At 32.0% G+C, this 60948-nt stretch overlaps 5 protein-coding genes across 5 annotated transcripts; all 5 read right to left on the reverse strand.

The window, feature by feature from the left end:
- Positions 1–4924: 4924 nt before the first annotated feature.
- On the reverse strand, positions 4925–8686 carry LOC134727206 (U3-aranetoxin-Ce1a-like). The gene is made up of 3 exons (XM_063591586.1): positions 8521–8686; positions 6085–6205; positions 4925–5187 (listed from the first exon to the last, which is right to left on the reverse strand). Exons 1-3 carry the CDS (start codon positions 8578–8580, stop codon positions 4982–4984), a joined length of 387 nt encoding a protein of 128 aa, XP_063447656.1. The 5' UTR covers positions 8581–8686; the 3' UTR covers positions 4925–4981.
- A 15188-nt stretch (positions 8687–23874) lies between these two features.
- Positions 23875–26038, reverse strand: LOC134727207 (uncharacterized). Its single transcript, XM_063591587.1, has 3 exons — positions 25909–26038; positions 24641–24758; positions 23875–24058 (listed from the first exon to the last, which is right to left on the reverse strand). Exons 1-3 carry the CDS (start codon positions 25966–25968, stop codon positions 23889–23891), a joined length of 348 nt encoding a protein of 115 aa, XP_063447657.1. The 5' UTR covers positions 25969–26038; the 3' UTR covers positions 23875–23888.
- Positions 26039–33223: 7185 nt separating this feature from the next.
- Positions 33224–41782, reverse strand: LOC134727208 (uncharacterized). Its single transcript, XM_063591588.1, has 3 exons — positions 41667–41782; positions 34471–34588; positions 33224–33497 (listed from the first exon to the last, which is right to left on the reverse strand). Exons 1-3 carry the CDS (start codon positions 41724–41726, stop codon positions 33319–33321), a joined length of 357 nt encoding a protein of 118 aa, XP_063447658.1. The 5' UTR covers positions 41727–41782; the 3' UTR covers positions 33224–33318.
- A 3669-nt stretch (positions 41783–45451) lies between these two features.
- LOC134727209 (uncharacterized) lies at positions 45452–48826 on the reverse strand. The gene is made up of 3 exons (XM_063591589.1): positions 48694–48826; positions 47044–47158; positions 45452–45706 (listed from the first exon to the last, which is right to left on the reverse strand). The coding sequence occupies exons 1-3, from the start codon at positions 48751–48753 to the stop codon at positions 45528–45530; spliced, it is 354 nt and encodes a 117-aa protein (XP_063447659.1). The 5' UTR covers positions 48754–48826; the 3' UTR covers positions 45452–45527.
- Positions 48827–56096: 7270 nt separating this feature from the next.
- On the reverse strand, positions 56097–59287 carry LOC134727210 (U3-aranetoxin-Ce1a-like). The gene is made up of 3 exons (XM_063591590.1): positions 59077–59287; positions 57796–57922; positions 56097–56407 (listed from the first exon to the last, which is right to left on the reverse strand). Exons 1-3 carry the CDS (start codon positions 59134–59136, stop codon positions 56193–56195), a joined length of 402 nt encoding a protein of 133 aa, XP_063447660.1. The 5' UTR covers positions 59137–59287; the 3' UTR covers positions 56097–56192.
- Between the last annotated feature and the right edge of the window lie 1661 nt (positions 59288–60948).

Here is a 60948-nt window from a genome sequence, read left to right on the forward strand (position 1 = left end):
CGACAGTTATATAATTACCAAAGAGGATATCCTGGATAATCATAGGTTTGTTCTATATGTGCCGGTATAATGCTGGATCTTCCAAGTGCTCCACGGAACCCTTTTAAAATTATTAACATCTGTTTTATCAGCAATCAAAGCCGGGCTCCGAAGTTATTATGAAACTACTTATTCTAGAGGTGGCTTGAATAAGATGTGGATACTAAAAAAATCCAAAGATTTAGAGGACACACAACCTATGACCTTCTCATCTCGCAAATAGTATTAAAACATTTGACTTTCCTACACTTTACACAAGTACTCACCATTCCAAACTAAATTGTTATTACTTTGTTCAATTAAAAAGAATGTCGAACGTAGATGCAAGTATCTTGTCTTAGGAACCAAAATCCTACTTTGTAAAGAATCTCTCTGATTCAAACAAAAAGAATCTCTGAAACTGACAATACCAAGATGCTTGATTTCTTGATTGACATCATATTTGTTACGTTCGGAGGACGTGTTTTTCAACAGACTGTCCAATGGGAACCAAGTGTGCCCTCTCATCTTGTTGACTTGTTTCTTTATTATTATGATTCTGACTTCATACAGAAACTTCTCAGGAAGAAAGATAAGATGTTAACAATATCCTTTAACTTCACGTTCCGCTATATAGATGATTTTCTCTCACTAAAAAATACAAAATTCAGTAACTACGTTGAACAAATCAATCCCATCGAACTAGAGATAAACGATACTACAGATACTATTAGTTACATAGTGTAACGAATTTATCTTACCGACTATCTTTATTTGTTGATTTAGACTTAACTTGTCTTATTTGCTATTGTAACACACCTTATTTCTGTATAACAAGTGTTCAAGTGTTCAATTTTAAGAAACTTCCTAAATTTAATTGGTATGCACTAAACAACTAATGTGAACGACAAATATCTATTATCAACAACCTTGATATAACAATATGAAACAGATCTTTCGATAGTTTTTAATAATCAAACAATGCCTATGTTGTAAATCCACTACTAACCGTGTATTGAAATAAGCCCCGCCTCCCTACTAACATAATATTGAATATACACGGTCTCCACGAGGCCGCTTTAAACCAATCATATTCCTCTAAATGTATGGGAGGTAAGATAAAACGTTAAGTCTGCCTCATATTTTGACTTGCATCTAGAATTTGACAATGAGGGTCGTTTGAAAACAAAACTTTACGACAAAAAGATGAGTTCAGCTTCCCAATTGTAAACTTTCCATTTCTTTGTAGCAACATTCAAGCAGCGCCTGCATATATGGAGTCTATATATCCCAATTGATACGATATTGCCGGGATTGTATTTCCTACCATGATTTCCTTGATAGAAGATTGCTGCTCACAAGGAACCTATTATACCAAGAGTTTCAAATGGCGAAGTTTAAAATATCCCTTCATAATTTTACGGACTCCATCACGACTTGGTTGACCTTTATGAAATAACCGTTTCACAGATGATATCGGATATGTTCCTTATGTCGTAACTACCGTAATACCCTTCCCTTTCTACGAATTTGGCCTACTGAATAAGACGTTTTACCGGATTTGTAATAAAATAAGCAACACGAGTGCCAGATGAGCAGCAGGATCTGCTTACCCTTTCGGAGCACCTGAGATCATTCCCAGTTTTTGGTGGGATTTGTGTTGCTTACTCTTTAGTTTTTTATGTTGTCTCTTCTGTAATATTGTTTGTCTGTTTATCTTTTAATTTTTAGCCATGGCGTCAGTTTATTTTCAATCTATGAGTTTGACTGTCCCTTTGGTATCTTTAGTCCCTCTTTTGTAGTAACACCGAGACAGTTGACAACTTCAAGCATGTTTTTTCCTCATCAACACATTTTCATAGCGAAAGCATGTAACCATGCAAGAATTATCTGAAGAATGTCATCTATTATTTGTGGTAAAGGTTTCGTCCCCGAGGGTATCACCAGCCCAGTAGTCCGCACTATGTTGTTGACATGAATATCAATTATGTGGTCATGGTCATTTTTATTTCCTGTTAACAAAACTTTGAATTTTTCGAAAAACTAAGGATTTTCTTATCCCAGGCATAGATTACCTAAGCTGTATTTGGCACAATTTTTTGGAATTTTGGATCCTAAATGCTCTTCAACTTTGTACTTGTTTGACTTATATAACTATTATGACCGCCACTGATGAGTCTTATGGAGACGAAACGCGCGTTTGCCGTACTAAACCTTTGATAACTATTTACACCACTGGGTCGATGCCAGTGCTGGTGGACGTTTCGTCCCCGAGTGTAATCCTGGTACCTTTGATAACTATTTACACCACTTGGACCATGCCCTTGCAGGTGGAAGTTTCGTCCCCGAGGGTAATCCTGGTACCTTTGATAACTATTGGGAAGAGGGCTTTGCACCACCTTCTGAACCCCTGTCTACGTGTATTCGAAGTATCTTTGAAATTTTCGTTGAAGAAAGTATCAGTGTCCTACAAAGTGGTAACAAACCAAACTTCTAATGTCTGCAAATTTGCTGCTCAATACACTAGAAAACAGTATTTGCACTTTTAGTTGTTGAAATTGTAAACTATGGCATGTGAGTTTAATCTTAAATAAAATTAGCAAAGATGTTTTAAAGAAGCACTAGGTACAAAACATATTAAAGTCAAAATAATGAATATTTTTGTTCAATTATAATTACAAATGAAAATGAAATTACTATTCGCTTTTAGCTGCCAGTATATGGTCCAATTTTGTCAAAATAAGTTAAGAAACATTGATTATGAATTATTCACTTGCAAGTGAATAATTCGATTTTATTTGAATCTGCATACCTGTGAACCTCAATTCAACCGCTAAGTTAGAGGTGGATAACGTATGAATTGTGCGTGTTCAGTTATTTAAAGAAAAAGAATGTCAACATTGAAAGTGAATCAAAGGTAAATTAGTTGATTGACTGATTCGATCCATAAAAAAAACATTCTTATACAGGTGAAAACGAAGATTAATTTTAATTCTTTATCAATAAAATGAAATTAAACAGACTAAGAAAAATCAAATTGCACGAGTTCCTATCTATATTAATGTTTATATCTCTTATATGACCATCGGTGTCAGCTAGGTAGTTAATTAGATAGCTTCTAGACCAAAATAATCACGAAACGAAGCCCAATTTCATCGAGCCCATGCTGTGTGAATTGTTTGTTTTAGTACTTTATGTCCAGCCATAGTGGAGGGGCATTATGTTTTATCCTTGTCCGTCTGAACCTACGTCCGTACGTCCCAAAGTTGGTTTCCGTACTCTAACGTCACGTCAACCGTTCTAGACTTGTGTCCCTTTACATATAGAAAAATGCTGAATATTCTGTTACCGTTCTCTAACTTTAGTTGGTTTCAACTAAATGATTTTACACAATGAACACAATGCTTATTAATACAAAACGCAGATCAAGTTTCAATTCTGGTGGTGTCACTTTAACCGTTCTTGAGTAATACCCATTTATTTACAACCGCTAGGTCGATAGTTTTAATCCCCTGAGGGTATAACCAGTCCAGTAGTCAGCACTGCACTACTTCTGTGCTGACATGAATTATTATTGATATTGTCATATTTAAAAATTAACTGTTTACAAAACTTTTGAATTTTTGTAATGTTTAGGCTTTTCTACCTCAGGAATAGATTACCGGCTATATTTGACAAAACTTTTAGGAATTTTATTCCTCAATGCTCTTCAACTTCGTACTTTATTTAGCCTTTTTAACTTATTTTTATTCGAGTGTCAATGATGAGTTTTTTGTAGATAAACGCGCGTCTGGCGTAAATACAAAATGTAATCCTGGTATTTATGATGAGTCTAAATTCATGTACTTAGTTTTTATGTTATATTTGTTATTTTCATCGGATTTTATATAATGCTTATTTCGTTTCTGTGTGTGTTACATTCTAATGTTGTGTCGTTGTTCTCTTCTTATATTTAATGCGTTTCCCTCAGTTTTAGTTGGTAATCCGGATTTTTTTCTATCGATTTATAAGTTTCGAACAGCGGTATACTTCTGTTCCCTTTACTATTCACAAATGGAAAAACTTTTGAATTTTTGTAATATTAAGGCTTTTCTACTTTAGGAACAGATTACCATAGCTGGATTTGGCAAAAGTTTTAGAAATTTTATTCCTCAATACTCTTCAACTTCGTACTTTATTTGGCCTTTTTAACTTATTTTTATTCGAACGTCACTGATGAGTCTTTTGTAGATAAACGCGCGTCTGGCGTAAATGCAAAATGTAATCCTGGTATGTAGGATCAGTCTAAATTTATGTACATGTATTTAGTTTTTATGTTATATTTGTTATTTTCATCGGATTTTGTATAATGCTTATTTCGTTTCTGTGTGTGTTACATTCTAATGTTGTGTCGTTGTTCTCCTCGTATATTTAATGAGTTTCCCTCAGTTTTAGTTGGTAATCCGGATTTTTTTCTATCGATTTATAAGTTTCGAACAGCGGTATACTACCGTTCCCTTTACTTTTCACAAATGGAAAAAATACTTTTTGTTTTGTTTCCGATCTGTAATTTAAGGTTGCACAAACCAAGATTTATGAAATTAATACACAATGCTTATCACCACAAAACTCGGATCAAGTACACATTTTGGCTTACATCACTTTTACCGTTATTCAGTTATGTCCCTTTATTACATTATATGATATGCAAACGGGGGTAACATCTATGTTCCATGGACACAGACACATTCCCCATTTATTTTCATAATTTTGTTATATATTTTACATTGTTATTAATCAAATATGGTAATGGTATACAATTGAAAATGGAAATAAGGAATGTGTCAATGAGACATCAACCCGACCATAGAACAGACAACAGCCAATGTTTGGTCTTGTCCTGGAATTTGAAATAACAAGACGTAAACCAGTTTTTCAGGTCAAATCTTCAACAGATGTTTATTTGGTTATTTCAGTCTGCGCATTATGGTGCTGTTTGGCATTCACTGTGCCAACCAAAAAGCATACTACGTTTCAATATCGTCTTGATTGGGGCAATTGTCAGAGTAGGGAGGGTCGGGTCCTGGATAAGATTACATTTCAGACCAGGTGCACACCCGCAATGGCCATTCATTGTAGCTATACCGCTGCAATGTTCACCTTGGGTTCTATATTTTTCACACCATCCACCTGAAATAGAAATATTAAAAAAGTATTACAGCTTATTTCTTTATGCTTGTAGAGGAAAACTTTGGTGGGCTTGCTTGCTCTGTTTTTATAAACATTAATTCAAGCTTTGTCATGTTTGTAATTAACATGAACATCTTCAAACAATATAGGCATTTGACACATTCACCATTTCCTTTCTCAATTTTATATTTTAATCTGTATATATTATATTGTATTTAAATTTGATTGGACATTATATCAATAACAATTGTACAATATACACCCCTAGCAAACAAACTAACCAAAGTCTTGCTTTACATGCATTAGGTAACTAGCTGTATTTATATTGTGAAATTCTTCGATAGATGAAAACATTTCAAAGGACGTAGCATTATGTGCGCATAGAAATTGTTTCATGTACATGTACAACTGTCACCAAAAAGGTTGAAAAAGGTATCAAACATTTGAATAGAATTGACATATAGAGAATTTATTACATAACGCTGTTTAAATTGAGATAGGGTGTCAAACCTCGCTTAGATTACCTTCCGTGGCACCAGAGATCCACCTCGCCGGTTTTTGATGGGGTTCATGTTGTTCGGTCTTTATGGTTTATGTAGGGTATTTTGTAATCGGTTGTATATGTCTTTTCGTCGGTTTTCGCATTCTTGCTGTTTTTCGTTTATTTCTTTTAATAAAAGTTTTGTAACTTTTGCTTACTTAATACTTAAAAAACACAATTGCATGTTATAGTTCTTTTACACTGGCTAATATTCATATACGGTAATAGTAATGTTCATGTTGCATATGGCTAGCTATATCAAAACTACGTGTAGCATTATGTTGTTAAACTACTGGTTTATTTTCATACTTGACATGTAGAGATATTCATATTAGATATTTTGGATGCATACATACCTTGAACCATACCAGCAAAAGGAAGAATGGAGGCCTGTCTTTTTTTACTTGCTACCATAGGTCCTTCATGATAGAAACAACACTCGTCTGAGGCACACTCTGACGTATGCTTACACTGGACCTTAAAAATCCAGCAAAATTTATTTTAGAGTTTCATTTAAACAAAATATTTTAACAATTCAACGGAATTAAGAAGAAAATTTCAAAATTCAATTGAAAAACCGATTACAGATCAATTTGCTTTTGAAGTAAGAAAATCAACAGAAAAACAACCATGTTTTAAGATCTTTAATTGATTTGCTTTCGGTTTATCTTTCCTAACCTGGCACCACAATATTTTTCTTAGTGTATTGGACACTACCAGTCAAATATAATAATAGGTTTGAATCTTTTAAAAGGACAAAATGGTATAGTAGATTGAAATAAAAAGGGGTCAAACTTAATATGTATGTAACAATTTTTTACTTTGATTAAGTTTAACGTCTTGGTTCAGATTTAAGATACTAAGAGACCTGAGTTGGTTACTTAAAGTCCATTGGTTAATATTTCATGGATGTCAAAGACGAGCAAGTAACCTGTATTTTTATTCAGAAACTTTTATTTTAATTTGTGAAAAAGTGAATTTTGTTATCATAGATTTTAATTTCTAATGTTGTAATGCCACCCACCCACCACTCAATTACCGAGGCAAGTGGTTTCCAACGTTTTCTTTTATAACCATGTCCTTTGCCAGTAAAACAATACGTCCCACAAATCAGCAGTAGAAAGTTTTCTATCTTACTCAATTTTAAATAATGCATGTTTTGGCATTACTAAACTTCTGAATCTTTTACTGTCCTTATCCAGTAGCCTCTATTCTATAGTAGAACCTATTGTCCGACCGGTATAAAAACAGTTTCAAAATAAGCGATTAAATTTGTAAACATGTATATGTAGTTAGTTACAGAACAACCGAAAAAGAAAAAGAAACATTGGGACTAAAAGCGCAATCAAGCTTACACTAATGTCTGTGCACTGTCAACTGTGCCTGGTGTCACATGTGGGAACATTCCTATTGTAAAGTTACTCAATAAATGTTTTTAATTATATGTATATATCTAAACCAATTGACTTTTTTGTTATCTCCCGGGAGAAAAGGCTGTTTATTGTTCCAATTCTGATGGATTCTACTATTCATAAATCTCACGAATGAAAATGTCTTTTAAAAGTAACACGAAGTATATCTGTAAGATCGTAATTGAAACGTGTATAACGAAACAGTTGTTACCAAATACTCCCACTTGTTTAAATTCAGAGATAAGACAGCATTGTCCAAATTATATTACAGCCATGTTTTACCATGCCGTACTTACCTTCGACGAACCTATTAAAGGTCCCTTAATGAAAAACACGAAAGAAAAAAACAACCAAAAAAACCCAGTGCAAACAACAAAAAACTAACTGTCTGATTCATGTACAAAAAAATGAACGAAACACAAATATGATATATATACACCAACAAACGGCAATCGCTGAATTAAGGGCTCCATGCTGTTGACAGGCACACACAAGATCAATTTGGTGGGTTTAACATGTTTGCGATCGCTCAACCCTCCCATAAACTGGACGAGCTAGGGACAATGGTGTAACAGCACAATATTAGAAAAATCAGTTTCCATTGGCTTGTAGAAAGCGAATTACATCTAATGAATTAATCCAGTTATCAAAGACTAAAATATCGATCAGTACACATCAAATGGACACAGCTTAAAGATGTCTTGATCAAACGTCAAAAAACAAGTAAACTGTTTCGATCGTACGTAGGATCACGAGGGCTCAAAATTGTTCCCATATAGCAATCTATATATATATTTTTTAATTTGTTGTACTTACTAATAAGAATAATACACGAAAACTGTGAAGAGCATATGTTAGATGGGAAGAAAATTAAAATCCTGTATTTTTTTGTAGACTGTTTCAATTTACCTAGTATTAGCGTTGATTCCGATAAAAAGATCGAATGTTATAGTACCAATGAAGCCATATTTAATTTTTATGACGTATATTGTGTAATAATAAGTTTATTCAAAAGATCATTGTTTTTACATATGACTAATAAAAGTAATACACGAAAACTTGTGGAATTGCGTGAACTCCGAAAGAAGCGAGTATGCGTCGACAGAGCCTCCTTCTATGCATTCGAATCCACACTCAAAATGAACCATTAGAATAAAGACGCAATAGATATTTTTTATATTGATTTTACGTCTTTTTTTGTATCTAAAGCATGTCGATTTCTCATGAACTTTCTAGCTCATAAATCTGTTGGATCAGTTTTGTGTAAGTACCACATCCCTGCTAAGAAGTCATTAAAGTAGGACATACATGAGCGTGACGTATTAATTGAGATGTTTCAACGCACTTTGGAACAAAATATCCGTAAATATATATCCATACCTTTGATGAAGAAGCGATTGCAATAGAGATTCCGAAAAGTACAAATATTTCCTTCCACATTATGATTTCCTAAGTGTAACACCGACAGAACTGATTGAACCAAAAGTTTGAAGTGACAGTTTCACTATATTAAATATTAAAGATAAGATTCTCAAACAGATTCTTACATATTCTGATAAGCTTTTCTGTCATTTACTAAGTAGACCAGTTAAAGGTTAGGCAATTTTGACAACGAATTCCTAGTAACATTCAAACTTATGTTTTTTCTTCTAAAACATAGCATTTTCATGTACTAGGATATTTAGACAAAATAAAGCTGATATATTATAAACAGTTCTTCTCTATATAATTGATTGATAAGTTTTTTGAGTTAAAAGTAAAATCACAAAATTCTGACCTCCGAGGAAAATTCAAAACGGAAAGTCCCAAATCAAATGACAAAATAAAAAGCTCAAACACATAAAACGAACGGATAACACCTGTCATATTGAATTTCCTGACTTGGTAAAGACATTGTTTATGCAGAAAATTGTTGATTAAACCTGGTAAAATACATCTCTTTTGTTAATTCACAGTATAAATCAGAACATGCAGTAACATATCGCCACAAGTTATATCCGTTTTATATATATTTTGAATGAGTTGCAATAGTTGGATAGCAATACTAACAGTCAAGTCACTGTAATTCTTTTCATGTTTTACTGTATATTGTAATTGGTCGACGTTTACTCACTTAATATGATATTCAAGAGATTATCCAAAGTCTCGAGCGTATAGTTCAATAGTTGTCGTTTGTTTCTGTATAAGATACAAATGTAATTGTCTTTCGTTCATTATTTTGTACAAACATATGGCCGTTAGTTTTCTCGTTAAAATTGTTTTTGCCATCCAGGCCTTTTATAGCTGATTATACGATGTGGGATTTGATCATTGCTTACAAGGACGCATTAAACAATGGGTTGATAGGAGTATATTAAAACTCATTCCACAGAAGATATCGCGGAAAAAGGATAATAAAAAAACCAAAACTCCCAGCTTAATTAAAAAAAATCAACATCGGTATTTTCTGTTTCTGTTAAATCTCTTTTATATTCATGGAATCATCGATTAGAAAGTTTCAAAAGATTGAATATATGTTTTGTGTTGATTAAACAACCTCGGATTGAGAAAACATGTTATTATCTGAAATGTTAGGTTGTTTTTTAGTGTAATGCTGCTTTGATAATAAAAAAAATATCGTTATGTCCATAAAACAAGAAGATTGACATTACGACAGATATTATGCAACTTGCAAAAGAGGGACGAAAGATACTAGAGGAACAATCAAACTCATAAATCGAAAAAAAATAACACGCCATGGCTAAAAATGAAAAATACAAGCAGACAAACAATAGTACACATGACACAACATAGAAAACTTAAGAATAAGCAACATGACCACACCAATAACTGTGGGTGATCTAAGGTGCTCCGGGAGGGTAAGCAGATCCTGCTCCGCAAGTGACATCCGTCGTGTTGTTCATGTTATAACAAATCCAGTTAATCGACGTGATACCGCCCGGAAAATTTTCATAGGGAAGACCTTAATTTTACCACTTGGAATCAATAGCTTCCTTCAGACATGTATGTATCAAGTCAGGAAGCTAACAGTTGTTTTTTACCAGTTACATTGGTTGATGATGTTTAATTTGTCAGGTTACGCCTTTCTTGATTAAGTCGATGCAAATCTGATTGACTGCAGGTCGTTGGTCATATCAGTACTATACACTCATTCGTCAGAGAAATGGCTTGATTATTCATAACTTGCATCGAATTTAACAAGTTTAGTTTTTTTATCAGTTAATTGTTTTAAGTTACATATATATATACGATTTTGCGGGCATCTTTTAATTTTTCTAAAATCAAAGTATAAAATATCATTTTCAGGGAATCATGCCATTAAAAGTCATGTACTTATGGAAGTCTTGGTGACTTTCTTGTACTTATGATAGATTAACCAGAAAATAATTTTTAACTCTGAACAAGGCATACTTTCTTTATTTTGTTTACATGTATAGGACGAATATACTGTAATGGATCTTATGTTTGGCTTCGCAAGCATGTTTTTGGCCATTCACTTCGTTTTTGAAATTTTGTATGTGTGCTGACAGCAGAACAAGTCAGGCCAGGTCCACACTCACAATGACCATTCATCTTAGCAATGAAGCTGCACGACTGACCTTCAGTTTTGTACTTTTCACACCACCCGCCTATAAACAAAACAAGAAAAATCAAAATTAAAAACTCTTTTGTTTGGTGACTTTATCGTCGACAATTTTGTGTGTTTCGTCCATCTCTTATGATGATGATGATGGAAGTTTTAAACGACATTGACTGGCTATACAGCCCTAGCACGGTCGGGTTATCTCTTAAGGGTCAAACTATTTCTAACATCTGTTTTCAGTTTTTTACAATTATTGTGGGTTTTTTGTAAACACAAGCAACATATACACCGGAATATATTAGTACAATGGAATCTGTTATTAAGCGACCAAGTTGTAGAAATTAAATCTACCAAGAACACCTTATTATATCTGTTCCGAAATATATATAAATATAAATATGATTTGTTTTTTATTTTCATTTCATTAAATTGTAACAATCAAATGATTGTTCAGTAATCGCAAATGGTCCGAAGATGGACTTACTCGGTTTTTGTCGAGCCTTCGACTTTAGTCGAAATAGCGAGACTAAGCGATCCTACATTCCGTCGTCGTCGGCGGCGTCAACAAATATTCACTCTGTGGTTAAAGTTTTTGAAATTTTAATAACTTTCTTAAACTATACTGGATTTCTACCAAACTTTGACAGAAGCTATACTGGCTTGTTTATGATCATAAGATAGTATCCAGAAGTAAATTTTGTAAAAATAAAATTCCATTTTTTCCGTATTTTACTATAAATGGACTTAGTTTTTTTTCTGCGGAGAAACAAAACATTCACTCTGTGGTTAAAGTTTTTAGAATTTTAATAACTTTCTCAAACTATCCTGGGTTTGTACCAAACTTGGACAGAAGCTTGTTTATGATCATAAGATAATATCCAGAAGTAAATTTTGTAAAAATAAAATTCAATTTTTTCCGTATTTTACTTATAAATGGACTTAGTTTTTTTCTGCGGGGAAACATTACATTCACTCTGTGGTTAAAGTTTTTAGAATTTTAATAACTTTCTTAAACTATCCTGGGTTTGTACCAAACTTGGACAGAAGCTTGTTTATGATCATAAGATAGTATCCAGAAGTAAATTTTGTAAATATTAATCCATATTTTCCATATATAACTTTTAAATGAACTTAGTTTTTCTGCAGGGAACCATTACATTCACTCTGTGGTTAAAGTTTTTAAAATTTAAATAACTTTCTTAAACTATCCTGGGTTTGTACCAAACTTGGACATAACCTTATTTATGATCATAAGATTGTATCCAAAAGTAAAGTTTGTAAAAAGATTACTCCGTTTTTTCTGTAATTTACTTCCAGTATCTTGTATTTATTTTTGTGACGTCATCTTGGTCTGATTAAAATGTAGAAATGGAAGCTGATGTTGTTTTATGTGTCCGTATATAATCGCCTCCATCCATGCTACCAGAGCTATTCCCCTAGTCTGTAATATTTTGATCATATAATCTTGTATTTGATTTGAACTTCAAACAATCCTTATTCGCGATGCCACGAATCAGTGTTATGTAAACAATATGCGCAACTGGGTACAAGATTATAAATCTGAAATCTTTAATAAGCTTGGGATACCATTGTGATGGACATTGTCACCGAGGTAAACAGCACCTTAATATTCAGCACTTATGTGTTACCTTGAATTATCAAAGATATTTGAATTTTCTCTTAATTTGCTGTAAATAAATTGTTAAATAATTATTCGAATCCAAACATTGATGGTATTAACAGTTTTCAGCACAATATTTCTTTCAGCAATCTAGATTTTAAAGACCTTAAATTTGTAGTTTTAATTTAGTTTTTTGACTGTTTTATTTGCGAGAGCAATGAATGCGTCCTATGTAGATGAAACGCGAGTTTGACGTATATAAGTAACAATTAAGAAGAAGCCTGGTATAATAAGTGAATTGATATTTTTTTTTATTTTTTTTCCCGACAGAAACAAATTAAACTTCGATTGCAGATATCATTCATTAAAAATTAGAGTTTAAAAATGAAAATGTCATTATAAACTTTGAACGCTTATGCAATTTGGAAAATATTCTTTCGTGGATTGATTTGAGAATGTATGCTATAAATGATTAAAAAACTTGCTTAACCATTTCCGTCTAGACTATTTTAAGAGTGAAATTGTTAACCCTAGTTAAATATAGAACTGCCGAAGAGTATATACACATACTAGTATAATACAAGGATGATATCGCTTAAGAAAAAGAAAAGGAAAACAAATGTAGTAAACTTAAAAGTTATTTTAAAAAGTGAATTTCCGTTTATACTTGTATTTTTTGGGGAAATATTTCTAAAACGACTTGCATTGGAATCATCGAGTAATACATTTCTTGTAATTCATTTTTTGATAAGAACTTCAATATTTCTAAGGTAAACTAGCTTTACCTTTACTGAAGAAACGATTGAAATAGAAACCACTAAGAATACACATATTTTCTTCATCATCGTGATTTGCCAAGCGTTAAAACGGACGATATAATATGATATATACTGCGCCACTGATATGAAGTCACAATCCCTCTTATGTTCACTTTTAAAGATAAGATATTTATACATTAAAACGGATTCAAGCATTTCTGATTATCTGATTAGAATATTAACATTGAAACGAATCTTGTGTCCGAAGACGGTATATATGCATTTCCCAGTTGGTACGATATTCCAGGGTTTGTATTTTCTATCTTGATTTTCTTGTGTGAGGACTGCTGCTCACGATGCAGTTCATTAAGTACGTAATGACTAATCCCAATTCCTGTAAGTCATAAGTCAGTTTGACAAACTTAACAGCTAATAATTTTCCAAAATATTTTTCACCCATTTGATCAACATGTGTTATATTTATATGATACAAGTGTGGACACATATCAGTGTGTATAGTATGTTTGGATGTTTGACAGTGTTTTGTATGACAATAGAAGTTCTATGTTTTTCCCATATCATTAACAGTGTTGCACAATATGACAACCAACCTTAGCATTAGGAGAGTTGTTTATTTAATATTTAGTTTTTATGTTCAAAACCGGCATGGAAGAGACACTCATTGCGTTAATTGCCAAATGATTATGATAGAATATGTTCTACATCTTTGATTTTGAATACATTCACAAAAATAAATGAAATAAACAAATAATTGACAAATGTTGAACATGTACAATGAAATATTGTTTTAGATTTCAATTAGGCTAATTTTTTTTAACATACTGGATGACCATTTATACTCAGGACTAAGGTGTCATGTAGGCAGTATAAATGTATAAAATAAAGTGTAACATACCAATCAGGCATCATATTGCTAGTAGCTATAGTAGCGTTGTTTTGTAAATATTTTTTTTTTATAAATTTGGGTAATGGACAAAAATGTTTTATTCCAATCTAAATAAAATGCTTTCATCTCCCTATTACTTACATTGTACATAAAATGGAAACACCTTTGATAATTCCTTGTACATGAGAGTTGTATGTCAAATCTTTATTTCCCAACGAATGAATTGCATAACAATGAACTGAGCTCAAAGCAAAGCACTTTCATACTACACTTGGACAAAGAGCTCAATCCAGTGATATACTTTGTACTACATATATACAGGTCTTTCATAAACATCCATCGACCAAAACCATATCTCAATAACATGCCATACTATGTATACATGGTTGGATCAGAAGTCCTGAAGTAAAAGACATGAATTTTATTATTGTATTTTAAGTACAAATACCGGTTAAAACTTTCACAAATTTGTGGTTAAAGCATTCAGTATATCTATCAACTATCAATCACTTCATGCACAAATTGATTGTCGTTTGTTTATGTGTTACATATTTGTTTTTCATTCATTTTTTTTACATAAATAAGGCCGTTAGTGTTCTCGCTTGAATTGTTTTACATTGTCTTATCGGGGCCTTTATAGCTGACTGTAAGCGGTATGGGCTTTCCTCATTGTTGAAGGCCGTACAGTGACCTTTAATTGTTAATGTTTGTGTCAATTTGGTCTTTTGTGGATAGTTGTCTCATTGGCAATCATACCACATCTTCTTTTTTATATAGATTGGAAATAAGAACATATCTCCACCTAATTGTAGTTAACCATGATGAAGAAACATTCAAAACTATAAAAATTTATCTTAGACTTGTGAGTTTACCATCACCACTGAATCAATAATCTATGTAAACATATATAAGAGTAAAATTGACAAACATATATATGTATAAGACTAAAACTGACATTCGGGCTTTACTCCACCTTCATTTCTCAAGTCCATGTTCAAATCTGAGTTCATGATAAAATAAGATTCCATATCGATGAAATATCTCTCTGATAGACTAGCACTGCAGCAATAAAATACCAGTTTTAAAATGATAGGTGGAACCTAAATTTTAAACGATACATTCTAAATATTGCTAATTAATACATTTCATAATTATTCTTCTCAAAACTTTGCTACATTTTTCATTATTTTGTCTTTTGTTTAAAACTGCTGTGTATTGACCTCTAAATGTCTTTCAATTACATCCAGGTTGGCTTGGGTTGATGTCTGATTATTGTACACGTACATGTTACACATCAATGTGGGATTTGTTTACATGAATAACAACTATTCCTTAAAATTCAAATAAAATGGATGCAAGATATAAAAGTCATTCATAGGCATTCTACTTTCAATAACCAGCTGGGCCATGAGCGCTTGATAGGCTTGTCACATGTACTATGAATGAAGTTCAATTACTTCTCAATGTCGTATTAGAAATTTATGAAAATCAAACAGGGAGTTTACATCAAAAGATATAAACAATGCACCCAATTTAATGAGAATTGTTGATAAAATTATCAGAAACTTGAAAATTCCCCCTTTTTAATATATAAAACCACCATAACTTGGAAATGTAAAATTTGGAAGATTCTATCTAAAGGCAGCAGCTTACATCACTAGATATCAACAATTCATCAATGTTACATGAGAACTGCTGAACGCATTTTTGAGTTAAAGTTTGAAAACTGGAATATCCCCCCTTTTTTTAGGACTCGAAAACATAAATACTAAAATTAGTAAAAAAAAGAAAGGGAGCTCACGTCAATAGATATAAACATCAAAGTTTTATGCATTTTTTTTTAAAGCCTTTTAAAGTTAATGCCTGACATGTTGACAACGGACGGACAGACAGACTGACTACACTATTCCATTATAACACCCTGTAAACAGGCCTATACAAATGAGAAAACCTTATACTGTATATCCTGGTGAAGAAGAGCCCAACATGTTCATATTGGGATACAGTTAATATATTGATATAAAGATAACAGATTTATAAAATAAACTTTCATGGCATCAAAACTATAAGTATTTGCATTTGTTCTGTTGATTAATAGCTATATAATTATAGTGGTACATGTACAGTACATGAGGACTGGGATGGAATCAATTTTAAATATATGCATGTACATGTATATATGTATACATGTATATTTCAATTCTGATCAATTATTTCATGGTAAATAAGTTGTAGTAGGCTGTTTGAAGTTTGCAGCATATTCAACTTTGAGGTCTGCAATCCATATAGAACAAATTAAAGTATATTTGGTATGATTGCCAATGAAACGACCATCCACAAATCGTTCAAATAACAGAGTAAATATAGGCAACTATACAGCCTTCAAATAAGAAAGAAAACAGCCCAGACATGTTAAATACGCAACAATTAAATTGAGAAAAAAGTAATGGCCTGATTTACAACTTAATAACAACAGGTTCAACCCCTCCCCTCCCCCGAAAAATACAAAGTTCTAAAAAAAATTAAGAAGTAAAAAAGCCTTTTCAACTTATTAAGAAGGATCTGGAGGGGATTCATTTCATTCCAAACAACTTTTCTTTAGGGTGGATACATATAAAAAATTATAAAGAGTAAGGCCAACAAAAAATATATGTTTGTTTTAAGTCAGGGGACTTATTGAAATAAGGTGACACTATCTTTACTTTTGACACAAGTTCAGTTTATTTTTCGCTTTATAACGGATAAAATAACTTGGGGTCGGCACTCAAAATAGGGTGGGTCGGGTAACCGTAGACAGACATTTTTTTTTTTTTGCCTTATATTTAATATGATTGCCAATGAGCATGATAAGACAACTATCCACAGAGGTTTAGATGACATAGCAATTACAGGCAACCATACACATATGAGGAAAACTGTCCCGATATGAAAAGTATCCCTCTAAAAAAATGAGGGATACATTTGTATTTTGCTGCTTTATATTAAGGGTAAGAAGATGTAGCATTTTTAACTTATAAAGGGTGTGTGTGTGTGTGAGGGGGAGGGGGTTCAATACCATGACAATGAAGCAATATTTATTTTTTTACGACGAATATTGTGTGTCATAAGTTTATTCAAAAGATCATTGTTTTTACAGATGAGTAATCACAAATGAGTAAACTTGTGGAATTGCGTGAACTCTGAAAGAAGCGAGTATGCGTCGACAGAGCCTCCTTTTATGCATGCGAATGCACACTCAAAATGTAATAATTGGAATAAAGACGCAATAAATATTTTTTATATTGATTTTCGTCTTTTCTTGTAACTTAAGATCTAAGAACGCGAGAGCATGTCGATTTCTCATGATCTTTCTAGCTTATAAATCTGCTAAGAAGTCATAAAAGTAGGACATGCACGAGCGTGACGTATTAATTGAGATATATATACGCACTTTGGAACAAATTATCCGTAAATAAAAAAATATATATCTATACCTTTAATGACGAAGCAATTGCAATAGAGATTCCGAAAAGTACAAATATTTTCTGTCATTTACTAAGTAGACCAGTTAAAGGTTAGGCAATTTTGACAACGAATTCCTTGTAAAATTCAAACTTATGTTTTTTCTTCTTAAACATAACATTTTCATGTGGGATATTTTGACAATATAAAGCTGATATTATGTACACAGTTCTTCTCCATATACTTGATTGATAAGTTTTTTTGAGTAAAATCACAAAATTCTGAGCTCCGAGGAAAATTCAAAACGGAAAGTCCCAAATCAAATGACAAAATAAAAAGCTGAAACACATAAAATGAACGGATAACACCTGTCATATTGAATTTCATGATTTGGTAAAGGCATTTTCTAATGCAGAAAATTGTTGATTAAACCTGGTAAAATACATCTCGATTGTTAATTCACAGTATAAATCAGAACATGCAGTAACATATCGCCACAAGTTAAATCCGTTTTATATTTATTTTGAATGAGTTGCAATTGTTGGATAGCAATACTAACAGTCCAGTCACTGTAAATCTTTTCATGTTTTACTGTATATTGTTATTGGTCGACGTTTACTCACTTAATATGATATTCGAGAGATTATCCAAAGTCTCGAGCGTATAGTTCAATAGTTGTCGTTAGTTTCTGTATAAGATACAAATGTAATTGTCTTTCGTTCATTATTTTGTACAAACATATGGCCGTTAGTTTTCTCGTTTGAATTGTTTTTGCCATCCAGGCCTTTTATAGCTGATTATACGATGTGGGCTTTGTTCATTGCTTACAAGGACGCATTAAACAATGGGTTGATAGGAGTATATCAAAACTCATTCCATCGAAGCTATCACGGAAAAAGGATAATAAAAAAAACAAAAAAACTCCCAGTTTATTTTTAAAAAATCAACATCGGTATTTTCTGTTTCTGTTTAATCTCTTGTTCTTATTTGTCGATCTTACTTTGCTTAACATTTTTGCTATTAACAGTTTACCTGTATCTATAATAATATTCAAGATAACCTAAAACTGCAAAATTTCTATAAAATCATCAATTCAGGGGCATTATACCTGAAAAACCAGTTAACCAATTTGGCTGAAAATTTCAGGACAGGTAGACCTTGACCTAATAAATACTTTAACTTCTTGTCTTATTTGCTCTAAATGCTGGAGTTATTGAGATATAAGCCAAAAACTGCATTTTACCCTGTGTTCTATTTTTAGCAATGACGGCCATGTTTTTTGACGAAATAGAATATAAAACACAAAATTTATTTTATACACCCTACTGATCATTCAGTTGAAGTTTGGTTGAATTTGGTTGAGTAGTTTTAGAGGAGAAGATTTTTTAAAGTTAGCAAATATGATGAACAAATTTTGAAAAAATGTCATTAAAGGACAATAACCCCTTAAAGGGCCAATTGAAAATTTTGATCATATTAACTTATTTGTAGATCCTACTTTGCTGATCATTTTTGCTGTTTACAGTTTATCTTTATCTATAATAATATTCAAGATAATGACCAAATACTGCAAAATTTCCTTAAAATTACCAATTACGTGGCAACAACCCAACAATGGGTTGTTTGATTCATCTGAAAATTTCAGGGCTGATAGATCTTGACCTAATGAACATTTTTACCACATGACAGATTTGCTCCAAATGCTTTCGTTTTTGAGATATAAGCCAAAAACTGCATTTTACCCCCTTTTTCTATTTTTAGCCATGGCGGCCATGTTTTTTGACGGATCAAAAGTCGAAGCACACACTTTGTGCAGGATAATCTAAGGAACAATCATGCTAAGTTTCATCCAAATCCATTCAATAGTTTCAGAGGAGAAGATGTTTGAAAAATTGTTAACGACGACAGACGACGACGACGACGGACGCCAAGTGATGAGAAAAGCTCACATTTCCTTTTAGGAAAGGTGAGCTAATAATAGAGATATGCCATTTAGTACATATTATAAGGGGAAACTTGATGCATAACATTATTTTTTACTGTTTCATTGCATTTGATAGAAAAAGAGGACTTTGTGGCAAATAAATCAAGATTTTTATAGAAAATCCACATCCTTTAACACAGAGATTTTTGTTATAAAATTTGAAACATAAGGTACTCACTTGATTTTCTATGATGTGCTAGTGTTTATTTTTTACAAAAAGTTCTAAGCAACCTGTAAATTTCAAAACACCTCGTGCTGAGTCACTAAAGTCGAGCGCACCCTAAAAGGTGTACTTGATTTTGCCCATATTTGTTTTAACTAATAACTACATTTATAAACTTGTTTTAAGGAAATCAATGCAACACTGCATGCAATAATCCTATATCTATCAGTCATCAAATTGCCAAATATGAGAGTACAGGGATAAAGGCTGTGAATTTTCTATAAAAATCTTGATTTATTTGCCACAAAGTCCCCTTTTTCTATTAAATGCAATGGAACAGTAAAAAATAATGCTGTGCATCATGTTTCCCCTTTGAATATGTACAAAATGGCCTATTTCTATTATTCATTATATCTGTAGTTTTGATACAATTGAAGTTTGAACAGTTCGTACAAAAATGGCTTCAGAAGGGTACATAAACCTTATCCTGGATTTCTACCAAACATGAACAGAAGCTTGACTATAATTATGAGATAATTTTCAAGAAGTAAATTTTGTGAAAATGAAATCAAGTTTTTCCGTTTTTACTTATAGATGGACTTATATGCCAATTAACATAACATTCACATTGTGGTTAAAGTTTTTAAAATTTTGATAGCTTTCTCAGAATATCTTAACTTTCTACCAAACTTGGACAGAAGCTTGTTTATGATCATAAAATAATATCCAGAAGTAAAGTTTGTAAAAAAAAATCCCTTTTCGTATATTTATTATAAATGGACTTTGGTTTTCCCCCACCTGACATAACAGACAATGTAAAACAATTAAAACGAGAAAACTAACGGCCTTATCTATGTAAAAAAAATGAACGAAAAACAAATATGTAACACATAAACAAACGACAACCACTGAATTACAGGCTCCTGACTTGGGACAGGCACATACATAAATAATTCAGTTGGAAAAGGCTTAACTCATCAGATAGACAAAAAATACAAGTAGACGTGGTCGGGTACTTATACATCCCGACACAAAAAGACCCAATGAACAGATCTGAGAGTACTCGCAGTTATCTGACAGCTAGTTCAAAGCCACTAACAACTAATAAAAAAAATATGCCTCTAAGACTAATCTTAAATGCTCTTTTAACAAAAAGAGGTACATTTTAGGCTTATCACTTTTTGAGAGTACTCATTGATCTTCTATAGGTAGAATTACCATAACTTTTGAACAACTTACAATATTACAACATTGTTTAAACAGTTAGTACATAGGTGTAAAAATTCATTTTAGAATTAGTAATTACTGGTAATAACTGAGCCGTTTCAGGAATTACTTGTTTTTAATAAGTACATCGGGGATTACATGTAATTCCTAAATTTTAGTATTTACATGTAATTCCTAATTTCACCTATTTACTGTAACATATATACATGGAATCTTATTATCTGAAAAAATATGTTAGGTTTTTTTTTACTGTAATGCTGCTTTGATAATAAAAAAAATATATCGTTATGTCCATAAAACAAGAAGATTGACATTACGACAGATATTATACAACTTGCAAAAGAGGGACGAAATATACTTGAGGAACAATCAAACTCATAAATCGAAAAAAATGACACGCCATGGCTAAAAATGAAAAATACAAGCAGACAAACAATAGTACACATGACACAACATAGAAAACTTAAGAATAACCAACATGACCACACCAACAACTGTGGTTGATCTTAGGTACTCCGGAAGGGTAAGCAGATCCTGCTCCACAAATGACATCCGTCGTGTTTTTCATGTTATAACAAATCCAGTAAATCAACGTCCGGACATTTTTCTTAAGGGAAGACCCCAATTTTACCACTTGGAATCAATAGCTTCCTTCAGACATGTATGTATCAAGTCAGGAATATAACAGTTGTTTTTTACCAGTTACGTTGGTTGATGATGTTTAATTTGTCACGTTACGCCTTTCTTGCTTAAGTCGATGCAAATTCTGATTGCCTGCAGGTCGTTGGTCATATCAGTACTATACACTCATTCGTTAGAGAATGGGCTTGATTATTCATAACTTGCATCGAATTTAACAAGGGCTTTTTTATCAGTCAATTGTTTTAAGTTATATATATATATATATTAAGATCCATTTTGTAACATCTCGTGATCAATTTTATTTGGCAATCGCCAATGGCAGTCAGCAGGGTTAAAGAACATCAGTTGTTCGACCTGTTAGTCAAATGCGTTTTGTTTAAATATACTTTTTCACTGTTTTGGTCTTTTGGAAAATGTTGTTTGTGCAGTATTTAGACCCTTCTACAACGAAATTTGTTTTACATGCACACGTATAAAAATTGCGGTTTTTATCCAACGCAATCATAGGTTTGAACGTAATTTTCAATTTAGACTTGTTTATATTTTATCGTTTGGGCTTGTATCATATTTTCCGTCCAGTTTATATGATCCGTTCATCCTATATTGACTCTTAAAATTCAAGAGTCAATCTTAAATTGAGGGTAAATTATATGGCCTTCCAAATACCGTTTCGATCCCTAACATCACTGAAGAGACATTTATTGTCGAAATCTAGACCTGGTGTACAAAAAAATATTGACGCCTTGTGTTTGTGGCATAACATCTTGTTCACAAGTTCATTGTTTTCTGTTTAGTATTAAATTTATATTAAGATCCATTTTTGTAACATCTCGTGATCAATTTTATTTGGCAATCGCCAATGGCAGTCAGCAGGGTTAAAGAACATCAGTTGTTCGACCTGTTAGTCAAATGCGTTTTGTTTAAATATACTTTTTCACTGTTTTGGTCTGTTGGAAAATGTTGTTTGTGCAGTATTTAGACCCTTCTACAAGGAAATTTGTTTTACATGCACACGTATAAAAATTGCGGTTTTTATCCAACGCAATCATAGGTTTGAACGTAGTTTTCAATTTAGACATATATATATACACAAGTCTAAATTGAAAACTACGTTCAAACCTATGATTGCGTTGGATAAAAACCGCAATTTTTATACGTGTGCATAAAAATTGCGGTTTTTATCCAACGCAATCATAGGTTTGAACGTAGTTTTCAATTTAGACTTGTGTATATTTACTATAGATAATTTAGCTGATTTGTAACAATAACATCTTCATGCCTAATATATCATGTACTGTAGTACGCAGCTAGATTAAAACTGACGTGGAAAGGTAACGCAAATTTACAGATCTAACATTGTTGGGTTGATGTTTAGACGAGTTGTATATATATATATATACAGCGCCCTCGTGGGAAAAATCGTTGACTATTATTCAGTCGTTTATATATATATATATATACACAAGTCTACAAGTCTAAATTGAAAACTACGTTCAAACCTATGATTGCGTTGGATAAAAACCGCAATTTTTATACGTGTGCATGTCAAACAAATTTCGTTGTAGAAGGGTCTAAAAACAGCACAAACAACATTTTCCAAAAGACCAAAAATGTGAAAAGGTATATTTAAACAAAACGCATTTGACTAACAGGTCGAACAACTGATGTTCTTAAACCCTGCTGACTGCCATTGACGATTGCCAAATAAGATTGATCACAAAATGTAACAAAATGGATCTGAATATAAATTTAATACGTCACAGAAATTTTTTTGTTAACTTGTGGCTACGATGTTGTGCCACAAACATTCGGTGTCAATATTTCTTTAGTACACCAGATCTAGATTTCGACAATATATGTCTCTTCAGTGATGTTAGGGATCGAAACGGTATTTGGAAGGCCATATAATTTACTCTCAATTTAAGATTGACTCTTGAATTTTAAGAGACAATATAGGATGAACGGATCATATAGACCGGAGGGAAAATATGATACATGCCCAAACAAAAAATATAAACGAGTCTAAATTGAAAACTACGTTCAAACCTATGATTGCGTTGGATAAAAACCGCAATTTTTATACGTGTGCATGTCAAACAAATTTCGTTGTAGAAGGGTCTAAAAACAGCACAAACAACATTTTCCAAAAGACCAAAAATGTGAAAAGGTATATTTAAACAAAACGCATTTGACTATATATATATATATTTACGATTTTGCGGGCATCTTTGAATTTTTCTAAAATCAAAGTATAAAATATCATTTGCAGGGAATCATGCCATTAGAAGTCATGTACTTATGGAAGTCTTGGTGACTTTCTTGTACTTATGATAGATTAACCAGAAAATAATTTTTAACTCTAAACAAGGCATAATTTATTTATTTTGTTTTCATGTATAGGACGAATATACTGTAATGGATCTTATGTTTGGCTTCGCAAGCATGTAGCTGGCCATTCCATTCGTTTTTGAAATTTTGTATGTGTGCTGACAGCAGTACACGTCAGGCCAGGTCCACACTCACAATGACCATTCATCTTAGCAATGTAGCTGCACGACTGACCTTCAGTTTTGTACTTTTCACACCACCCGCCTATAAACAAAACAAGTAAAATAAAGATTAAAAACTCTTTTGTTTGGTGACTTTATCGTCGACAATTTTTCTTATGATGATGACGATGGAAGTTTTAAACGACATTGACTGGCTATACAGCCCTAGCACGATCGGGTTATCTCTTAAGAGTCAAACTATTTCTAACATCTGTTTTCAGTTTTTTACAGTTTGTTCTTGTGTTCATGTGTTTTACTTTTTGCTTATAATAAATAAAACTTGAATCAATTATTATGGGTTTTTAAGCACAATCAACATACACCGGTATATATTAGTACAATTGAATCTGTTATTAAGCAACCAAGTTGTAGAAATTAAATCTACCAAGAACAACGTATTATATCTGCTCCGAAATATATAAAAATATACATGTGATTTGTTTTCTATTTTCATTTCATTAAATTGTAACAATCAAATGATTCTTCATAAATCACAAAAAAAGGGCCGAAGATGGACTAACTCTGTTTTTTGTACATACACTGTAAAATGGATGATAAAGCACTTGATATAAAATATTGCCAGTGTGTTTTTTAAATCGTTATTTTATAATAAATGCGTAATGACCTTGAATCATACTAGAGAATGGTAAAATGGACTCTCTTTTCTTGCTCACAACAATTGAACCTTCATGATAATAGCAGCACTCGTCTGAACCACATTCTGTGTCATGTCTACATTGAACCTGAAATATTGAATAATTTGGTCTTTTTTTCCTATATCAGATCATATTTTGTTACCTTTAAAAACAGCAATTTATATACATTTTTCATATTTTGATTATATAATCTTGTATTTAATTTGAACTTCAATCAATCCTAATTCGCGAGCCACGAATCAGTCTTATGTATTAAAACAATATGTAAAAGTACTTTCAGTAAAGAAATAGCTATTCGAACACACCTTCTCTGTTTTTGTGATTCATTAGATAGGTATTTCACTTGACCCAGATATTTCATCTTTTAGTACTGTGGTATTTTATGTTATAAAGTCAACCTGTAGCTTTGATATATAAAAAAGATAGAATCTGAAGCGAGAAGATGTATGAAATACTCTTGCTTTGTACGATATCAAGACAAAATATTCAACTCAAACACGCCCTAACATTAAAAGGTGCTCTCGATTTTCTTTTTTCGATACAATTGTTACCCATCTTTTTGGATTTTTTTTTGAGTCACATAATGGAAGGGCAGACACGAAAATTACTGAACTAATAGATTGATATATTTTCCGTCCGTGGTAAATTAAAAAAAAAATCGGAGGTTATGCATTTTCTACATCCAACTTAAAAGATACCCATGTCGTCGACCTTATATCTAATTGTTCTGCTTAACTATGAACTAGATTAATTGAAAACTAATGCAAATGGTGTTTTTAAGATAAAACGCTTCGTAATTGAGAAGATTTTTTTTTGTGTTTCTATTAACTTTTGTCCCTATGGTAAACATTACAGTAAGCATTTATCGCCTTCTCTAACAAAGAGCTTCGATTGTTTAGTTCTATTTCAACAGGGTTTCCGACTGGATGGATATTGTAACCGAGGTTAACACCACCTTAATATTCAGCAATTATGTGTTACCTTAAATTATCAAAGATATTTTAATTTTCTCTTAATTTGCTGTAAAAGAAATGTTAAATAATGAGTGCAATTGTCAACCCTAGTTAAATATAGAATTGCCGAAGAGTGTATATATAATACAATGAATTTCCGTTTATACTTGTATTTTTGGGAAAATATTTCTAAAACGACTTTCATTGGAATCATCGAAAAATACATTTCTTGTAAATTTTGTTTTTAAGAGGACTTTAATTTTTCTAAGGTAAAATATCTTTACCTTTACTGAAGAAACGATTGAAATAGAAACCACTAAGAATACACATATTTCCTTCAACATCGTGATTTGCCAAGCGTTAAAACGGACGATATAATATTACTGTGACACTGTTATGAAGTCACAATCCCTCTTATGTTCACTTTTAAAGATAAGATATAATGCCTTATACATTAAAACGGATTCAAGCATTTCTGATTAGAATATTTACATTGAAACGAATCATGTGTCCGAAGTGTATCTTTGTTTGACAGGTTACCTACTCTGTTGTACGAAATTCTAGTAATCGTAATGAAAGAGCAACTCAAAGACACAAGCTTTTTAATTGTGAATTTTCCAATTATATGTAGCAGCCTTCTAGCAGCGAATGTATACAGTATAGATACATTTCCAAGTTGATACCATATTCTTAGACTAGGGTTTATATTTTATATCTTGATTTTCTTGTTTGATGATTGCTGCTCACGATGCAGTTCATTAAGTCATGTAAGTATGTAATGTCTAATCCCAATTCCTGTAAGTACTATGGCAGTTTGACAAACTTATCAGCTATTAATTTTCCAAAATATTTTTCACCAATTTGATCAACATGTGTTATATTTATATGATAATAGATGATTTACAAATTTTGGAATCTGTAAAGATTACAGCGGACATATTCATTAATCCCCTGCCGTAACATGCATTATGACCAATACAACTATTTAATTTGTAAAAAAATAAAATAAAATACAAAAATATTGTATGTTTAAAAGCGTCACCAAAGGAACAAATCTTCAGAATACACGTATATATATATATATATATCACCATCACTGCTGGTGATCCGATGGATAAATCTGTTGTAGAGTTGTCACTGACTCAGACGTACTTAAAAATAAAATTCTTTTCTGTGACTGTATCTTGTATTAATTTGTAGGATCCTCTACTATAGATAATTGAGCTGATCTGTAACAATAACATCTCCATGCCTTATATATCATGTACTTTAGTACGACGCTAGATTAAAACTGAAGACGAAAGGTAACACACGGCCACCAAAAGCATTGTTATTGTGAATCCCAGGTGGTCGTGTGGTATATTTTCAGACTTTTTTATCCGTAAGTTCTGGACCAAATCTTACATAATTACTTAACCTTTAAAAAAATATGCTGCAAACATATTTTATTGTGTAATACACCTCTCGGTCACGTAATGATTAATAAATAAAACATGAATAAAGAAAAGTGGAAAGGGGTAAGAGATAATAAGTAATACACTGTTTACACTTAAAAAATAGAACATTAAAAATCAAAATAACGAAGAAATGATTTCAAAGAAATATTCAAGTAGGAAAGTTCCTTTATCATACGGTAAAATCAAAAGCCCAAACTCATCAAACAAATGGAAAAAATCTTATATTTAAGTATATAAAAAGTATTCTGAACCTGATTATGAACACAATATGATAGAAATCAAGAGAATAGTATTTTGGTACTGGCATACTTTTTTGACTGCTCCTTTTATTGTAACTACTTCTTGTTCCATATTTTGATTTTCAATAATCTGTTTTCTGTATTTTCCTGTTTTTGTTTTCCGAACTATTAACTTTGTATTCAGATAACAGTTTGATAGAAAATTACTATTTACAGATTCAATTAGGTCTATTCACGGGTGTCATTCGGTTTATCGAGAGAAATGATCGTGAAAGAATATCTAACGGAGGTCAAGTATTGAGAGACGATCGTGAAAGTTCTGGTAATTTTAATTTACATTCTTGTTCAGAATCTTTGAAAAAATCGCTTTATTTTCAAAACGCGGAACAAATTCGAACAAACAAATATGTCTGTCAAAATGGTTTAACTTTCTCAACATAACTGTGAAAGGAGATAAAGAAAATATGAAGTACTTTTTGAAAAAAACACAAAAGGCGCAATGCGTGTCTATGAAATTAATTACAAATAGCACGCTTTTTGTACCTATAATGGTCATATTTCAGAATATCATGATATATTTGAAATTTAATCTTTGGTGTATCTGATAGTACAATAAAATCAAAATATGTTCTTCCATTAAAAGCGTTTATTTGTTTATGAAAACCTTGAATTTGTTGAATTTCCATCAAACTTGGTCGTGAAAGATCAGGCAACGTATTATTTCGATCGTGAAAGAAAATGCGTGACCAGACTTAATACTAGTAATCAGAGATTAGTATTTCTTTCACCATGTGATAAATCTGCAAGTGGTTGAAGCCTGTAACTATTTTGATAAGGATGAACATTAAAGCTATTATCTTTTTTTCTATTCAACACTTTACCTCGAAAGTTAAAAAAAAACCAAACTAATAACGTGTCTAAAGAAATATTCAGCTCTGTGAATCGGTCTAGTGCACTTCAGGCAGACCGACTCTAGTTAGCCAATAATATAGATATGCAACGTTTAAACCAAAATGTTATCCATCAAACAAAAAATCATAGCAAAAACAGCACATTTCATGTGTAATTTGGGATTGAACGATAACCAACATTTGTGCAACAGAACTTTTAAAGTTCTTTATAAAGAACGCAGATAAAGATTGATTTAACTATATAGTACATACTATAGAATACCAAAGCGCGACTGCTGTAATCTCTTGTTTGATTTACTTATGATAGTATATTTGTTGAACGTCTATAATATCAAGGGTTTCATTAGAAGTGTCAAATGCGCTTAAGATTGTCAATGTTTCATAAAAAAGGTCAAGGTCAGATTAACCATGCCATACAGATCTCTACAAATATCCCGTACACCAAATAAATGTGTTCCGATCCTTACAGTGCCTTATTATAGAAACTGACAAATGTAAAAGTTATGCTTGGCCAATTAAATCGGAAAAAGTATATGAACCCTGACCGACAGCCAGATATAGACATCTTACTATCATTTAATAAATCAAACACAATTGTCATCATGGTCATAAAAGAAACATGCAGACAGACATGTACACCATACACGAAACACCTTGTCGCTATAGCATACAGGTATATATTTAAAGGCCAAACAACATAAAACAAACATTGCCGAATGCATGATAATGAGTTCAATGGTAGTTGAAACCTTGCACAAGTCGAAAATATACACCTTACAATCATAACAACAGACAGTTTTCCTAAAGCTTAACGAATCCTCGATACGGACTTGACCACTAAAATGAATCCATGAAATGAGGTAAATCCTGTCTGACGGACATTTAGTTTATAGGATCCAATATACAAAATATGGGTATCCTATAACTCATGATAAGTGAGTACTTCGCATGACAATAAAAAAAACTTCATCCTACAATCATCCAACTATTTTACAAATAACATATTCACAAATGCCTAAATAATAATTTTTAATGTATTTTCGGCGTTTTGTCACCCATTGTCTTTTCTTATTGCCGTAGTTGTTATTTCTTTTCATTTTCTGAAAATATTAATACTTTAAAATGCTTAAACCTATTGAGGATGTTGACCTATCTAGTCTTCCTCAATACCAATAACAAATATCAATTATCATATGATGGAAGAATAATTTGAACGTCGTCGTAGCATCAGATCTTTCACGATCCTTTTCACGGTACGTGATCTTTCACGATCCAAAAAAACAATTTTGTGTAAACAGTTCTTTATTTACCAAGTTTCAGATTATATTGAAACAAAATAACTGTGAAAACCGTTTAAATAATTCAAATACAATGCCCTTATTCTGATAAACGTAGTTTATATCTAGTCGAATTTGTGAAAAAATCGTGTTTGTTCACATTTTTTATCCATCTATAATACTAAAATTACGAAGTCATATTTTTCAGCCGTCATCACGTAAAAACGACGAATCAAAGAATTCAACTTTATATATCACTAATATAGTACAAAGGTGTAGATTGAAAATTACACCACTCCAGGCCCTTTTGTTTTCCACGTAATTAATATTGCCAATAATTAAGAAGTTCCGGGTCGAGTCCGATACCGATACCAATAGTATATTCACCTGTTACCTATTACCTCATCTGTATGTTCTGCATCTGACAGGCGCACCACCAAACGGTGTATTCAGGGTTAATATGCTATATACACGGATCATAAGCACAGAGTTGACACTACTGAATTGTCAAATAGCTATTGTAGTATTTTAATCAGTAAGACTTTCTAAGATGACAAGACTAAAAATGAGGAACAGTTTTCAATTTGTTAGTGGGTATACATGACGTAAAACAGCGAATCAAAGAATTCATCTTTATTTATAACTAATATAGGACAATGTTGTTGATTAAAAAATACTCCATTCGGAATTTCCAGGACTATGTTTTCCAAATAATTAATATTACCAATAATTGATAAGTTCCAGTTCGACGGGTTCAAACAGAAAGATTTGAAAGCAGAAAAAAACTGTGTATCTTATAATCGGCATGACTTTATCAGATGACAATACTAATACTAAAATCAGGCTTGCGCATAGTTATATACCTTAATTTAGTCACGGACCCGCGATATCACGGGTGTGTTCTAGTACTATTAAACGAGAAGACCTCATTTTGGGTGTCGCTTCTCTTCTTTCCACAATAAATTAATCAACACGGTTCTGTGTCCTATATGTACAGAGCATATTGCAATTTCTCATCCATTCATATGATTAGTCAGATTGAGTTATTTTTGGGGAAAAACAAGAAAAAAGGCATCCGGATATTGTCCCGTCATTGGACGAAATTTTAAGTCAGATTAGACTTCCGGTCTGCGTTTTTCTGTATACTTTGAACATACATATACAAAGAATAAAGTGTATTTTCAGAATTCTATCTGCTATCATTTTCAAGTTTACTATCCACGGCAGTAACAGAGTTTATTAAATAGAGAGGGTCTGCATACTATATCAATGACCACTATGGATCGATTAGTAAACTTAGAATTGAAAGTAATAATGAATGTTCATAATATGCAGATAAGCGCTAAAAATATTCATGTGAACTTTTGATACCTTTTCTGAAATTCTCCAGTCATTAAATCTTTTACAAAATTCATTGATTACAAAAAAAAGAAGATCTGGTATGATTGCAATGTTGAGACAACTCTCCACAAGAGACCAATATAACACAGATATTAACAACTATAGGTTACCGTACGACCTTCAACAACGAGATAAGCCCATACCACATACTCAGCTTTAAAAGGCCCCGAACTGACAATGTAAAACAATTCAAACCAGAAAACTAGCGGCCTTATTTATGTACAAAAACATGAACAAAAAACAAATATGTAACACATAAACAAACAACAAACACTGAATTATAGGCTACTTACTTGAATTTTCATAACATATTAAATGTATGTTCATATTGAAATTGTTAGAAAACCAAAAAAATGGGAATATTGGAAATAAAGGAAGAGGGATAAAAAAAAAAAAGCATTTTCCTGTCCCAAATAAGAGGAGGGATATGACCTTTATCGGAACTCCGGGATCGGGTGTTTTTAAACTCGGGATTTCAGGATTTACCATTTCGGGATCCGGGAATTCCTTTTTTGAATTTCGGGACCCCGGAATTTCGTTTTTTTAAGCCCGGGATTTCGGGATTGCATGTTTTTAGGCCCGGGATTTCGGGATCATGACACCTCCTATCCCCCACCAATAACCTATGACTTTTTTCCAGTTCTTTAATATTTTACAAAATTCTTCCAACAACACTTTACATACTTTACACTACGCTCTGAATGCCCGCGATTTCGCGGGTGTGTTCTAGTGTCATTGAAATGTCGAGAAGCAATCTGCCTTTTGTCGTTTTGTTATAACTATATACTTTTGAGATTGGATATTCTGACATACTGATCATAATATTGAACCATTTTGACAGACAGTTTTATTTTGTCGTAAAAGTGTCTGTGTAATTAATTAAATTAGAATATTTACTGACTTTTCATATGTCTTCTCGATTAAATGTTTTTCACGATCCGTTACAAGAACTTTCACGATCGTCTCTCAATACTTGACCGCCGTTAGATATTCTTTCACGATCATTTCTCTTGATAAACCGAATGACACCCGTGTACTTTATACCGTGACAAACCCAAATTAGAAATAAAAAATGAGAATCCGCCAAGAACATCTCTTGACTTGTAGTAGTATGGATGCATGTGTATTAGCTCAATTTGTAAGATATAAAAGTTACATTTTTCTGAATGTTGTATATATTTTTAAAAGAACTATTTGAAATATATTACTATCATGGTTTCAACAACAACCGACATTCATGCTATTTTGGGAATTTAGAGTTGTGCCAGTTCACATCGTAAATAACTTTTTTTATTTTTGGCATATTTTTGTAGTCTTTGCAGTGTGTTTGGAAATTTTAAAATTGTTCAAGCATTCGCTTAAACTATATAAATCAAGATTTTGATAGAGTCTTAATTTGAATTGACATGATTCATTTGTCATCGTACAATTACCGAAGAAGGATATCTGTTATCCGAAATATCAAACATATTGTTCGTTTTATTGTGTTTTTTGGTGATGTTGTATTCTTTTAGACTTGTTATATATATATACAACTCGTCTAAACATTAACCCGACAATGTTAGGCGTTTAAAATTATAATCCTGGTACTGTTGATAACTTTTTACACCACTGGGTCGATGCCACTGCTGGTGGACGTTTCGTCCCCGAGGGTTTTACCAACCCATGAGTCAGCACTTCAGTGTTGACATGAATATCAATTATATGGTCATTTTTATAATTTTTCTGTTTACAAAACTTTGAATTTTTCGAAAAACTAAGGATTTTCTTACCCCAGGAGTAGATTACCTTAGCCGTATTTGGCACAACTTTTTGGAATTTTGGGTCCTCAATGCTCCTCAACTTTGTATTTGTTTTGGCTTTTTAACTATTTTGATCTGAGCGTCACTGATGAGTCTTATGTAGACGAAACGCGCGTCTGGCGTTTAAAATTATAATCCTGGTACTTTTGATAACTTTTTAGATCTGTAAATTTGCTTTTGCAAATTTTTGGTTCTTCCCTCGCCGGGATTCGAACCCATGCTACTGTGATATCGTGACACCAAATATATATAACTTAAAACAATTAAAAAAAAACTTGTTAAATTCGATGCAAGTTATGCATAATCAAGCCGTTTCTCTAACGAATGAGTGTATATAACTGATATGACCAACGGCCTGCAGTCAATCAGAATTTGCATCGACTTAATCAAGAAAGGCGTAAGATTTTAGTTCGTTCAGAACCATACCTTCAATTATATCAATGACAAGGACATTACTGATAAATGCCAATAACATGAAATATTTGTTATGAATTGGTAGTATGAACACAATGTTGACTTTACCTATGCACAAGGTATATTTTATTTTAATTATTACAGTGTTTATGTGTATAAGACGAATCTCCCAATGCATAGCTATAGCTGATCATTAACCTTTTGTTTGAGTTTGAACGCATGTAGCTGGCAATCCCTTTCGTTTTTGAAAAGATGTATGTGTGCTGACAGTAACAGTACAAGTCAGGCCAGGTCCACACTCACAATGACCATTCATCTTAGCAATGCCGCTGCACGACTGACCTTCAGTTTTGTACTTTTCACACCACCCGCCTATAAACAAAACAAGTAAAATTAAAAACCAATTGTTCAAAGAACAATTGAAGGTCTTTCCACCAATAAAGATCTATTTTGATAAGAAAATATTAAAATTCAGTTGAAAATGTCAGTTCCTACGGCTTAATGATGTATACATACAAATTTCAAGCAAAGGTCAAAATCTAGAACGTCCAATTAACCTATGACCTGGACCTCAATTTCAAGGTCATAGACCAAAAGACCCTAGGTCTGTATTATGTATGTTTCATGAGTAATATCACTTTACGCATAATTCTAAATATAAGAGGGGCAAAAACTCCCAGTTATTGTCTACGCACCCTTCCAATCAAAATTTATAAGTTACGACATGTCGCAACTAACAATTTAGTAAAAATAATTTGTCAAAATCTTATAAAGTTAATGAAAATAAGTGAAAATAAGCCAAAATCAAAATTTTGAATTTGACCTTGACCTTTGATTTGACCTAATTTTAATTTTTTTGGACCAAGGATCTTAAATCAAAAGACCCTAGGTCTTTATCACTTATGGTTTACCAGTTAGAAATGCATATCACTTATATCATATATAAAAGGGGGATAACTCTCATATGGAGTCTCCGGATAGCTTCGGTCAAAATGAAACAGAACATCCCGAGGATAAAACGAGCAATTTGGAAAAATAAATTTGTCGGTTTCTTATATGGTTGCGAAGCCTTAGAGATAACAAGAAAAACAGTGTTCGGGGAGATAACTCTTATTTGGGAAAGTATTCGGTTAAGCAGAGTTGGTTTCAAAAGCGTATAAACTGTTTGATATCATATTCCAAAAATCTAAGCGACATCTTGCGAAACATAAATTCGCAAAAAGGGCCGAAGATGGACTAACTCTGTTTTTTGTACATACACTGTAAAATGGATGATAAAGCACTTGATATAAAATGATGCTAGTGTGTTTTTTAAACTGGTAGTTTATAATAAATGCGTAATGACCTTGAATCATACTAGAGAATGGTAAAATGGACTCTCTTTTCTTGCTCACAACAATTGGACCTTCATGATAATAGCAGCACTCGTCTGAACCACATTCTGTGTCATGTCTACATTGAATCTGAAATATTGAACAATTTGGTCTTTTTTTCCTATATCAGATCATATCTTGTTACCTTTAAAAACAGCAATTTATAAACATTTATCATATTTTAATCTTGTATTTAATTTGAACTTCAAACAATCCCAATTCGGGAGCCACGAATCAGTCTTATGTAAACAATATGCGCATCTGGGTACAAGATCATAAATCTGAAATCTTTGATAAGCTTGTGATGCCATTGTGATGGACATTGTCACCGAGGTTAACACCAGCTTAATATTCAGCACTTATGTGTTACCTTAAAATATCAAAGATATTTTAATTTTCTCTTAATTAGCTGTAAATGAAATGTTAAATAATTATTCAAAGCCAAAAGCATTATCTAATCCAAACATTGATAATACGCATGCGCCAAGAAATTCAAAAGTGTTTATTTTCTGTGGCGAAAAAAATCCGATTTTAGTGCATTTTAAAGTATATATAAACATTGGGAATATATTATCTGCAATCGTTAGTGCTTACTTTTGAGTGGAGGAACAATTTTGAGTGTTTTCATAAGAGGAAATGGAGCATTTGGACATTTTAAGTTTTGATCCCCTCAATTCTCAACTGGCAGACACATACGTACAATCGGTATTAACACCCGTTAATGTTAGTAAAGTGACTACTACAGCAGAAATTCACCCAGGAAAAACTGTGAGTAACGTTAATAGTACGTCTGATAAAACACCATCACGAAATAAAAGGCGACTATCAAATGAATCTGTTGAAGGGACATCGAAAAAGTTGAAATTTTTAGTTAATGATGACCATGAAGATATTATACGTTTAACACAATCCACACAGTGTAAAGATAGTTCTATTTGTATAAATGAACATAACTCAAGTGATTTTAGTGAATTAAAGTCCCTAGTTGTTGGTCTAACGGGATCTATGAACAGTTTTTGTCAGATGATTACACAAAGAATGGATAATCTTGAAAAAACAATCCCGAATACAATAGCGACATTGATCGATAGTAAAATTTCATCAGAAATGAAAAAAGTTAAACAACAGTTCCAAAAAGAATTAAAAACTGTGTCTGACAAAGTTGAAAATATAGAAAAGTCCTATGCAAACGCGGCGAAACAGCAACCAACTTCAGACGAGGCTATACGGGCTATTGTTAGGAATTTACCCGAGTCCAACGGAGAGAATGTCTTAAACAAGGTGAACGCTTTAATTAAAGATGGTCTACATTTAAAAGACGTAAAAGCGGTATCTGCAGATCGTAAGAAGAGTTACAAAGAAGGGAAATACGGTGTAGTAATTGTAGTTTTCAAATCGTTGAACGAAAAAAGAAAAGTCATGGATAAAAAGCGCAATTTAAAGGATTCTCGAAACTTTAAAGACATATTTATTGAAAATGATTTGTCGAAGTCGCAACGGATTATGAATAACAACTTACGAAATATTGTGAACGCAATTGGCGAAAATAGACTAGAAATAAAAGGAGGCAGAGTCCGATCTCGAGAATCAAGATTTCGTGACAACAGAATCGACAGCAACCCACGTCGTAGTGAAAACCAACAAAGAGATCACCTACCAATAGATGAAGAATATGAAAATCGAAATTATAATACACCTGGATATAACAGCACACGAGGTGGAAATCGACGAGGGAAACACTACAAAAGTGGGCGTGGCGGTTATTAGGTAGAATGCGGATTTTGGAACATTAACGGAGGGAATTGTAATGTAAATAGTGACAAATATAGTTTTTTAAGTTCTTGTATTATGCAACGCAATCTACACATACTGGGTATTGCCGAAACACACCTGATGGGTTCTAAGTCTGTAAACTTGGATGGTTACTGCTGGTACGGACATAACCGACGGAATATACATATTCGAGCGAAGAATGGATCGGGTGGGGTAGGAATTTTGGTCCGTAATGACTTTGATCAACAATTTAACATTGAAATTGTCGATGATAACACTGATGGTATAATGTGGGTACAGTTTAAACATAAACGTTGTAATGCCAATATGTTTTACGTTTGCGTCGTCTACCTGCCACCAGAAAACTCAACTAGAGGAGTCAATGTACACGAATTTATGGAAACATTAATGACACATATATACACAATCCCGCAAGGTAATTTGTTCTATCTGTGTGGTGATTTTAACAGTCGTTGTTCTGATTTCTCGGATTCAATCGAAGGAATAGATTGCTTACCAGAACGCGATATAGTCGATTTTCAGACAAACGGATATGGGAACATTTTTTGTGATTTTCTAATTGATGTTAATTGTTGCATACTTAATGGTCGGAAAACTGTAACTAACGACTTTACCTTTGTATCAACACGCGGTTCCAGTGTAGTGGACTACTGTATTTTACCATATGAAAAATTGGATTCATTTAACTCCTTTAACGTAACAAGAGCTACTACTATCATTCAAAGTCTTGGCGAGCCCGGTAAATATGATCTTCGTAAAATAGTACCGGACCATTCACTATTGACATGGAATATGTGCCTATATTTTCCAATTAAAGACCAAGTCAGTAAAAAGAAAGACAACAATCAAACTGTTACCAAAATTAAATATGATACTAAAAGTTTACCGGAAAATTGGCTTATCGGAGATTCTATTGTAACAGAAATTAATCGTGTGATATTACAGTTGGAACAATCTGAAGCGTCACAACAAAATATCGATAACATGTATGAAAATTTTGTATCGGTACTGAAAACAGAAATGTCCGAAAAGCTATCAAGTAAGGAAATTCGAATTAGTAATGCGTTTAACAACAAAGCTAGAAAATGTAAAAAACCGTGGTGGAATTCCGAGCTTACTATGTTGTGGAATGATGTTTGTAAAGCGGAGAAAAACTGGAATAAATGTCGTCTTAGTAACAAAAAAAAGGAACTACGTCATATCTTTGTCCAAAAGCGAAAACTATTTGATCGAGGTGTCCAAAGATCAAAACGTCAATATTGGCATTCAATGCAAGAGGAATTAATTAATTCGCAAGGAAACCCGAAAGAATTTTGGCGGAAAATTGGCAGGATCGGAGTAGGGAGCGAGCGTCAAAATACTATTCCAATGGAGATCAAATTAAATGATGGATCAATATGTGATGATAAGGATATAGTAATAAATAAATGGAAAAGTGATTTTGAAGAAATGTTAAATAAAGATAGCGATACTGGTATTAGTAATGAAATAGAAAATTGTAATAGTGATATAATTTGTGATGAAATTTTAGATGGGGAAATTACCAGTAGGGAAGTGTATAATGTAGTGAAAATATCAAAATGTGGCAAATCTCCTGGCGTTGATGATATTCCAGTTGAATTATATAAAAATCCTACAGCATTGAATGCGCTTATTCGTGTTTTCAATATATGTTATAATTCCGGTAAAGTGCCAGCTATGTGGAATAAATGTATCATTACACCGATCCCCAAGTCATCCACGGCAGATCCCAGAGATCCGATGTCCTATAGAGGAATAAGTCTAGCACCAGTGGCGTATAAACTATACTGTGGCGTCCTAAATGCACGTCTGACCGGAAAACTTACCGATCTTGAAGTGATCAATGACGAACAGAATGGTTTCAGAAAGAGTCGCAGTACCATAGACCATCTATCAACTTTAACAACTATCATTGAAACAAGAAAACTTTGTAAACTTTCAACATTCTGTGCATTTGTAGATTTTAAAAAAGCATATGACTGGGTTAATCGTAATTTGTTGTTTAGTAAATTAGAATCCTTAGGCTTAAGTACCAAAATGTTAAATGCTTTACATTCTTTATATTATAATGTTCAATCTTGTGTCAAGATAAATGGCAACTTGACTGATTGGTTTGGAGTAAATTCTGGCCTAAAACAAGGCTGCATATTGTCGCCGTTATTATTCAATATTTTCATAAATAACTTAGTTGATGACATCAAGAGCTTAGATATTGGTATAAATGTAAATGGTGAAAAGATTTGTATATTGTTATATGCAGATGATGTAGTATTATTAGCCGAAAATGAAAATGACCTTCAAAGAATATTAGATGTTTTAAGTATATGGTGTAATGCAAATGACTTAATTGTAAATATGGATAAGTCAAAAATTGTTCATTTTAGAACACAATCTGTAACACAAACAAATTTTGAATTTATGTTGAACGGAAACCAGTTAGATATTGTATCAAAATATATGTATCTTGGTTTATTATTAAATGAGTTTTTGGATTATAATGAGATGGCGAAAATTGTAGCAAAATCAGCCAGCAGATCACTAGGTTTACTAATTGCTAAATGCAAAGCAAATGGTGGTTTTGAATATTCTACTTTTACTAAACTTTTTGACACTCTTGTTATGTCTGTAATTGAATATGGTGCTGCGATATGGGGAAGTAAAGAATACTCTTGTATAAATGCTGTAAAAAATAGGGCAATGCGTTTCTTCATGGGTGTTGGAAAGTACACACCTAATTTAGCCCTTTATGGTGATATGGGCTGGATGCCATGTATTGTAAAACAATGGACATGTATTTTTAGAACTTATAGTAGATTTACGAAAATGTGTGATAATAGAATAAACAAAAAAGTTTTTATATGGGCAAATAATATATGCAATAATAGACTGAAAAATTGGAATTTCAGAGTACACACAAAGTTTAAAGAACTTGACATGGAACATTTTTGTAATACTAATTTGATTATTGATAAACATGTTATAAAAAATATTGAGAATATCTGTTTCAATAGATTTAAAGAGCAATGGTATATTAATTTAATGTCAAACGAGCGTAGTAAACTACGTACTTACAGACTGTTCAAAACTGAATTTGGTGAAGAAAATTATTTATTAAAAACTATACCTGGAAAATATAGGAGTGCCTTTGCCAAATTTAGAAGTGGTACTGCTCCTCTGAAAATTGAGACTGGAAGGTATGAAGGTCTTTTAGTTGAAAATAGAATTTGTTTTAACAGTATTTGTAATGAAAATCTTTTAATTGAAGATGAGAAACATGTTTTAATGAAGTGTCCTTTGTATGAAGATTTGCGTTATTATTTGTTTTATCAAGCATCTCTTGTTAAAGTTAATTTTATGCAATTGTCTGATGACGATAAATTTATATTTTTATTCACTGATGAAAATATGTACTTTTATATTGCCAAAATCTGCAATGACATTTTATTGAAGAGAAAATGTATTTTATATAGCTAATTTTAATGTAAATACTGTATATACTTTTTAGATAGTCTCTCATAACTCTTTTTAGAGTGGCTCTTGTATGTTTTATGATTTTGTTTTATCAACTGTTTGTATGCTTTATATAATGAAGAGGTGAGACTTAAATAAAATATTGTCTTGTCTTGTCTTGTCTTGTCTGGTATGGGCAGAATCAATTTGCGCCAATTGCAGTTTTGAAAAGGTATTAATTGCGCCACTATCTTTAATTTTGATGGTATTAATTGCGCCAATAAATGAAACGAAATAGCGCCACATTTACCTGTAAATATGTCTTCCTATAGCATACCTGTACATGTTATACCTATATCATAAGTTCTATAATAAACCTTTCCTAATAAGATTTACATTGTTACTGAACACTCATCAAATTTAAGAAAACTTACCAAAACATATTTTTTTAGTAATAAATAGTCAAAATGTCTGATATACCATTAAAAAAAAGAGTCTGATAGAGGAAAACCGTTCATCATTGCATTTGTAAAGAAAGCTGAAGATGTACAGTTAAGTCGTGTTGTGCTAGGTTATTCACAGATGAATCGTGTACAATTATTTTGAATGGAGAATTAAGAATTAGATCATATTCATGAAACAAATATCCAGAAATTAGAACGTCAAAAAAAAAAGCAGCCGATGTGTTGTCAGAGAGACCTTCTAAAATAATAAATTCAGAGCTCTTCGAAATAAAGAAGAAAATTTAAAAAAAATAAAGATTTAAAAAAGAGGATTTTTTTTTGCTGATGGTACCTATAAATGTTGTCCAAAATGTTTCAAACAACTTTATACTATACATGTCAATGTCTTTATTACCACCATTTATCTCAATTTCGAAAATAGAATGCACAAAACAGTAAGAGACATCTTTCCAGACGTCGTTATGAAGTCATGTGGATTTCGTCTTTGTAAGGCTTGGTGTAGGAAAATTGCCGGTCCCAAGCCCGGTTGGAAGGAGGAGGGAAGTCAGTCTATATTTAGTTGATATATATAGATAAAAAAAATAAAAGTGGCGCAATTAGATGATTATTTTATTGGCGCAATTGATACCTATAATTTTGAAAATTAGGTGGGGCAAAAAAAGTATTGGCGCTATTAAGTTGTGGCGCAATTGAGTTACTTTTTGGCGCAAATAGACATTGCCCAAATTTGAGGTCTTTAAAATCTAGATTGCTGAAAGAATTATTGTGCTGAATACTGTTAATACCATCGGGCAATATCCTTTTGCGCCAAAAAGTAACTCAATTGCGCCCTTAAATTTGTAGTTGATTTAGTTTTTTGACTGTTTTATTTGCGAGCGCAATGAATGAGTCCTATGTAGACGAAATGGGAGTTTGACGTATATAAGTAACAATTAAGTAAAAGCCTGGTATAACAAGTGAACTGATATTTTGTTGTTTTTTTCTGACAGAAACAAATTAAATTTCGATTGCAGATATCATTCATTAAAATTCGAGTTTAAAAATGAAAAATGTCATTATAAACTTTAAACGCTTATGCATTTGGGAAAATATTCTTTCGTGGATTGATTTGAGAATGTAAGCTATAATTAATTAAAAACTTGCTTAATCATTACCGTCTAGATTATTTTAAGAGTGAAATTGTCAACCCTAGTTACATATAGAACTGCTGAAGAATATATACACATTCTCATATAATGCAATGATGATATCGCTTAAGAAAAAGAAAAGGAAGACAAATGTAGTAAACTAAAAAGTGAAAAAAATGAATTTCCGTATATACTTGTATTTTTTGGGAAAATATTTCTAAAACGACTTTCATTAGAATCATCGAAAAATACATTTCTTGTAATTCTTTTTTCGATAAGAACTTCAATATTTCTAAGGTAAAATATCTTTACCTTTACTGAAGAAACGATTGAAATAGAAACCACTAAGAATAAACATATTTCCTTCAACATCGTGATTTGCCAAGCGTTAAAACGGACGATATAATATTACTGTGACACTGTTATGAAGTCACAATCCCTCTTATGTTCACTTTTAAAGATAAGATATAGTGCCTTATACATCAAAACGGATTCAAGCATTTCTGATTAGAATATTTACATTGAAACAAATCTTGTGTCCGAAGGGTATCTTTGTTTGACAGGTTACATACTCTGTTGTAGGAAATTCTAATAATCGCAAAGAAAGAGCAACTCAAAGAAGTAGAATCAAGCAAACAATCGAAGCAATATCTGCTTTTTGTTTTATACTTGACAAAACCATATCGTGGCTTACAACTAGAAAAACACATTGAGGGTCGGTTAAAACCAAACTTTACGACAAAAGCTTTTGAATTGTGAATTTTCCAATTATATGTAGCAGCCTACTAGCAGGGAATGCATACGGTATATATACATTTCCCAGTTGATACGATATTCCAGAGTTTGTATTTTTTGTCTTGATTTTCTTGTTTGAGGATTGCTGCTCACGATGCAGTTCATTAAGTATGTAATGACTAATCCCAATTTCTGTAAGTCCTAAGGCAGTTTGACAAACTTATCAGCTATTAATTTTCCAAAATATTTTTCACCCATTTGATCAACATGTGTTATATTTATATGATAATAGATGATTTAAACATTTTGGAAATCTGTAAAGATTACAGTGGACATATTAATCCCCTGCCGTAGCATGCATTATGACCGATACAACTATTTAATTTGTTAACACATTAATACAAAAATATTGTATGTTTAAAAGCGTCACCAAAGATATAAATCTTCAGAATACACGTTTATATATATATGGTTATTCAAATTAATTTCTACTACCACCGACACCGGGTCTGACTACTACTGTTTGCCTCAACATATGTAGTGCATTTTTTTTTAGATCAATGAATGCATTTAGAAAATAATAAACCGATTTGACATTTTCAGACATTTTTTTATCCGTAAGTTCTGGACAAAATCTTACTTTGAATTACTTAACCTTTAAAAAAATAAACTGCAAACATATTCAATTGTGTTGTACACCTCTCGGTCACGTAATGATTAATAAATAAAACATGAATAAAAAAAATGGAAAGGTGTATGAGAGAACAAGTAATACAAAAAGAAGATGTGGTATGTTTGCCAATGAGACAAATATCCACAAAAGACCAAAATGACACGAACATTAACAACTATAGGTCACCGTATGACCTTCAACAATGAGTAAAGCCCATACCGCATAGTCAGCTATAAAAGGCCCCGATAAGACAATGTGAAACAATTCAATCGAGAAAACTAACGGCCTTATTTATGTAAAAAAAAAATGAACGAAAAACAAATATGTAAAACACAAACAAACGACAACCACTTAATTACAGGCTCCTGACTTGGGACAGGCACATACATAAATGTGGCGGGGTTAAACATGTTAGCGGGATCCAAACCCTCCCCCTAACCCGGGACAGTGAGTTTAACAGTACAACATAAGAATGAACTATAAAAATCAGTTGAAAAAGGCTTAACTCATCAGATAGACAAAAAATACAAGTGGACGTGGCCGGGTACTTATACATCCCGACACAAAAAGACACAATGAACAGATCTGAGAGTACTCGCATTTATCTGACAGCTAGTTCAAAGCCACTAACAACTATAAAAATAATCATGTCTCTAAGACTAAACATACACTGTTTACACTTAAAAAAGGTACATTAAAAATCAAAATAATGAAGAAATGATTTCAAAGAAAAATTCAAATCGGAAAGTTATCGAACTTATTATACAGTAAATCAAAAGCCAAAACTCATCAAACAAATGAAAAAAAACTCTTATATTTAAGTCTATAAAAAGTATTTTGAACCTGATTATACAATATGATAGAAATCAAGAGAATAGTATTTTGGTACTGGCATACTTTTTTGACTGCTCCTTTTATTGTAAATACTTTTTGTTCCATATTCTTATTTTCAATATTCTGTTTGCTTTATTTTCCTGTTTTCAATTGTTTTTGTTTTCCGAACTATTAACTTTGTGTATTCAGAGAACAGTTGGATAGAATATTACTATTTACAGATTCAACTAGGTCTACTTGATACCGTGACAAATCCAAATTAGAAATAAAAAAGCCGCCAAGAACATCTCTTGACTTGTCCATAGTAGTATGGATGTGTATCAGCTCAATTTGTAAAATATTTTTCTGAATGTTGTATATATTTTTAAAAGAACTATTTGAAATGTATTACTATCTTGGTTTCAACAACAACCGACATTCATGCGTTTTTATCTATTCCTGTTAAGCCGACAGGCAGTTTAATTCTGTTGAATGACTATGACACATTTACGCAAACGATAAGATATACGCTTATCCTTAACGTTTGCTTTGTATTATTGAAGGACATTCGACGTAAATACTATCCCATCTAACATGGTTAAACATTTCAATCCGCGGCATTTTATGCACTGCCAGGAGCATGTTATTCAGTGGTTGTCTTTTGTTGGTGTAGTTGATAGATATTTATCTCTGTTTTATATGTAAATTAGACTCTTGCTTCTCCTGTTCTGAATTGTTTTTCCCCCAGTCACCAAAGGCCGTACTATGAACTATAATTGTTAAATTTTACACATTGTTACTTAGATGGAGAGTTGTCTCATTGGTACTTATACTTCACTTTCTTATTCAAAATAACGTTTTATCTGTGGAACTAATATAATATTTGTTTGGACATCTCAATGATGAGTCTTATGTAAACGAAACGCGCGTCTGACGTATCAAATAATGAGCCTGGTACCTTTGATAACTAATTACACAAAATTAACTTTAATACAGTTTAATTTTAGTAATGAAAAAGCAACTGTAATTAGTAAAACAATTGCATTATGTCAACATACATACATTTGTAAAGTAACAATAGTTCATGCACATTTTGTGCAAACAGAGTCAACGGCATACGATACAGTTTTGAACCTGTATTTACAAGTTGATGAAAATTTGCATATAGGCTACTTTTTACCGGATTAAATCAAATATGTAATAAAAAATATACCTTCATGTGCTACTTTTTGACTAGAATGAGGTAGAAATCTTGTATATTTGCTCAAAATTCAGATTTGTGTACGTATTTTCTTTTTCGAAAGAAAGACATAACTTTTTTGTTTTAAAAGATAACACAAATTGTATTTTGTTAAATAATCGGAAAATTCTGTAATTCATAAGTATTATTATCTTTTTTGTTGCATGTTTATCAAAATTAAAAAAAATATTAGTTTTATCAAATTTGGGTTACATAATCTCCTTGCAAAATGAAACAAATTGCCGTTTTAAAAAGTAGGGGTCCATGCACTCGTTTTCAAATTAAATCAATTTGAATGATAAAAATCAGTCGAAAAATACATGTAATAGTTTGACGTCGCGAACATTACATTTTACGTTAGCAACGTCATTACCTCCCCTGTAACTGTATCGTATGCCCTTAATACGACGACAATGACGTACTAGTTGAAACCAGGTTGAGGAAAGGAATTACTGACGCAATGGAACAAATACATTAATTTGACATGCCAGTGTTAAATATTAAAAAAAACTCAAAGTAAGAAGTATTGTCACTAGGGAAGCATAGCATTTAATGTTATGTACTGATAGTATGAACACAATTTGTTAGTGTACTTTCCCCTATATATAGTAGCTTAGCTATGAAATAATATTTAACTCTGAACAAGGCATATTTTATTCATGACATTTTGTGTTATAGGGTTGATCTGACAATGTATAGCTATAGCTGCTCATTAACCTTTTGTTTGAGTTTGAACGCATGTAGCAGGCAATTCTCTTCGTTTTTGAATTTTTGAATGTGTGCTGACAGTAACAGTACAAGTCAGACCAGGTCCACACTCACAATGACCATTCATCTTAGCAATACCGCTGCAAGATTGGCCTTCGGTTTTGTACTTTTCACACCACCCACCTAAAATACATAAAAAATACAATACACGTTATAATTAATCTTATTTGATCACAGGAAACTTTTGATTGACTTTCAGTATCGTACTTTTCACACCACCCACCTAAAATACATTAAAAAGTACAATACATCATAATTAACCATATTTTATCAAAGGAAACTTTGTATTCAGTAGTTTCTTCTGTCTAATGTAAGTTCTTTTCTTACGATGTTTTGACAGATTGTTCTATTATTCGAATGTTGTACTATGAAGCCAAATCCTATTTTAAAGGTTGCCAAGCACTTACACGCATATTCAATCCCGCTACGTTCTATGTGTATCTGTCCCAAGTCAAAAGCTTGTACGTAGGGAATCGTCATTAGTTGCTATCTACCAATGTTTTTGTTAATTGTTTTGTTAAAAAAACAAGCCATTAGTTTTTCATTTGAATTGATTGATGTGTCATGACTGGGACTATTATATTGCCATTCCGATTATATGTTTGCTTATCGTTGAAAATTGTACAGTTACCTGCAGTTGTTAACATTGTTTTTTTTATCTATAGTTATTTTACATCTCCCTATTTATATATTGAACTCAATACAAATCATTCACATGTTTACGTTTAAGAGCACACTCGTGGATACTGTAAACCGATATTTTAGGAGAAGGATTTTAGGCATACATTGGCACAGAAATTGGATATAAGATACAGAAAATGTGGTTTTAGATGGAAATAGGCTATTTTAGCGGAACTATGCTTCTATGTAAATATCTATTTTGTGATAAGAGGCAGTAGTTGTCAGCTTGTCTTAAACATATAAGTTTGAATTTCCATTTTATATCATCCGGCTCTCTATTAGTTATCTTTTGAATTTATTTTTTATATATGCATCTTTGGTTATTCAAATCAAGATAATAGTGTGTTCTTTGAAATGAGACAAGCTGCTGAAAACACTAAATACATCGGTTTGCATACTAAAACATGTTACTGAAACCATTGATATTTATTTTTATTATTGGCAGATACAGTTAGTCCGTTATGACCTCTCATTTCATAGCTGCGAGAATAAATTTTCACCAAAATACTGGAAAAGGCACGAACAAACGAGCTGTAGGAACGAAATTTATCAAGGAACCATGCCATATCTGTTTGAAAATATATATATATACTATATCCTTATCATATTTTCCTCCATTTTAAAGGTTATTATATGAGGAAACCAAAGAACTGTTATTGATAATCAAACTCTTCTTCAAATCACATAAGGGACTAGTAAGGACTTACATTAGACTGTAGATGAATTATAAGCTTTAATGTTGTTTTTTAAATATTATTTTTTTATAAAGGCGTACATACCTTGAATCATACCAGAGACAGGTAAAATAGATCGTCGCTTGCTCACAAGCATTGGACCTTCGTGATAATAGCAACACTCGTCTGAACCACATTCCGTATCCTGTCTACATTGAACCTGAAACATAAAACAGTAGAGCCTTTTCCAATATACTATCTTATTAACTTAAAACTTTGGCAAATGGTAAACACCTCGACAAATATTCGACGATTTCGTTTTTGATTCATCCTTCCGAATGTTTAATTTGAAAGCCACTGATTAATCTTATGTAGTCAAAACGCACTTCAGAAATACAACAGACTAATTTGGACCAATAATCAACCAGGATTTGGTGTTTCGAGGACTTATGTTGTACCCCATAAATTGATGTACTAGCTGTAAACACAGATGTCTACGGAAGCGTATCAGCGCCACACATTTTTTTTTAATTTTTCTTCCTATGTTTGCGTTATAACGCAAACCTTTGCGTTTTAACGCAAACCTTTGATTATATAACGCAAACATTTGCGTTATAACGTAAACCTTTGCGATATAACGCAAACCTTTGCGAAATAACGCAAACCTTTGCGTTTAAACACAAAGTTAACCTTTTGCGTAATAACGCAAACCTTTGCGATATAACGCAAACCTTTGCGTTATAACGCCAAAGGTTTGCGTTATAAAGCAAAGGTTTGCGTTTTATCGCAAAGGTTTGCGTTATTTCGCAAAGGTTTGCGTTGTAACGCAAACATACTAGGAAGAAAAATTTAAAAAAAATTTGTGGCGCTTATACGCTTCCGTAGATGTGCCCACTTATTGGCTGATGGTACCATTACTGACTATGTTTATTTTATGTTTTATGTTTATTAATTGCAATACCGTTTTGAGTACAATTTTTCAAATTATTCCGTTTATAATTTTGAATTTGAAAGTGCCACATTTTTTATTTGAGCATCACTGCGAGTCTTATGTGAAAGAACGCGAGTCTGGCGTTCAAAACTATAGCCGGTTATCTTTCATCAAAATACTTTTAGAAATGTCTATAATTGTTCACAAGCTCAGAGGTTAAAACCGAAGTGTTATTATGTAGAAATGGATAGTATCATAAAATAAAAATATCAGGAAATATCCAAAGCATTAATGTATCTCTAGTAAACAGCTGTTCGCTGACATGAAAATTTCGAAATTATTTGTAAAAATACGAATTTACTGCATCAAAGAAAAAAATTTATTTAAGGATATTATAACAGTCAAACATAGTTTCATGGATAACAGACACACGTATATTACCCACCAATAACTTATTTTCACTGTGAAGATGATACCGCTTAATAAAAAGGAAAACAAATGTACTGAACTTCAAAATTATTTGAGAATAATAAATCTCCGTATATACCTTATGTATACCTCTGTGTATGTTACATTTCGGTGTTGTGTTTCTGTTGTGTCGTAGTTCTTTTATATTTGATATGTTTCCCTTAGTTTTAGTTTGTAACCCGGATTTGTTTTTTCTCTATCGATTTATGAATTTTGAACAGCGGTATACTACTGTTGTCTTAATTTACGAAGAAATACTTGTAAAATGACTTTTATTGAAATTATCGAAACTAACAATTTTTGTAATTGTTGTTAAATTGATCTCCAATATTTCTTAAGTAAAAAATCATCTTTACCTTTAGTGAAGAAACGATTGAAACAGAAATAACTAATACAACACATATTTCCTTCCACATGGTGATTTACTTAGTGTACGATAGAATATTACTGTGCCACAATTAAGGAGTGACAATCTCTCTTATGTTCACGTTTAAAGATAAGATATACTGCTGTGTACATTATGACGGATACTAATATTTAATATTTCGATAAAAGAAGGGCAAAAGATACCAGAGGGACAGTCAAACTAATGGATCGAAAATAAACTGACAACGACATGGTTAACAACAACAAAAAACAAGACACACAGACAAATAATAGTACACAAGACATAACATAGATAACTAAAGACTAAGCAATAATAACCCCACAAAAAACTAAGGGTGATATCAGGTGCTCCAGTAGGGTTAGCAGATCATGCTCCACATGTGGCACCCGTCGTGTTGCTTATATTATTACAAACCCGGTTAGTAGTTTAATTCGGTAGGTCACATTCGTGAAAAGGAAAGGGGATTGTTGTTACGACATAAGTTAGATATCATCTGTGAAACGGTTATTCCAAAACGGTCAACCAAATCGTGATGGCGTCTGTTAATTTGCGAAGGGATGATTTCAATTTCACAATTTGGAACTCTGGGTTTAATTACTTCCTCGGAGCAGCAAGCCTCTATCAACGAAATTATGATAGGAAATACAAACCCGAGAATATTGTATCAATAAGGATATATATATAATACGATAAGTGCTGAGTATGTCGTCATTCACAAAGTTGAGTTGATGGTTACTTATTTAGACATATTTAATTAGGTATTCCGCTGAATTCTGAATATAAAGTTTATAAGTATATTTCCTCTCATTTTAACAACAATATTACCAACATGAAGAACAGCAATAGTCATCACCAATCAATATAGACTAAAAGAAGAAAAGACCAAATGAACTTTAGAACATACCTTTTACTTTATGATGACATTAACTTCAATTCAGTAAGGAACATTACTCTAGTGCAATTGATAGCGGCAATATATTTAAAGAAGATTGTTACAATCTCAGGTTGAATATAAGGTACAAAACAGAAACATCAGTAGTATACCGCTGTTCAATTGTCATAAACCGATTAAGCGAAGACAAATCCAGTTCACAAACCATAACCAAAGAAAACTAATACACTATAAGAGGGAAACAATGGAACAACAGAAACACTGAACTACAACAGAAACATACGCTATCATACATAGAAACTGATAATTTGATAATAACTGTCATATTCCTGGCTTGGTACTAGAAAAAAATGGTTTAAACCTGGTTGTATTGCCACCGAACCTCCTGCATATATGTCAAATAAACTCATCAAAGATACTAGGACTAAATATTGTATATACGCCAGACGCGCGTTTCGTCTACAAAAGACCCATCAGTGACGCTCGAATCAAACATACCTCTAAAATGACAATATCACCTGACAGGAATACATTACAAATAAATGTAAGAACACACGGGACAAAACAGTACATAATTAAATAATATAATAGTACAATACAACATGTAAACTACACGATAACAACAGACACCTACGATAGTACACCAATACATCTAAAACACACTATAGACTGTTCGTCGCACGAATGTTTCAACGCCTTAAAAAGTGACGTTTTTTGTGACGTTTAACCTATCACAGGGAAATTTCTAAATATCGAACAGATTTGGTTATTGTAAACACGAACAAAAACATAAATTTAGGGTTGAGTTTGTATTTGTGTAATTTATCTATATTTTCTAACCATGTCGGGTTTTTTTGTAAGTCAAAACTGTGTTTAAACAAAAATAGAACGTGCAAATAGTTGCGTAAAAATCATGTAATTCATAGCTGATTAATTAAATTAGATTTTACATACATATAGAAAATAAAAATGAAATGACTGTAATATAAAGCAAGATAATGTAAAACCAAATAGTACAAACACTTGAAAAAAACCCAACATAAAACAAAAACAGGCTATCGACTATACTGACATATTATTCACATGTGAATTGAACCGGGAAAAAAACATAGTTCAAACCACAAACGATAAGACATAACACAATATTCAATCAGACTTACAAAAGATATATCATAACCAAAATCAATGTACGTATATATGTCGTGTACAAGTTGCGATTTTGTACAGGTTATAACATGTACAAAAATGTTGTACATGTTATAACTTGTATAATGCAAAAATACAAGTTATAACATGTACAAAAGGACCTCATACATGTTATAACCTGTACAAAATATTGCTTAAAAATGGTTTTAACTTGTACAAAATTTAAGTTAAATCTTAATGAAGTAAAATATACATTTAAATTCACCAATGCATAAAGAACAACAATAAAACGGCCAGAACGTGTATTTTTCCGTAGAGGACAATGATCTCAAAGTTTCAGGAATATTTGTTTCATGACTTATATTGGCAAAATGTGTTTGCATGTAATTGTATGTTTAATGCAGTCCATCGGGGATTAAATAAGTGTGACACTATTTACTATAAGCTTGCATTTCCTAAATGACAATTACATTAAATAGTACTTCTAGTAACTAAATTCTTCCAAAAAATTTAACAACAATGCCTAATAATTTTGTGTAATATTCCTCCCTCTCGTTGTATAGCATGCAACGACTTAAACAATGTCTTATATGCTTACTCTGTGGAAGCAAGAGAGAGCTGGAATAGTTTTCATTGGACCACACTTCATTATCAATGTCTTTGGATCTACTATTCAATATTTTTGGCCTTCAGCATGTCACTTATGTAAATTTATAACTCATTTTTTTGTTTTATAAACTATAAGATCATTGCATGAGGCGAATATCATTTTGATGTTTTAAATATATATCCTCTACTTTGAAAACATGTTTTTGTGGCATTTGGATGTTGTCTGCTCCATGGGCGGGTTTTTATCTTTTACACACATACCACATTTGCATTCCCAATTTTATTTGTGGACATCTATCCTGGCTATCTTCTTATGTCTTTTTGTTTCAACTTGAATGAAAGTATTTTACTATTGCCTTTAAAGTGGATACTCACAATTATAATTCATCAAATAAAGATATGACCATAGATAGACATAACAGGATCATAAGACATGTTCTAAGATATATCATAAGATATGTCTTAAGATATATCTTATGACAGGTCTTAGGAATGCTTCGTAATACCGACCCCTGGCCATTAACTATATCAAAAAAGGACAAAACACACTAACATTAAGAAATAATAAAAAAGTTATGAAAATATCATTGAGGTTAATAACGTCTGTTATGATAAAAGAAACATATCCTTATTTTTCGATTTTGTAAAAGTTAAAACCATTTTTAAGCAATATTTTGTACAGGTTATATCATGTACGAGGTACTTTTGTACATGTTATAACTTGTATTTTCGCATTATATACAAGTTATAATATGTACAATATTTTGTACACTTTATAATCTGTACAAAATCGCAACTTGTACACGACATATATACATAAACGTCAGATTTAAGAATCTCACTAATACCACTTAACTATTTATTACATTTTTGAAAAGCATGATATGAAAAACATTGGCAGCAGGTACCAATAAGACGTACAAATTTCATCAATCGAAGAGACATTAAGCACTTTCAAACTGATTTTAACATATTTATATGTCAGCCATATTTTCCCATGTATGGGGTTGTCTCATTAAGCACTAGTTCAATTGGTTGATAATACTCTTTGTAAGTCTTGTTTTTATTGCTTTACTTTTTTCAAATGATTTATCCTCGTCCGTCTGGTGTTGCTCTTTTTCTTCCTAAAATCATTTTCAGGTAAAAGTAAAAGTAAAATGAATAAAAAAAACACAATAAATTAATGCTTCTAAAGTATGATAAGTCATTCCACAATGCAATGATAATAAACTACCTTAACCTCATTCTGTGTAAAAAGTGCAAATCTAGAGCTTGCTTCATGAACTAGGAGACTACAATAGTATTTATAATTGTCAGGTTTCGGCGCTTATTACAAAGGATAACCCACATGATGTCACCGATTTGTCAAACCTTTCTAATTGTGACATCGATGAATCTAAAGATGCAGCTTGTTAGGTTGAATGATCTCAAGTCAAAACTAAACATAGAGCGTAAAATTAGCTTCAATTTAAAAAATTTCCCTTGACAAACTTCCTCCTTGTGAATTTACTTTTAAACAATATGTAATAAGAGCTTCACCCCAGATGTAAATTTGATGTCTTCTCATATAGCAAAAATACCCTAACATGCTTCTCTTCAGTTTGAATAGGAAAAGAATAATGATCTGTTCCTGTCTATCTCAAAGGTCAGATGTCATCCGAATTTCTGCAAGATTTAATTAGTACTTGTAAGGGGAGATCTGTCTTTTCAAAGGGTTGCATTTGCTTCGAACAAAATATATCATGTACAAACTTATACCCATGTCAGGCAAATGACATATAGCAAAATGTAAGTACTCGTCAGGTTGCAGTTAGGAATATTGATGACGATGCATAATATTTCATTTTCTGTATGTACCTTATAAATCATTGTTAGCTATCGAATGAAAATTAAGCCGTCCATAATATTTTCTAAACAATAAATAAAACATCTACTCAATTTTGAAATCGTGTGAAATATAGTAATAATCTATACCGGGTGGTATTCCGAAAGATATGTAAAACAATTTCGTGAGAATTCCGCGGAATCCAGTTTCTCATATACTTTTTCTGTTAATCGCAAGCTCAACTGAAATGAGAAAATAAATCATTAAAAATATTTCTCTTGGTACTATCTTTTGATTGTAAGAAGCTTCTGTTCAAGTTTGGTAAACATCCAGGGTAGTTTATGAATCTAATAAATGTTTAAAAACTTTAATTGCAGACTGATAAAAGTAAAATCACAAAAATACTGAACTCAGAGGAAAATCAAATCGGAAAGTCCCTAATCACATGGCAAAATCTGATGACGAAACACATTAAAAGCGAATGGACAACAACTGTCGTATATCCTGACTTGGTACAGGCCTTTTAAAATGTAGATAATGGTGGATTGTTTCCTGGCAGAAAATTGAAGTCCATTTAAAAGTAAAATACGGAAAAATGGATGTGTTATGTTACAAAATTTTGCTCATAAACAAGGTTCTATAAAAAAAGAAGATGTGGTATGATTGCCAATGAGACAACTATTCACAAGAGACCAAAATGACACAGACATTAACAATTATAGGCCTTCAACAATGAACAAAGCCCATACCTTATAGTCAGCTATAAAAGATAAGACAATGTAAATCAATTCAAACGAGAAAACTAACGGCCTTATTTATAAACAAAAATGAACGAAAAACAAATATTTAACACATAAACAAACGACAACCACTGAATTACAGGCTCCTTACTAGGGACAAGTAATTTTCTGCTTGCATTTGTTCTTTTTTCGAGTTTCTGTCATGCTGTTGTCTGCTGGTTTTCATTTTTAAAGTTTTAAATGATTGTTCCTTTAGTTTCTCACGCCTTTTTTGTTTGCAATTGTTTGTAAAATACATTGGCGCTGTACATAACCCTCTCCCTTATTATATTTATGGAATACTTGTATACATTATAGCCAATTGTTGCTCATTTAGGGTGTTTTGCCTGTTTTCCATAGACGTTTTGTTTTCATAACTTTTACATCCCTTTTCTCTATTTGCAGAAATTTTTACTCCTGTTTTAAAAAGCACATCTATACACAGAACTTCAGATTCAACCAAGTTCGACGTTAATTTCGAAACAAATCATTCATAAACTCTTTCACACCCAATAACAGAAATTTGATATTTACCTAGAAATTAACGAACACCTTACTATCAAAAGGCTTGAAAACCACATTTTGTTTTCGACAAATGATCAAAGTTAAGATAAAAAAAAACATCTTTTGATCTTACATGTAACGAATGGAATACAAACATTTCAAATTTAGCAATTGAAATAGGTCAAGGTCACTGTTATTTATCAGCTGTATGATATTTTCAGATTTGCACCCTTATGCAAAAAAGTCAATCTAACGTCATTTAATGCGATAAAAATATTAATAAGTTCTAAATGTAGAAACAAAAGATATTTTTCCATAAATCAGTTATTTTTATTTTGCTCCAAATGCATATATATGCAGAAGAAACAGGCTATATAATTGTGACTGTGCATTATTCTTGAACTTTTGCTTTGACCTTTGACCATGATTTAAAAAAAAACCTGACCACGGCAGACAACGACGACAACCATATTTCAATGAGGCTTGTTCTCCTCTTTCCAATGTTATAAAATATAGCCGTGTGTTAATCGACCAATTTGTTGCTTGGGCACCCTACTATTACTAAGAAATAAAATCCGAGAAGATAGAATTAAGAAACTAATAGGAGAGGACTACTTTAAAAAAAAAATTAACAAAACTTGCCATTATTAGCTTCTATAACAAAAAACCCTTTGTTATCCACACTGAAATCGAATATATCTGAATACACATTATTATGGTTATGTTTAAAAGGATTTACAAATATTTTGATATGAGCGTCACTGGTGAGTCTTATGTAGACGAAACGCTCGTCTGGCGTACTAATGCTACTAAATTATAATCCTGGTACCTTTGATAACTTTTAAAAGGAATTTATGAAACGAAGAGTTTGTTCGTGGTAACTTTAAAGTTAACAGTATCTCTTTTAAGTATCGTGCCTTGGGTAGGGATAACTGCTACTTTGTAAAAATGTTAGGGGGAGGGTTGTGACTCCGCTAAAATGTTTAACCCCGCCTTATTCTCTTTGAAGGTGCTTGTCCCACCCAAGTCAGAAGCCTGTAATTCAGTGGTTGTCGTTTGTTTATGTGTTACTTATTTGTTTTTCGTTCATTTTTTTAACATAAATTAGGGTCGTTAGTTTTCTCGTTTGAATTGTTTTACATTGTAATTTATGGGCCTTTTTAAGCTGACTATGCGGTATGAGCATTGCTCATTGTTGAAGGCAGTACGATGAACTATAGTTTTTAATTTTTGTGTCATTTTGGTCTCTTCTGGAGAGCTGTCTCTTTAGCAATCATACCACATCTTAAAACTTACCTGATTGGCAGCATGGTATAATTCAAAGGAAAAAAGCAGTAAAATGTTTGGAAACTTTCTATCACTCACACATACCTATAGATTTTTTTAAGTTAAATTATAAAGATTGCCTATTCATTTTTTTTATTGAAAGTATGACAAATATTTCTATTGCAAAACAGTGTTTTTTGTTCATTACAATAGCCAACAAATGGTTAAGAATTGATGACAAATGGGAAAATCATTAGATTTGTTTACCTTCAAATGGTCGTAGCCAAAAACAATAGTGCGCCGCCAATATTTTTTTTACATTTTTACAGTCATATAAACCCCAAAATCAGTTAAGAAAAAAAGTTTAATTTGCCTCCTAAGAGGTGAACATCCTTAAACACTGTTTGTTAGATATCTGTAACACAAATAACGTTATTTTTTTATTCTTATGATGAAGGTATTGGTTGGCATTCAGAATGTCCACCAAAAAACAACATGCGCTTGTGTTCTGCTGTCATTCTCCCAGACAGGGTCATTAGAGGCAATGTTGGATCTGCTATGAAATTGCACCTCAAACCGGCTCCGCATTCGCAGTGACCATTCATCTTGTTATGGTGATTGCAGTGGTCACCTTGTTTCAAATATTTTTCACACCATCCACCTTTAACATAGAAAACAATAAAAACGCATTCATGGTAGCCTAATTTTTTTTAAATACTATAGCTGAAAAAATATAAGGTAAGATAATGTTTTTGGTATTTCTTGTTGAGCGGAGTTTATATCTTAATTAATCATATATTAGTTTAAACATTCGTATACAGGAGGTCGGACGACTCCAAGATACAAAAATACAAAATTTTCTTTACTACTATTCAAGGCGAGAATTTAATAAAAGTAAAACGTCTGACTGTTAAAGCTAGATCGTCACGAAAAAAAAAATTAGATTTATGACTTCCGTGTTCCTCGAATTAAGACATGAGTTTGGTTTTAAAGGGAAAATATTCATAACCTTACGTAAAATAAATACATTTGTTTGATATATAAACCGAAAAATTTAAACGCATACATGTATAATGTGACAGTCGTCTACTGATTTTGCATTTACTTTGAAAGGTCTTTTCTTGTCTGTTCAATGTCAGTAATATGACAGTCGTTTTCCATTCGTTTGTGTGTTTGAGCTTTTGATTTTGCCATTTGATAAGGGACTTTTCTTTTTTACTTTTCAGTATTTTTGTGATTTTAACTTTTTATGATATTTGCTAATACCATGATTACTCAAAAAGTTGTTTGCTTATTCTCAGAAGAATATTGGCTTGTCATTGTATCTAGAACTCCCAGTGGATCTATCACAATTGCGTATACATTCTTGAAATCGTTCTTAGTAACTGTTATTTTGTAAGATTGTAAACATTACTTATTCTGCACTTTATAAATGAAGTACCAGAAAACACCTACAAACGACATTGAAATTACAGTATTCGAGTGGTTTTGACCATATTACCAAAAGAATAAGATGGTTCTTACACATCTGTACAAACGAATATTACAATTGTCAAAAATATCAAGAGACTGTCAAATCAAATCAAATCAAATTGTATATTGGAATGCCATTAATGTGTTCTGTTTATAAGGTTATTTGAGAATGAACACTATAGAATGTCAAAACGATTGGTCATACACAGTCTCTTTATATATCAGATATGGTCTATGGATGTGAAACAACATATTTTTTTTTATAAATCAGTACACAATTTTGTTTTAATCGTGAGCTTCTATGAAAAATAGTCAAATCACAAAAATACTGAACTCAGAGGAAAATCAAATCGGAAAGACCCTTAATTATCACATGGCAAATTCAAATGACATAACACATCAGAACCGAATGGACAACAACTATCATATTACTTACTAGGTATAAGCATTTTCATATGTAGAAAATGGTAGATTTAACCTTGTTTTAAAATATGTTTAAAATAACCAAATGTCATAGATTTGGTGATTTCGGTTTTAACCTTTACCATATATAGATTGATAACGGTTTAAACTAACCTTGAAAGATATGCATCGGTGTGACATTTATAAAATCAACCTGTCTTTTCTTACTAAGCAACAATGGCCCCTCGTGGTAGTAACAACATTCATCTGAACCGCACTGTGAATCATGCCTACACTCAGTCTGTAATATGAAAATTAATTCATATATACTGTAAATCAACTTATTTTCGCGGATACTTTATATCGCGTTTAATCATTTTAAGTATATTTCCCGGCTATTTAATTTCGCGATTTTTAAATTTATATGATGTAGTCTAATAAGGAAAGATCCAAGTTTTACATTTTCGCGACGATTTATATTCGCGTTAACTTTCTACTAGCGTAAGTCACGAAAAAAAATCGGTTGCGAAAATAAGTTTGTTCACAGTAATTGTTCTATCTGTGTTTAATCTTAATGCTCTTCAACATCGTATTTTATTTGGTTTTCACAATGTTTTGATTTGAGCGTCAGGAATGAGTCTCATGAAGACTAAATGAGTGTCAAGCGTAACAAACCAACAGTCTACAATCTTTAACAAGTTTACACAAAAACAAAAACCCAAAAAATTTCCGATGCGTTAAAACTTGCGATTATTAACGTTTCAAGCACATTATCGTACTTTTTAAATTTGTTTTGATAATTATTTCTATCAAAATTTAAAAGTTGCCTCAATTTGTGGCAAATACAAGCCTACTATTTGTCCATTATTTAGGATTGAATAATGGGTGCCACACTCTTACAAGGTTTTGTTCTATTTAATCAATAGTTACAGAATCACTGCAGACTTTGTTTTGTACTTTTATATTTATAGTAATAAGTTCCTGGAGATGAATAATGGTAGAAAGCAATAATTACTTATTATTGACACGACGACAGGACATACTTAAAAAAAAATTAAAAAAAAAATCAATAAAAAAAATCTGTCTGTGATATTATTAATCAAATGAAACACATGCGGGGCCATCTTAGTCACATAAATTTCACAATAGACCACCAACTTATGATGGCCCCGTTATAGATTTTATCAATTGATATAATAGCAAATGAGTGCACTCTACATTGAATTACATTAAATTACAAACAAACTAACAAAATCTTAAACAGATATCGAAGTGCTTTTCAAAAACATAAACAAACAATAAATGATAAGATCAGTTTAAAACGTTATTAAGTTGAAATACTCAAAAATTAAATAATGCGTTGTATCGAAAATTTTAAATGCTTCATGTACACATTTAAAAAAAAATTCTATACCATGCATTTTTATACTTTCCTAAAACTACCGTATTGCATACCTTAGAAGCGGTGGCAACTGTACAAGAAATAACTAACACCACTAATATTTCTTTCCACATGTCGGCTTTCTAGAATAGTCAAATCAAAGAGAACTGATTCTATTACTCTAATCTCTTTATATCTTTAGATTCGAACCATGTCTGTATTCCAGTACAAAACTGAATATATATTTAACCCTTCAAGTTCAAGATATAAGAACGATCCTCACCCGAAAGAAACCAGATGTGTCGTTTGTACTGATCAAAGAGAATATCGGTATATGTATATAGTTTTTGAAATTAAACATTTGGTTGATCACGAAACGCTATTATAAGTGTCCAAGTTCATGCAATAATCTGATTTTAATTGTCCCTCCCAATAACTGGCTAATCCACATCCATATTTGAACCAGGTTTAATCCACCATTTTCTACATTTGAAAATGCCTGTACCAAGTCAGGAGTATGACAGTTCTTGTCTATTAGTTTTTGATGCGTTTTATTATTTGATTTTGCCATGTGATTATGGACTTTCCGTATTGATTTTCCTCTGAGTTCAGTTTTTTTGTGAATTTACTTTTTTTTACCATAGCACACATTGGCCTCCGGCGGGATATAAAGGTTTAAACTCATGATATATAATACTGCCCTAGACCCCAGATGGCTGATCCCCAGATGAAATTACTACACAGTAGATATTACTTAACCCTCAATAATTATCTGAACTTTCAACAACTTTGAAAAAGCATGTTTACCTTACTTATCTGCATGAACGTAAAATGCACAAATTCCAGTTCCAATTAAACATTTACTTGGAATGTGTTGTTAACCTGCAATGACAAATCAGCGGGCTATTTAATGTGAAGAATGACTATTTTGAACAGACAAATAGCACGCCTATATTTACGAAAATGAAGAACAATCCAATTACAGTATAAGAGCCATTGAAACTTTACGAATTCTTTTTCGATTTGTTAATATTTGTGGATTGACAGTGGTTAACATTTGGAACTTATCTGCAAATGGCAACTTGTACGAAAATGTGTTTAAAGATCTTAAAGGTTCAGAGAGGTAATAGCAGCATTTTTTTACGTGACTAATTGTATTTGAACATCAACAGCCGTCTTCATAAATATGACCCATTAAAGACTTAAAACATCGAAATCCAGAAGATATTTACTTTTGACCAGAAACTTAAATTGATATTTCATTTCCCAATGCCCAATTTTGTGTTCATAATTTTACAATTTCGCGTGCTGATAGAAAAATCAACAAGGTGATGGTCTTATTGCATATGTCAGATCTAATCTTGCAGCTGACAGAAGAACTAAACTAGAATTTTAAGATGCTGAATCCATTGGTATTAAGGTAGTTTTTTGAAGCACAAAATGATTCTTTAGCGGGATATTTAAGCCTCCTAGTATGGCAGATAACCATCCCAATACAGATGATAGCAAATATAAGTATATTTTTTTTTGTGATTTTAATTATGATTCGCTTAATTGTGATGGTAAGAGAGATTCGATAAGAGAAATCTATGATATTGTTTTAATTTGATTAAAAACATTATAAAGAAAGCTTCATGTTTATGACTAAAGCACCCCTTTTAGACTTGATTCAATGAAGCGTGAATATAAGTTATTATGGCACTGGTACTGGGGATGTGTACAACTTTAAATCGGTTCAGTGAAACTGTGAAATACAATTTTATCAAAAAAGAAGATATGCAGAAGTTTAAAGAGTTTTGACGAATCAATGATTTTAAAAAAATCAGAAATTAATGATGTAAATGTAGCATATGACAATTTAAAAGTTATGTTTCAAGATTCAACCGGACAAACATGCACCTTTGAAAGACAAATATTTCCAAATCAGGAACCATATGAACGCACAG

The sequence above is a fragment of the Mytilus trossulus genome, chromosome 7, assembly GCF_036588685.1.
Source record: "Mytilus trossulus isolate FHL-02 chromosome 7, PNRI_Mtr1.1.1.hap1, whole genome shotgun sequence".
Lineage (NCBI taxonomy): Eukaryota > Metazoa > Mollusca > Bivalvia > Mytilida > Mytilidae > Mytilus > Mytilus trossulus.

Excerpts from the sequence above, each read along its gene's own strand:
- LOC134727206 (XM_063591586.1), bottom strand. The coding sequence starts at position 8,580 with ATGTGGAAGGAAATATTTGTACTTTTCGGAATCTCTATTGCAATCGCT. Across the intron at positions 6,206-8,520 it reads CAATCGCTTCTTCATCAAAG|GTCCAGTGTAAGCATACGTC; the intron begins GTATGGATATAT and ends TGGATTTTTAAG. Across the intron at positions 5,188-6,084 it reads TTTTGCTGGTATGGTTCAAG|GTGGATGGTGTGAAAAATAT; the intron begins GTATGTATGCAT and ends TTTCTATTTCAG.
- LOC134727207 (XM_063591587.1), bottom strand. The coding sequence starts at position 25,968 with ATGTTGAAGGAAATATGTGTATTCTTAGTGGTTTCTATTTCAATCGTT. Across the intron at positions 24,759-25,908 it reads CAATCGTTTCTTCAGTAAAG|GTTCAATGTAGACATGACAC; the intron begins GTAAAGATATTT and ends TCAATATTTCAG. Across the intron at positions 24,059-24,640 it reads ATTCTCTAGTATGATTCAAG|GCGGGTGGTGTGAAAAGTAC; the intron begins GTCATTACGCAT and ends TTTTGTTTATAG.
- LOC134727208 (XM_063591588.1), bottom strand. The coding sequence starts at position 41,726 with ATGTTGAAGGAAATATGTTTATTCTTAGTGGTTTCTATTTCAATCGTT. Across the intron at positions 34,589-41,666 it reads CAATCGTTTCTTCAGTAAAG|ATTCAATGTAGACATGACAC; the intron begins GTAAAGATATTT and ends TCAATATTTCAG. Across the intron at positions 33,498-34,470 it reads ATTCTCTAGTATGATTCAAG|GCGGGTGGTGTGAAAAGTAC; the intron begins GTCATTACGCAT and ends TTTTGTTTATAG.
- LOC134727209 (XM_063591589.1), bottom strand. The coding sequence starts at position 48,753 with ATGTGGAAGGAAATATGTGTTGTATTAGTTATTTCTGTTTCAATCGTT. Across the intron at positions 47,159-48,693 it reads CAATCGTTTCTTCACTAAAG|GTTCAATGTAGACAGGATAC; the intron begins GTAAAGATGATT and ends TTTATGTTTCAG. Across the intron at positions 45,707-47,043 it reads TGTCTCTGGTATGATTCAAG|GTGGGTGGTGTGAAAAGTAC; the intron begins GTATGTACGCCT and ends TATGTATTTTAG.
- LOC134727210 (XM_063591590.1), bottom strand. The coding sequence starts at position 59,136 with ATGTGGAAAGAAATATTAGTGGTGTTAGTTATTTCTTGTACAGTTGCC. Across the intron at positions 57,923-59,076 it reads CAGTTGCCACCGCTTCTAAG|ACTGAGTGTAGGCATGATTC; the intron begins GTATGCAATACG and ends TTCATATTACAG. Across the intron at positions 56,408-57,795 it reads ACCGATGCATATCTTTCAAG|GTGGATGGTGTGAAAAATAT; the intron begins GTTAGTTTAAAC and ends TCTATGTTAAAG.